A 70,025-nucleotide genomic window follows, 5' to 3' on the forward strand; every position below is an offset into this window, starting at 1 on the left:
CGGGCCGCGCGGGGAGGCGCCGGCGGGGAGGCCACGTGGCGGGAGGAGAGTTGCTGAGGCGGCGGTGGACGGACACGTCCGGCTCGCGCGGACGTTGTCCGGCGGCGACGGAGAGGTTTTTTTTAGGGTTTCGTGGGGGAGGAGATCCGAAAATGGAGGGGGTGTATTTATAGGCATAAGTGAAGCTAGGAGAGTCCAAATGAGGTGCGGTTTTCGACCACGCGATCGTGATCGAACGCTCTAGATGATGGAGCAGAGTTTGGTGGGTTTTGGGCCAAATTGGAGGGGTGTTGGGCTGCAACACACACGAGGCTTTTTCGGTCCCTTGGTTAACCGTTGGAGTATCAAACGAAGTCCAAATGATACGAAACTTGACAGGCGGTCTACCAGTAGTAAACCAAGGCTGCATGACAAGTCTCGGTCCAATCCAAAAATGTTTAAACCCCACACACGAAAGAAAGCTAGAAATGACCACTGGAGGAGAATGAAGCGCCGGAATGCAAAACGGACAACGGGGAAAATGCTCGAATGCATGAGATGAACACGTATGCTAATGCAATGCACATGATGACATGATATGAGATGCATGACAAAGACAACAACACATGGAGACAAAGACCCGAACCCGAGAAATAAATATAACTTAACGCCGGAAACGGCAAGAGTTGGAGTACAAATTGGGAAAGTTACATCCGAGGTGTTACAACACTCCACCACTACGAAAGGATCTCGTCCCGAGATCTAGGACTGAAAGAACTCCGGGTACTCAGAACGGAGGTGATCCTCGCGTTCCCAGGTAGCTTCACGGTCGGAATGGTGCGACCACTTGACTTTGAGGAATTTGATTGACTTGTTGCGAGTCTTGCGTTCAGTCTCTTCAAGAATAGCAACTGGGTGCTCACGATAAGAGAGATCTTCTTGGAGCTCAATGTCCTCGAAGTTGACGGTGCGGTCATGAGTCTTGAAGCACTTTCGAAGCTGAGAGACATGGAACACATCATGAACATTTGCAAAGTTTGAAGGAAGCTCGAGTTGATAGGCGAGGTCGCCTCTCTTGCTAACAATCTTGAAAGATCCCACATATCTAGGGGCAAGCTTCCCTTTGATACCGAAGCGACGAGTATCTTTCATAGGAGAGACACGGAGGTAAACATGATCTCCGATCTCGAAAGCCAAATCACGGTGCTTACTATCATAGTAGCTCTTCTGGCGGGATTGGGCTGCTTTGAGGTTATCATGAATGACTTTGCACATTTCTTCTGCTTCTGTGATTAAGTCATTACCCAAAAGCTGACGTTCACCAGTTTCAGACCAGTTGAGAGGGGTACGGCACTTCCTGCCATAGAGAATTTCAAAAGGGGCCTTGCCCGAACTTGCTTGAAAACTATTGTTGTAGGAGAATTCAGCATAAGGAAGACAATCCTCCCACTTCATGCCGAAGGAGATCACACAAGCCCTGAGCATATCTTCAAGAATCTGGTTGACACGCTCGACTTTACCGCTTGTTTGAGGATGGAAAGCAGTGCTGAAGCGGATGTTAGTGCCCATGGCCTTCTGAAAAGAATCCCAAAACTTGGAGGTAAAGATGCTGCCACGGTCTGAAGATATCACTTGAGGAATACCGTGCAGAGAGACAATTCGAGAGGTATAGAGTTCCGCCAATTGAGCTGCAGTGATTGACTCTTTGATAGGCAGAAAGTGAGCCACTTTGGTGAGCTTGTCGATGACAACGAATATAGCATCATTGCCACGCTTGGACTTTGGAAACCCAGTCACGAAGTCCATCTCAATGTGGTCAAACTTCCATTCTGGAATGGCAAGAGGTTGGAGGAGACCAGCTGGCCTTTGGTGTTCTGCCTTCACTCTTCTACAGACATCACATTCATTCACGAATTGAGCGATCTCGCGCTTCATTCAAGTCCACCAATAAGCTTGCTTAAGGTCCTGATACATCTTCGTACTCCCAGGGTGGATGGAGAGGAGAGAATTGTGAGCCTCGTTCATGATCACTTTACGGAGGTCACCTTTGGGCACAACAATACGATCCTCGAAGAAGAGAGTGTCCTTGTCATCAAGGCGGTAGCACTTGTACTTGGACTGACTCTTGGCAATCCCAATCTTCACCTTTTTCACCATAGCATCAAGAAGCTGGGCTTGGCGAATCTGGTCTTCTAAGGTAGGAGAGACTTGAAGGTTGGCGAGGAAACCTTGAGGAACAACTTGCAGATTAAGTTTGCGGAAAGCTTCACAAAGCTCGGGTTGATAAGGCTTAAGAATCAGACTGTTGCAGTAAGCCTTCCTGCTCAAAGCGTCAGCAATCACATTGGCCTTGCCTGGAGTGTACTCAATACTCGGATTATACTCTTGAATCATTTCGACCCATCGAGTTTGCCTGAGGTTGAGATTAGGCTGAGTGAAGATGTACTTGAGACTCTTGTGATCAGTGAAAATATCCACTTTTCTTCCCAATAGAAGATGTCTCCAAGTCAAAAGAGCATGCACAACTGCCGCCAACTCGAGATCATGAGTTGGGTAGTTCTTCTCATTAGGCTTCAACTGGCGAGATGTATAAGCAACAACTTTCTTCTCTTGCATCAAAACTGCGCCAAGACCTTGGAGAGAGGCATCACAAAAGACCTCGTACGGCTTGGATTCATCAGGTGGAGTCAGAACTGGAGCAGTGATCAATTTCTCTTTCAAAGTGTTGAAAGCAATATCACACTCCGGAGACCAAACGTACTTGAAGTGCTTCTGAAGAAGATTTGAGAGAGGCTTTGCGATCTTAGAAAAGTTTTCAACGAATCTTCGGCAATAGCTTGCGAGACCGAGAAAACTGCGGAGTTGCTTCACGTTCTGAGGAGGTTCCCAATTCACAATTGCAGACACCTTCTCAGGATTCACGGCAATGCCCTTGGCAGAGATGATATGACCAAGATAAAGAACCTCATCGAGCCAAAATTCACACTTGGAGAACTTGGCGTAGAACTGATGTTCTCTGAGCTTATCAAGAACCAAACGCAAGTGCTTGGCATGATCTTCCTTGTTCTTCGAGAAAACCAGAATGTCGTCGAGATAGACCAAAATGAAGTCATTGGTGTAGGCGTTGAAGATGAAGTTCATCATGCGAGAGAACGTCAGAGGAGCGTTGGCGAGGCCAAAAGACATGACGGTGTATTCATATGAACCAAAGCTTGTTCTGAATGCTGTCTTGGGAATATCTTCTTCACGAATGCGAATCTGGTGATAACCCATACGGAGATCAAGCTTGGAGAATACTTGGGCACCTTTGAGTTGTTCGAACAACTCATTGATGTTGGGAAGTGGGTATTTGTTCTTGATGGTCTTCTTATTCACTGGAGGGTAATCAACACAAAGTCGGTCCGTTCCATCCTTCTTCTTCACAAAAAGAACACCACAACCCCACGGAGAAGAACTAGGCTGGATGAGACCCATTTTCTCTTGCATATCAAGTTGCTTCTTCAGCTCCTTCAACTCTTCAGGTCCGAGCTTGTAAGGACGTTTGCACACAGGTTCCGTGCCAGGCTCAAGATCAATAACGAATTCAACTGGCTGGTGCGGAGGCATTCCTGGGAGCTCTTCTGGAAAGACGTCTTGATATTCGCAAACGACTGGAATTTGAGAGATAGCATCCAATTCACCCTTCTCATTGAGAGAAAACAGACGGATAGTATCATCACGAGCGGCAAAGACAATTACATCCTCAGACGAATGTGTCAATTGAATCTGCCTGGCTGCACAATCAAGCTGAGCCTTGTGCTTAGAAAGACAATCCATTCCGAGAATAAGATCAATATCCGAGTTACCAAGAACCACCGGAGAAGAGAGAAACTTGTAATCGCCCAATGTGATAGAAACATCTGGGGCAATAGCGCTTGCATTCATAAATTTACCCGGAGAAACAACAGATAACTGTCTAGGCAAATCTTGCAAAGGCAACTCATGCTTAGAAACAAATGGCCTCGAGATGAAACAATGCGATGCACCCGTGTCAAAAAGAACTTTAGCAGGAATATCATTAACAGGGAGGTTACCCATGATCACATCTGACGAGTCCTCTGCCTGAGCTGCATTCATCAAATTGACCTTGGCGGACTTGGGGTTATGCTTGACCACAGCTGTACTTGCCGATCTGACAGGAGGAGGAGGAGGAAGACGCCTCTGGTTGAGACACTTGTTGGCATAGTGACCCTTCTGTTGGCACTTGTTGCACATGACCTCTGAAAGAGGACGGTGATACGGAGCACTCGATCTTGGAGCTTGAGACGAAGTCTTGTTCTGAAAGCCAGGGTTGGGTGGGTGGGAAGAACCACTGCCACCTTTGCTCTTCGGCTGATACGGCTGACGGAACGGAGGAGGAGGAAGCCAAAACTTCTGCTGCTTGGCCACTTGAGTAGAGGAAGAAGGAGTAACATCTCTGACTCGCTTCCTGGAAGCATCACACCTCAACTGAGCAGCCTCTTGCTTCAGTGCCATGTTGTAGAACTCATCATATCTCAAGGGCTCGAAGAGAACAAGAGCGAGCTGCATATCTTCTCTGAGACCATCCCTGAACTGGTATATCATGCTCTTCTCATCAGGGACGTCCTGCTTGGCAAAGCGGGCGAGCTTCTGGAACAACTTGTTGTAGTCATAGACAGACAAAGAGCCTTGCTTCAGATTGCGGAATTCCTCACGCTTGCTTTCAACCACGCTCTGCGGAATATGATGAGCTCGGAAATCTCGATGGAAATCATCCCAAGTGATAACACGTCCACCTATGGAATCCTTGTACTGCTGGAACCATTCTGCAACTTGATCTTTCAGTTGGAAGGAAGCGAACTTGACAAAGTCCTCAGGCCTGACGTTACTGCACTCGAAATGCTTACACAGATCCACAAGCCAATCGTCAGCATCGGTTGCCTCAACACAATTGCCGAAAGTCTTTGGCGCGTTTGCAAGGAACTGGTTGAGTGTAGCAAAGTGACTCTGATTGCTGCCTTGATTCCCTTGACTGCCTTGATTGCGCTCTTGAAGAATTTGCATGATCAGCTGTGTGTTTGCATTGGTTGCAGCCATCACAGCTTGCCATGCCTCCGGAGGAGGTGGAGGTGGTGGCGGATCAGGATTCGGAGTCGTGCGCGTTGGAGGAGCCATCCTGAAGAGGTTGACCACCATTAGCACATTGACAGATAAATATTGAAGCTGAATCCAACGGAATGAAAATTGCAACATATAGTCTTCACATCCGAACAAAATGAACGAATGCATTCCTCTTCAAATGGTCACGTATCCATAAATTGAGAAGCCACATAGAATTAAGGTAGAGAAATAAATCAACAAGGTACGGATCAAGAACGAATAATCGGTAAGAAATCCCAATCTCAAACCAATATCCTTAATTCCTGCTCGATCCATGAAGTCCTCTGAAGGCCATTGACAAGGCCGCACTGGAGCGTCCCTTGGTGGCTCATCATCATCATCATCACGCATTGCAAGCATGGGTCCTTGTTTCCTTGAAGAACCACCTTGGTACATTTTCCTAAACATATTTCTTCCTCTAAAAAATTTCTGAAATTTTTAGTAACTTTAAATAAAAGTAAACCAAACTCAACAAAATTGATAGCAACTACTCCTACAAGTGCCTAGATCCTATATCATGCATTAGAACTACTTGGAACCATATAAATTTGACATGCAAGCTCAATAATAGGGTCACCTAAGCAGCAAAAAATTGCAATGAATAAAGCACTAGAACAAAAACTAATTGGACCAATGGAGGAGTCACATACCAAGGAACAACTCCACAAAGCAGTTTTGTGAGAGGTGCCTTGAGCAAGGAGATCAAAAATCGTAGCAAAAGGGGCTAGAACTCGTGCTTGAGCTGGATAATGGTGTTTGTGGGAGGAAGAAGGAGTGTGTGGGTGCAGGAATAAGTGGAGGAGGGCCACCGTGGGCCCACGAGGCAGGGGGCGCGCCCAGGGGGTAGGGCGCGCCTCCACCCTCGTGGCCAGGTGGATGCCCCCTGCTGTGTTCTCAATGCCAGATATTCTCAAATATTCCAGAAAAATCATATTTAAATTTCAGGGCATTTGGAGAACTTTTATTTTCGGGGTATTTTTATATTGCACGGATAATCAGAAAACAGACAGAGATTACTAGTTTTGCTTTATTTAATATAAATAACAGAAAGTAGAAAGAGGGTAGAGAGAGTTGTGTTTTCTAACTTTATCCATTTTCATGATCATCAAAAGGAATCCATTAACAAGGTTGATCAAGTGTTGTTAACAAACTCATTCCGAATAACATGGAACCGGAGAATTTTTGAATAACACTAGATTACCTCAACGGGGATATGCACATCCCCAACAATAAGAATATCATATTTCTTCTTGACAGTAGGAAGAGGAAATTCAAAACCTCCAAAAGTAATCGATGGAATTTTTGTTGGGGAACGTAGTAATTTCAAAATTTTCCTATGCACACGCAAGATCATGGTGATGCATAGCAACGAGAGGGGAGAGTATGATCTATGTACCCTTGTAGACCGACAGCGGAAGCGTTAGCACAACGCGGTTGATGTAGTCGTACGTCTTCACGGCCCGACCGATCAAGCACCGAAACTACGACACCTCCGAGTTCTAGCACACGTTCAGCTCGATGACGATCCCCGGACTCCGATCCAGCAAAGTGTCAGGGAAGAGTTCCGTCAGCATGACAGCGTGATGACGATCTTGATGTACTACCGTCGCAGGGCTTCGCCTAAGCACCGCTACAATATTATTGAGGATTATGGTGGAAGGGGGCACCGCACACGGCTAAGAATATGATCACGTGGATCGACTTGTGTGTCTAGGGGTGCCCCCTGCCCTCGTATATAAAGGATCAAGGGGGGGGGGGTGCGGCCGGCCAGGAGGAGGGCACGCCAGGAGGAGTCCTACTCCCACCGGGAGTAGGATTCCCCCCTTTCTTAGTTGGAATAGGATTCGGGAAGGGGGAAAGAGGAGAGAGAGAAGGAAGGGGGGGCGCCGCCCCCCTCTCCTTGTCCTATTCGGACTAGGGGAGAGGGGCGCGCGGCCCAGCCCTGGCCACCTCTCCTCTCTTCCACTAAAGCCCACTAAGGCCCATATACCTCCCGGGGGGTTCCGGTAACCTCCCGGTACTCCGGTAAAATCCCGATTTCACCCGGAACACTTCCGATATCCAAATATAGGCTTCCAATATATCAATCTTTATGTCTCGACCATTTCGAGACTCCTCGTCATGTCCGTGATCACATCCGGGACTCCGAACAAACTTCGGTACATCAAAAAGCATAAACTCATAATATAACTGTCATCGAAACCTTAAGCGTGCGGACCCTACGGGTTCGAGAACAATGTAGACATGACCGAGACACGTCTCCGGTCAAAAATCAATAGCGGAACCTGGATGCTCATATTGGCTCCTACATATTCTACGAAGATCTTTATCGGTCAGACCACATAACAACATACTTTATTCCCTTTGTCATCGGTATGTTACTTGCCCGAGATTCGATCGTCGGTATCTCAATACCTAGTTCAATCTCGATACCGGCAAGTCTCTTTACTCGTTTCGTAATACATCATCTTGCAACTAACTCATTAGTTGTAATGCTTGCAAGGCTTATGTGACGTGCATTACCGAGAGGGCCCAGAGATACCTCTCCGACAATCGGAGTGACAAATCCTAATCTTGAAATACGCCAACCCAACATTCACCTTTGGAGACACCTGCAGAGCTCCTTTATAATCACCCAGTTATGTTGTGACATTTGGTAGCACACAAAGTGTTCCTCTGGCAAACGGGAGTTGCATAATCTCATAGTCATAGGAACATGTATAAGTCATGAAGAAAGCAATAGCAACATACTAAACGATCAGGTGCTAAGCTAATGGAATGGGTCATGTCAATCACATCATTCTCCTAATAATGTGATCCCGTTAATCAAATGACAACACATGTCTATGGTTAGGAAACATAACCATCTTTGATTAACGAGCTAGTCAAGTAGAGGCATACTACTGATGTTTAGTTTGTCTATGTATTCACACAAGTATTATGTTTCCGGATAATACAATTCTAGCATGAATAATAAACATTTATCATGAAATAAGGAAATAAATAATAACTTTATTATTGCCTCTAGGGCATATTTCCTTTAGTCTCCCACTTGCACTAGAGTCAATAATCTAGTTCACATCGCCATGTGATCTAACATTAATAGTTCACATCTTTATGTGATTAACACCCATAGTTCACATTGATATGTGACCAACACCCAAAAGGTTTACTAGAGTCAGTAATCTAGTTCACATCGCTATGTGATTAACACCCAAAGAGTACTAAGGTGTGATCATGTTTTGCTTGTGAGATAATTTTAGTCAACGGGTCTGTCATATTCAGATCCGTAAGTATTTTGCAAATATCTATGTCAACAATGCTCTGCATGGAGCTACTCTAGCTAATTGCTCCCACTTTCAATATGTATCTAGATCGAGACTTAGAGTCATCCAGATCTGTGTCAAAGCTTGTATCGACGTAACTCTTTACGACGAACCTTTTGTCACCACCATAATTGAGAAATATTTCCTTATTCCACTAAGGATAATTTTGACCGATGTCCAGTGATCTACTCCTAGATCACTATTGTACTCCCTTGCCAAAAATAGTGTAGGGTATACAATAGGTACACAGCATGGCATATTTTATAGAACCTATGATTGAGGCATAGGGAATGACTTTCATTCTCTTTCTATCTTCTGCCGTGGTCGGGCTTTGAGTCTTACTCAATTTCACACCTTGTTACACAGGCAAGAACTCTTTCTTTGACTGTTCCATTTTGAACTACTTCAAAATCTTGTCAAGGTATGTACTCATTGAAAAAACTTATCAAGCGTCTTGATCTATCTCTATAGATCTTGATGCTCAATATGTAAGCAGCTTCACCGAGGTCTTTCTTTGAAAAACTTCTTTCAAAACACTCTTTTATGCTTTGCAGAATAATTCTACATTATTTCTGATCAACAATATGTCATTCACATATACTTATCAGAAATGTTGTAGTGCTCCCACTCACTTTCTTGTAAATACAGGCTTCACCGCAAGTCTGTATAAAACTATATGCTTTGATCAACTCATCAAAGCGTATATTCCAACTCTGAGATGCTTGTACTAGTCCATAGATGGATTGCTGGAGCTTGCATATTTTGTTAACACCTTTAGGATTGACAAAACCTTCTGGTTGCATCATATACAACTCTTCTTTAAGAAATCCATTAAGGATTGCAGTTTTGTTATCCATTTGCTAGATAAGATGCGGCAATTGCTAACATGATTCGGACAGACTTTAAGCATCGATACGAGTGAGAAAATCTCATCATAATCAACACCTTGAACTTGTCGAAAACCTTTTTGCGACAATTCTAGCTTTGTAGATAGTAACACTACTATCAGCGTCCGTCTTCCTCTTGAAGATCCATTTATTTTCTATGGCTTGCCGATCAACGGGCAAATCCATCAAAGTCCATACTTTGTTCTTATACATGGATCATATCTCAGATTTCATGGCCTCAAACCATTTCGCGGAATCTGGGCTCATCATCGCTTCCTCATAGTTCGCAAGTTCGTCATGGTCTAGTAACATGACTTCCAGAACAGGATTACCATACCACTCTGGTGCAGATCTCACTCTGGTTTACCTACGAGATTCGGTAGTAACTTGATCTGAAGTTACATGATCATCATCATTAGCTTCCTCACTAATTGGTGTAGTAGTCACAAGAACAGATTTTTGTGATGAACTACTTTCCAATAAGGGAGAAGGTACAATTACCTATCAAGTTTTCTACTTTCCTCCCACTCAGTTCTTTCGAGAGAAACTCCTTCTCTAGAAAGTTTCCGAATTTAGCAACAAAAGTCTTGCCTTCGGATCTGTGATAGAAGGTGTATCCAATAGTTTCCTTTGGATATCCTATGAAGACGCACTTCTCCGATTTAGGTTTGAGCTTATCAAGTTGAAACTTTTTCACATAAGCATTGCAACCTCAAGCTTTAAGAAACGACAGCTTAGGTTTCTTGCTAAACCATAGTTCATACGGTGTCATCTCAAACGGATTTAGATGGTGCCCTATTTAACGTGAATGTAGTTGTCTCTAATGCATAACCCCAAAACGATAGCGGTAAATCTGTAAGAGACATCATAGATCGCACCATATCAAGTAAAGTACGATTACGACGTTCAGACACACCATTACGCTGTGGTGTTCCGGGTGGCGTGAGTTGCAAAACTATTTCACATTGTTTTAACTGAAGACCAAACTCGTAACTCAAATACTCTTCTCCACGATCAGATCGTAGAAACTTTATTTTCTTGTTACGATGATTTTCCACTTCACTATGAAATTCTTTGAACTTTTCAAATGTTTCAGACTTATGTTTCATCAAGTAGATATACTCATATCTGCTCAAATTATCTGTGAAGAACAGAAAATAATGATACCTGTCGCGAGCCTCAATATTCATCGGACCACATACATCAGTATGTATGATTTCCAACAAATCTGTTGCTCGCTCCATTGTTCCGAAGAACGGAGTCTTAGTCATCTTGCCCATGAGGCATGGTTCGCAAGCATCAACTGATTCATAATCAAGTGATTCCAAAAGCCCATCAGCATGGAGTTTCTTCATGCGCTTCACACCAATATGACCTAAACGGCAGTGCCACAAATAAGTTTGCACTATCATTATTAACTTTGCATCTTTTGGTTTCAATATTATGTTTATGTGTATCACTACGATCGAGATCCAATGAACTATTTTCATTGGGTGTGTAACCATATAAGGTTTTATTCATGTGAACAGAACAACAATTTATTCTCTTACTTAAATGAATAACCGTATTACAATAAACATGATCAAATCATATTCATGCTCAACGCAAACACCAAATAACACTTATTTAGGTTCAACACTAATCCCGAAAGTATAGGGAGTGTGCGATGATGATCATATCAATTTTGGAACAACTTCCAACACACATCGTCACTTCACCCTTAACTAGTCTCTGTTTATTCGGCAACTCCCGTTTCGAGTTACTAATCTTAGCAACTGAACTAGTATCAAATACTAAGGGGTTGCTATAAACACTAGTAAAGTACACATCAATAACATGTATATCAAATATACTTATGTTTACTTTGCCATCCTTCTTATCCGCCAATCACTTGGGGTAGTTCCGCTTCCAGTGACCAGTCCCTTTGCAGTAGAAGCACTTAGTCTCAGGCTTAGGACCAGACTTGGGCTTTTTTACTTGAGCAGCAACTTGCTTGCTGTTCTTCTTGAAGTTCCCCTTCTTCCCTCTGCCCTTTTCTTGAAACTAGTGGTCTTGTCTACCATCAACACTTGATGTTTTTTCTCGAGTTCTACCTTCGTTGATTTCAGCATCACAAAGAGCTTGGGAATCGTTTCTGTTATCCCTTGCATATTATAGTTCATCACGAAGTTCTACTAACTTGGTGATGGCGACTAGAGAATTCTATCAATCACTATTTTATCTGGAAGATTAACTCCCACTTGATTCAAGTAATTGTAGTACCCAGACAATCTAAGCACATGCTCACTAGTTGAGCGATTCTCCTCCATCTTTTAGCCATAGAACTTGTTGGAGACTTCATATCTCTCAACTCAGGTATTTGCTTGAAATATTAACTTCAACTCCTGGAACATCTCATATGTTCCATGATGTTCAAAACGTCTTTGAAGTCCCGATTCTAAGCCATTAAGCATGGTGCACTAAACTATCAAGCCCTGTTCAAGAATTCATCCGATTAACCAGTTAACTTGCCGATGAATCCCTACTCATAGGGTCACCGAGTAGCCGATAAACTGATAAATTGTTCGATTAATTGATTAAATGGCCGATTAACTTGCCGATTAGCCTATTAATCCCCTACTCGCCAGCCAACCGAGCAGTTACTAGTTAACGATTTCCTCAACAATGCTATCAAGTAGTCATCATATTGAGCTAGCCAAATGTTCATAACGTCTGCATCTGCTCCTGCAATAGGTCTGTCACCTAGCGGTGCATCAAGGACATAATTCTTCTGTGCAGCAATGAGGATAAACCTCAGATCACGGATCCAATCCGCATCATTGCTACTATCTTTCAACATAATTTTCTCTAGGAACATATCAAAATAAACACAGGGAAGCAAAAACACGAGCTATTGATCTACAACATGATTTGCAAAATACTACCAGGACTAAGTTTATGATGAATTTAGGTTCAATTAATCATATTACTTGGTTCATAATATAACTGTCATCGAAACCTTAAGCGTGCGGACCCTACGGGTTCGAGAACAATGTAGACATGACCGAGACACGTCTCCGGTCAATAACCAATAGCGGAACCTGGATGCTCATATTGGCTCCTACATATTCTACGAAGATCTTTATCGGTCAGACCGCATAACAACATACTTTATTCCCTTTGTCATCGGTATGTTACTTGCCCGAGATTCGATCGTCGCTATCTTAATACCTTGTTCAATCTCGATACCGGCAAGTCTCTTTACTCGTTTCATAATACATCATCTTGCAACTAACTCATTAGTTGTAATGCTTGCAAGGCTTATGTGACGTGCATTACCGAGAGGGCCCAGAGATACCTCTCCGACAATCGGAGTGAATATTCCTAATCTCGAAATACGCCAACCCAACATTCACCTTTGGAGACACCTGCAGAGCTCCTTTATATTCACCTAGTTACGTTCTGACGTTTGGTAGCACACAAAGTGTTCCTCTGGCAAACAGGAGTTGCATAATCTCATAGTCATAGGAACATGTATAAGTCATGAAGAAAGCAATAGTAACATACTAAACGATCTGGTGCTAAGCTAATGGAATGGGTCATGTCAATCACATCATTCTCCTAATAATGTGATCCCGTTAATCAAATGACAACACATGTCTATGGTTAGGAAACATAACCATCTGTGATTAACGAGCTAGTCAAGTAGAGGCATACTAGTGATGTTTAGTTTGTCTATGTATTCACACAAGTATTATGTTTCCGGATAATACAATCTAGCATGAATAATAAACATTTATCATGAAATAAGGAAATAAATAATAACTTTATTATTGCCTCTAGGGCATATTTCCTTCAACTTTTCCAATAGAATTGATACTGTGGACTTGAGGTTGTTTCCTCAGAAAGTGTACCGTATGCTCATTACCATTAACATGAAAAGTGACATTGCCTTTGGTGCAATCAATAACAACCCCTGCAGTATTCAAAAAGGGTCTTCCAAGAATAATAGACATACTATCGTCCTTGGGAATATCAAGAATAACAAAGTCCGTTAAAATAGTAACGTTTGCAACCACAACAGGCGCATCCTCGCAAATACCGACAGGTATAGCAGTTGATTTATCAGCCATTTGCAAAGATATTTCAGTAGGTGTCAACTTATTCAAATCAAGTCTACGATATAAAGAAAGAGGCATAACACTAACACCGGCTCCAAGATCACATAAAGCAGTTTTAACATAATTTATTTTAATGGAGCATGGTATAGTGGGTACTCCTGGATCTCCTAACTTCTTAGGTATTCCACCCTTAAAAGTGTAATTAGCAAGCATGGTGGCAATTTCAGCTTCTGGTATCTTTCTTTTATTAGTAACAATTTCTTTCATATACTTAGCATAAGGATTCATTTTGAGCATATCAGTTAATCGCATACGCAAAAAGATAGGTCTAATCGTTTCAGCAAAGCGCTCAAAATCCTCATCATCCTTTTTCTTGGATGGTTTGGGAGGAAAAGGCATGGGTTTCTGAACCCAAGGCTATCTTTCGTTACCGTGTTTCCTAGCAACAAAGTCTTTCTTATCATAATGTTGATTCTTTGATTGTGGGTTATCAAGATCAACATCAGTTTCAATTTCTATATCATTATCATTACTAGGTTGAGCATCAACATGAACATTATCATTTACATTATCACTAGGTTCATGTTCATTACCAGATTATGTTTCAGCACCAGAAATACACATATCATTTGTATTCTCAGGTGGTTCAGCAATAGGTTCACTAGAAGCATGCAAAGTCCTATCAATTTTCTTTTTCTTCCTTTTACAAGGACTAGGTGCATCTATATTATTTCTCTAAGAATCTTGCTCAATTCTCTTAGGGTGGCCTTCAGGATACAAAGGTTCCTGAGTCATTTTACCAGTTCTAGTAGCCACTCTAACAGCATAGTCCTTATTCTTACTATTCAATTCATTGAGCAAATCATTTTGAGCCTTAAGTACTTGTTCTACTTGAGTGGTAACCATAGAAGCATGTTTACTAATAAGTTTAAGTTCACCTTTGACATTAGCCATATAATCTCCCAAGTGTTCAAGCATATCAGCACTGGGTTTTAATTCTCTACCAAAATAAGCATTGAAGTCTTCTTGCTTAACCATAAATTTGTCAAACTCATCTAAGCATGGGCTAGCAAACTTGGTGAATGGGATTTCAGCTTTATCATATCTATAGAGAGAATTTACCTTTACTACCTGTGTTGGGTTATCAAGACCATGTGTTTCTTCAATAGGTGATGGATTAAAATCATATATTTCTTCAACAGGAGGTAAATTAAGACCATGTATTTCTTCAATAGGAGGTAAATTCTTAACATCTTCAGCTTTAATACCCTTTTCTTTCATGGATTTTTTGCCTCTTGCATATCTTCAGGACTGAGAAATAGAACACCCCTTTTCTTCGGAGTTGGTTTAGGAATAGGCTTAGGGAGTGTCCAATTATTTTCATTTGTCAACATATTATTCAATAGAATTTCAGCTTCATCCGGTGTTCTTTCCCTGAAAACAGAACCAGCACAACTATCCAGGTAATCTCTGGAAGCATCAGTTAGTCCATTATAAAAGATATCAAGTATTTCATTTTTCTTGAGAGGATGATCAGGCAAAGCATTAAGCAATTGGAGAAGCCTCTCCCAAGCTTGTCGGAGACTTTCTTCTTCAATTTGCACAAAATTATATATTTCGCTTAAAGCAGCTTGTTTCTTATGAGCGGGGAAATATTTAGCACAGAAGTAATAAATCATATCTTGGGGACTACGCACACAACCAGGATCAATAGAATTAAACCATATCTTAGCATCACCCTTTAATAAGAACGGAAATAATTTAAGGATATAATAGTAGCGAGTTTTCTCATCATTAGTAAATGCTACCTCTTGAGCACTGCGTTGGATTTCCTTGAAGAGGAAAGGATGATGCAGCAAAGTAGCGTAAGTATTTCCCTCAGTTTTTGAGAACCAAGGTATCAATCCAGTAGGAGGCTACGCGCGAGTCCCTAGTACCTGCACAAAACAAATAACTCCTCGCAACCAACACGATAAGGGGTTGCCAATCCCTTCACGGTCACTTACGAGAGTGAGATCTGACAGATATGATAAGATAATATTTTTGGTATTTTTGTGATAAAGATGCAAAGTAAAATAAAAGCAAAGTAAAAAAGCAAAGGAAATAACTAAATATTGAAATATTAATATGATGAAGATAGACCCGAGGGCCATAGGTTTCACTAGTGGCTTCTCTCAAGAGCATAAGTATTTTACGATGGGTGAACGAATTACTGTTGAGCAATTGACAGAATTGAGCATAGTTATGAGAATATCTAGGTATGATCAGGTATATAGGCATCACGTCTGAGACCAGTAGACCGACTCCTGCCTGCATCTACTACTATTACTCCACTCATCGACTGCTATCTAGCATGCATCTAGAGTATTAAGTTAATGAAAACAGAGTAACGCCTTAAGCAGGATGACATGATGTAGAGGGATAAATTCATGCAATATGATAAAAAATCCATCTTGTTATCCTCGATGGCAACAATACAATACGTGCCTTGCTGCCCCTACTGTCACTGGGAAAGGACACCGCAAGATTGAACCCAAAGCTAAGCACTTCTCCCATTGCAAGAAAGATCAATCTATTAGGTCAAACCAAATTGATAATTCGAAGAGACTTGCAAAGATAACCAATCATACATAAAAGAATTCAGAGAAGATTCAAATATTGTTCATAGATAATCTTGATCATAAACCCACAATTCATCGGTCTCAACAAACACACCGCAAAAAGAAGATTACATCGAATAGATCTCCACAAGAGAGGGGGAGAAGATTGTATTGAGATCCAAAAAGAGAGAAGAATCCATCTAGCTAATAACTATGGACCCGAAGGTCTGACGTAAACTACTCACACTTCATCGGAGGGGCTATGGTGTTGATGTAGAAGCCCTCCGTGATGGATGCCCCCTCCGGTGAGCTCCGGAACAGGCCCCAAGATGGGATCTCGTGGATACAGAAAGTCACGGCGGTGGAATTAGGGTTTTGGCTCCGTATCTGATCTTTTGGGGTACGTAGGTATATATAGGAGGAAGGAGTATGTCGGTGGCGCAACAGGGGGCCCACGAGGGTGGAGGGCGCACCTGGGGGGGTAGGCGCGCCCCCTACCTCGTGGCCTCCTCCTTTATTTCTTGACGTAGGGTCCAAGTCTCCTGGATCATGTTCGGTGAGAAAATCACGTTCCCGAAGGTTTCATTCCGTTTGGACTCCGTTTGATATTCATTTTCTTCGAAACCCTAAAATAGGCAAAAAAAACAGCAATTCTGGGCTGGGTCTCCGGTTAATAGGTTAGTCCCAAAAATAATATAAAAGTGGATAATAAAGCCCAATAATGTCCAAAACAGTAGATAATATAGCATGGAGCAATCAAAAATTATAGATACGTTGGAGACGTATCAGTAAACAGGGTAGCTATATCATTTAATTTAGTAAGATGTGCCACAACAGTTTCAGATTCATAGCCATAGAAAGGATCAAATTCAACCAAAGTAATTAACTCAGGATCAACAGAGAAATCATAATCCTTATCAGCAATAAAGATAGGTGAAGTAGCATAAGTAGGATCATATTTCATTCTAGAATTTAGAGATTTTTCTTTCAGCTTAGCTAATAATTTCTTAAGATCACTTCTATCGTTGCAAGCAAGAAAGTCTCTAGCAGTTTCTTCATCCATAACATAACCCTCAGGAACAACAGGCAATTCATATCTAGGGGGAGAATCTTCATCAGCACTTTCATCAATATTATCAATTTCAGTAATTTCATTGTCTCTAGCCCTAGCAAGTTGTTCGTCAAGAAATTCACCAAGTGGTACAGTAGTATCAAGCATGGAAGTAGTTTCATAATAAGTATCATGCAAAGCAGAAGTGGCATCATCAATAACATGCGACATATCAGAATGAATAGCAGGTGTAGGTGTCGCAAGCTTACTCAAAATAGAAGGTGAATCAAGTGCAGAGCTAGATGGCAATTCCTTACCTTCCCTCGTAGTTGAGGGATAAATCTTGGTTCTTGGATCTTTCAAGTTCTTCATAGTGATAAACAGATATAAATCAAAAGTGACTCAAAGAATAGAGCTATGCTCCCCGGCAACAGCGCCAGAAAATAGTCTTGATAACCCACAAGTATAGGGGATCGCAACAGTTTTCGAGGGTAGAGTATTCAACCCAAATTTATTGATTCGACACAAGGGGAGGCAAAGAATATTCTCAAGTATTAGCAGCTAAGTTGTCAATTCAACCACACCCGGAAACTTAATATCTGCAGCAAAGTGTTTAGTAGCAAAGTAATATGATAGTAGTGGTAACGGTAGTAAAAGGTAACGGTAGCAAAAGTAATATTTTTGGTGTTTTGTAGTGATTGTAACAATAGCAACGGAAAAGTAAATAAGCGAAGAACACTATATGGAAAGGTTGTAGGCAATGGATAAGTGATGGAGAATTATGCCGGATGCGATCGATCATGTAACAGTCATAACATAGGGTGACACAGAATTAGCTCCAGTTCATCAATGTAATGTAGGCATGTATTCTGAATATAGTCATACGTGCTTATGGAAAAGAACTTGCATGACATCTTTTGTCGTACCCTCCCGTGGCAGCGGGGTCCTATTGGAAACTAAGGGATATTAAGGCCTCCTTTCAATAGAGTACCGGACCAAAGCATTAACACATAGTGAATACATGAACTCCTCAAACTACGGTCATCACCGGTAAGTATCCCGATTATTGTCACTTCGGGGTTAACGGATCATAACACATAATAGGTGACTATAGACTTGCAAGATAGGATCAAGAACTCTCATATATTGATGAAAACATAATAGGTTCAGATCTGAAATCATGGCACTCTGGCCCTAGTGACAAGCATTAAGCATAGCAAAGTCATAGCAACATCAATCTCAGAACATAGTGGATACTAGGGATCAAACCCTAACAAAACTAACTCGACTACATGATAAATCTCATCCAACCCATCACCGTCCAGCAAGCCTACAATGGAATTACTCACGCACGGAAGTGAGCATCATGAAATTGGTGATGGAGGAAGGTTGATGATGATGATGGCGATGGATTCCCCTCTCCGGAGCCCCGAACAGACTCTAGATCAGCCCTCCCGAGAGAGTTTAGTGCTTGGCGGCGGCTCCGTACCGTAAAACGCGATGAATCCTTCTCTCCTAATTTTTTCTCCCCGGACACGAATATATGGAGTTGGAGTTGAGGTCGGTGGAGCTCCAGGGGGCCCACGAGGCAGGGGGTGCACCCAGGGAGGCAGGCGCGCCCCCACCCTCGTGGCTAGGGTGTGGGCCCCCTGGCCTTGATTCTTTGCTAGTATTTTTTATTATTTCCAAAAATAATCTCCGTGGAGTTGCAGGTCATTCCGAGAACTTTTGTTTCTGCACATAAATAACACCATGGCAATTCTGTTGAAAACGGCGTCAGTCCGGGTTAGTTCCATTGAAATCATGCAAGTTAGAGTCCAAAACAAGGGCAAAAGTGTTTGGAAAAGTAGATACGACGGAGACGTATCAGCGCGCTTAGGGACGTCTACGCGATAGAGCCAGTCGCCCCAAAGTTTAATCCATGGTCGTCATGCCCGATCACTTTCGATCGTCGGGACCATCCAACCAGTATCCGTCACGGCGGTTCAGCTGCACTGGTCCTGGACCCAATAATTGATGGGTTCCACCTAACACGAGTCCTGGTGGACGGTGGCATATAGTGCGCAAAATGGGCATTAATCATCACGGATCAAGCCCACAAAGATTGTCTTTAAAGGAGTCATACCAGGTGTAGAGGCCCGTTGTACAGGCTCAATCACACTAGAGGTTGTCTTCGGATCTCCGGACAACTTCCGAAGCGAGGAGTTAACCTTCGATATCGTCCCCTTTCGCAGTGGCTATCACGCACTGCTTGGACGAACCGCATTTGCTCAATTCAACACGGTGCCACACTATGCTTATCTCAAGCTCAAGATGCCCGGACCACGCAGCGTCATAACAGTTAATGGAAACACCGGACTCTCCCTCCGCACCGAGGAGCACACCGCTGCCTTAGCAGCAGAAGTACAGAGCGGCCTTTTCAAGAAGAACCTTAATTCGGCGGCCGAGCTCCCGGACACTGTCAAGAGAGTCCGGACAATTCTGCAGCAGAACAGCTCGGCTCGTCAAGAGCTCGACTAGCAATTCGGCCTCCGTCCAAGTCCCGACCAAAAGGCAGCAATTGTACCGCGCGTACATAACTACGCACTCGAAATACCATGGGCATGGATGGAGGCATAACTAGCTTGTGATCCACAATACGGCTCGACCGCCTCCCGACACACATACTTTCACTATTTCCTTTTTTCCTCCTTTTTCAGGTTTGTTTTTCACAGGCCTTCCCTAACGGCTTGATCATCGGTTCTTTTCAAAGGATAAATACACCAAGACGACAAGAAGCATGGACGTACTGGCAAATTTTTAGGTGGTTTCTTTAACGACCCCTTTACCTATTTTCAGGACCCACACGCAGCTCTCCCTTTCTTAAGGCATATCAAATAGCCTTCTGCTTATCGCACTACTTGTATAAATGCGCTTTAACGCACTAATGAAATGATAATGGAAACAGTTTGCGGCCCAAATTTTACGGCTCTAGCTTACTACCTTTTCTTCTTTTTCTTTTTTTGATAACTTTATCAAATAGCACCCATACACTCTGGTACGTTTCAATTTGCCAGGGGCTTCATAGCACCCCACAACATGGCAACAAAGTCTGAACACTTTTTATAGTATAGTTCAGCACCCCAAATTTAGCACTATATGCATTGGCTCCAAATCATATCTTTGGTCAATAGTTGGGTTGCCCGGCTCTTGTGCTTGCTACCTTACATTCCGCTGTATCGGCTAGTGTAGTAAAGGGAGAACTACTGCAATTGTGCCTGGTTTACCCGGATGAGCACCTCAGTAGAGAAAGCCGAAAACTGACTGTCATGATGCGGCGAGAGCCGGTCAGCTCTTCGGAGGTCTCAAATCCTTAGAGATTTTTTTCGCGTTACGCGAGGGATCGGTACTTACCCGATCAGGTGTTTACAGCATCCTAGTTTGGATACTAGGGGTTGCGCCTATATTTTTATTGTCAAACTCCTATGGCTAAGTGAGGGTGTTAAAGCCGCATGGTCCGATTGTCTGGTTCGTCGCGCTAAACACCTCCTTCAAGGACCAAACAATTGGATCAAGACTGTTTAGATTACATCCCGAACACCCCCGTACTACCTATGTGGGGGCAGAAGCCGACGACTAAACAACTCTTAGATTTCATACAACACGGGTGCACATGAGGTAAATTTTTTTAAAACAACAAACATTTTGTTGCATAACGACTTTGTTTCATCATACAAGGCAGAGACAACATGAATGTATTCATCCAAAAATAATGTCTTGCGCACATTACAATACGAGACACCTCCAGGACGTCTTCAAAATACCGCTCGGGCATGCGGTGCTCCTTGCGCTCTGGCGGTCCCTCGGTCGTAAGATTGACGGCATCCATCTTCGCCCACCACACCTTGATGCGGGCAAAGGCCATGCGCGCGCCCTCGATGCAGACCGACCGCTTGACGACGTCCAGCCGAGGACATGCATTCACCAGCCGCTTCACGAGCCCGAAGTAGCTGCCGGATATAGCTTCAGCAGGCCACAGCCGGATTATTACATCCTTCATGGCCAGTTCTGCCACCCTATGTAGCTCGACCAGCTGTTTTAGCTGATTGCTAAAGGGCACTGGATGTTCTGGCGTAAGATATTGCGACCAGAACAGCTTCTCCGTAGAGCTCCCTTCTTCGGCTCGGAAGAACTCTGCAGCGTCAGACACACTGCACGGCAGATCCGCAAACGCCCCTAGAGAACTCCTAATCCGGGTTAGTAAGAGATACTTCTTCTTCACATATTTGCTTTGCATACTAAACACCTTACCCACCGTGATTTTCTTGGCCTCCTGGATCTCCTGGAGGGCGCCCTGGGCCTTAATACGGGCCTCTTCCGCGCTTTGGCGGGCCACAGCGAGTTCGGTCTCTCAAGCCGAAACGTCGCGCTCCAAGGTTTTGCATTTCTTCACCGCATCCTGGAGCCCTTGCTGGACCTCATCAAGCCGGGCCTCGTGCTTCTCGCGAGTGGCTTTTTCCTTGGCAGCTTTTTCCTCGGCCTGGGCCAGGGCCTGTTTAAGGACCTCGACCTCGGTCGCCGCTCCTACACATATCATGGCACTACAGTCAAGACGCATCATTTATTCTTTTCGAATATATAGCAAGTCATTACATACCTTGCTTGTCTTCCAGCTGCTTCCTCGCTTGGTCGAACTCCTGCTTGGCTCGCTCCAGTCTCTGCTTTAGTCCGGAGACTTCGGCAGTGTGTGAGGTCGCAGCCAGCAACGACGCCTGCTTATTCATATAAGACATATTTAGTTTCCTGCGAAAATAAATTGATCCTCTGTCCGGCTCTTCTTTCCGAACACCGGACCGTGTCTCAGGGGCTATTGTCTATATTGGGATTTTCTATTTTGCGTTGCCTACCTCAAAACCTGTCAGCAGGCTGCTGCAGGCTTCGATTAGTCCGCTCTTGACGGACTGAACCCTCTCAATCACCGTACCCGTAAGGATACGGTGTTCATCCACAATGGAAGCGCCGCGTAGCGCTTCCAGCAGATTATCCGGTGCCTATGGTTGGACAGACGTCACCGGCGGCATAGGCACGCCCCCTTCTTTCGAAGGAGGTTTCTCACCAGATTCCGGAGCCATATAGGTCTCCGGACTTGTATTCGACTGGGGGCCGAACTGAGCAAAGCCCCCATCCTCAGTCACCATGGGGTCTGCTCCCCCATGTGTCTGGCAGCCGAGGCTTCGCCCTCTGGCGCCACCCTGGCGGCCTCCTGAACCTCTATCTGGCCGGGGAAGGTCCTTTTTGGGACAACACCTCATCGTCGCCCTTGGCCGTAGGAGAGTGAGCGGCCGGCGGTGACCCGCTGGCCATCGCCTTCGAATGCAACGAACCTCTTGATGAGGATCACAGGGAGCTATCATGGGCCGGACTGCAATGTCATAAATTAACATATTATATTATGAAGCAAGAGAGGCCGGATGCATGGACATATGTGGGTTTCTAGTACTTACAACATGGCCAGAGGCTTGTTTCGGGGGCGTCGCTCCGGGCTACTGTCGATGTCTCACGCGGAGTTATCCGCAGGGGGACCCTTCCCCCTCTTGGGCTCCTCCGCCTCCAGATTTTTGGAGGCCGCCCTCTTCTTCCTCCCCCCATCAACGGGAGAGGTATTTTCTTCCTCCTCCTCGTCATCGTCTTCGGCGGCGGAGGAGAGAGTCTTGTCTTCGGACGACACGTCTGAAGCTCCCTTGCGGCGTAGGCCACTCCGGACCCCCTTGGCCTTCTTCTTGGCCTTCTTCTCCGGTGCCTTATAGGGCGCAGGCACCAGCATCTTCGCCCGGAGCGGGATGACTGGTTCTTTGGGCGGCGGAGCCGAATAGTGAATCCGCTCCACCCTCTCCGTCCATACCTAAAAAAACAATAATAATAAAGTTTAGATATCCTCCTTGAAACAAGCAAGTCGAGGATGCGCCTTAAGACGTGAAAGACATACCGCATTGGCATGATGGGTAATATCGTGCCCGCGGTCCGAGTCCATGGCTGGCGGCGTCTCGTTGCCTTTGAATAGCAACTTCCAAGCATCTTCATGAGTGGTTCCGAAGAGCCTTTCCAAGGTTTGGTGCTTCTTCAGATCAAATTCCCATAAGGGGCAGGTTCGGCTTTGGCATGGGAGGATCCGGCGTACCAGCATCACCTGGATGACGTCGACGAGCTTGATGTTTTTATCCACCATGCTTTGGATGCGCGTTTGCATCACTATCAGTTCGTCCAACGAAGACCAATTTGGGCCCTTCTCTATCCAAGAGGTGAGCCGCATTGGAGCTCCAGAGTTGAATTCGGGAGCCGCGGTCTAGGTGGCGTCGCGGGGCTCTGTGATGTAAAACCACAGTTTCTGCCACTCCTTGACGGTCTCCACAAAAGTACCCTTGGGCCATGTGACATTGGGCAGCTTGCTCACCATGGCGCCTCCGCACTTCGTGTGCTGGCCATCCACCACCTTCGGCTTCATGTTGAAAATCTTGAGCCAGGGTCCAAAGTGGGGTTGGATGCAGAGGAAGGCCTCACACACGACAATGAATGCCGAGATGTTGAGGAAAGAGTTCGGGGCTAGGTCATGGAAATCTAGCCCGTAATAGAACATAAGCTCGTGGACGAAAAGATGGAGAGGAAACCCTAACCCGCAGACGAAATGAGGGATGAACACCACCCTCTCGTTGGGCTTCGGGGTGGGGACGATTTGCCCCTTGGCTGGAAGCCGGTGAGCGATTTGTTTCGCCATATACCGGCCTCCCGAAGCTTGGCGATGTCCTTCTCCCTAACGGAGGAGGCCATCACTTGCCTTGCCCTCCAGATCCGGACATGCCTGAGTGCTTCCTTGAGGCGGAAAGAATGAGGACTTGGGCGCTGGAGCTCGAGAATGGAAGGGCAAAGAAGGAGAGAAGGCGTGGGTGAATAAAGGGGAATCCTTATCTCCTTATAAATCCAGTGAATATCAAGCGCCTCCCCGCTCGCCTTAAAACTCACCTGTTCCCAAGGGCTGTGTAAACGGCACGGTTCTATTATCCACGCCCGTATTGATGAGAATCCCGTAATAAGGGGACATGATCTCTGCTTCGACAAGACGTGCCTACTAAAACCGCGTCTCGAAACGTGGAACGGGAGACGGAAAACGGTTTGAAATGATGACCAAGAGGACGTGATGTCACATTACAAAAAGTTGTCAGCGGATTGGACTCATGCAATATTATATTCTCTGTGGTTGTGTGTGGTGCTTGTATTGCAGATCCGGACACGTTCATTACGTCCAAAGACTATCTTGGAGTATTCGGAAAGGGGAACCCGCCTTGCAATGCCGAAGACAATCTGCGCGCCAGACACCTCGTCATTGAAGCCTGGTTCAGGGGCTACTGAGGGAGTCCTGGACTAAGGGGTCCTCGGGCGTCCAACCTATTAGACATGGGTCGGATTGATGGGCTGTGAAGATACAAAGACCGAAGACTCTACCCGTGTCCGGATGGGACTCTCCTTGGCGTGGAAGGCAAGCTTGGTGACCAAATATGAAGATTCCTTTCTCTGTAATCGACCTTATGGAACCCTAGATCCCTCCGGTGTCTATATAAACCGGAGGGCTAGGTCTGTACACAGATATCCTCATAATCATAGTTAGACAGGCTAGACTTTTAGGGTTTAGCCATTACGATCTCGTGGTAGATCAACTCTTGTAATACTCATATTCATCAAGATCAATCAAGCAGGAAGTAGGGTATTGCCTCCACAGAGAGGGCCAGAACCTGGGTAAACATTGTATTCCATGTCTCCTGTTACCATCGACCTTAGACGCATAGTTCGGGACCCCCTACCCGAGATCCGCCGGTTTTGACACCGACAGGAACCCCCCCGGAAGTATATGGGCCTTATTGGGCCATAGTGGGAGAGAGGAGAAGGGAGCCTAGGAGCCCCCCCACCCCCGCCCTTTCCTTCCCCCTCTCCCCCCTTCCTTCCTCTCCTAATCCAACTAGGGAAGGGGCTGAATTTTTTTGAAATTACTGCGTTCTCCAACACTTTCGGGAGATCGGCAAAGTAAGTTGGCAGCCAAACAGTTGGTAGCCGAATTTTTAGTTGCCAAAAATGTTGGATAACCGTCTGATTCTCTCTACACGTCGTGAACTTTTCAAACCTACATATTTATACTCGCGACGCCGTTGTTGACTACTTTTTGCTACAACCAAGTGCGCAAGAGTTGCACCCGTGCTCACCGGAGCTGCAACGGGCCACGCCGTCGTTGATGTTTTGATTTTTTTGCTACAATCACGTGCACCAGAGCTACACCTGTGCTCACCTGAGCTGCAACCGGCGACGCCGTCGTCGACATTTTTGCTACAACCATGCTCACAGATGCTACAACCATGGTCACCGAAGCTACAACCGGAGACGTCGTCGTCGATGATTCGGTACAACCATGCTCGTAGATGCTACCACCATGGTGACCGGAGCTACAACCAGCGACGCCGTCGTTGATGGTTTGGTACAACTGGGCAGCCGAGAATGCTAGAACCGTTGGGGTTTTTTTTGCTGCGACCAGCGGCAACTTTTGCCGAAACTCGTTGTGACTTTTGCTGGGACGCTGGTGGTTTTTTGCTGCAACCGGCGGCGAGTTTTGTTGGAGGCGGCGACTCTTTTCGATGGAACCAGCGTTCGGAGGTGATGGGATGCTGGAGGCTATCACACATGGCGAGCTCCCACCATTGACGCCAAAAAAACTGCAATCAGAGATGTTTCATGCAGCAACTGGCTAACAAGTGAGGATGCCTTGCCCCCACGCGCCTTGCTGCCAATGCTACAACCCGCCAACCGGTGGTGCTTCAACAGCTGGCAAACCCTAAATGGCACCTTATGCGCCCGTTTCTTCACTATTCGCGAACGGGCACACACCCCCTGCTGCGCTGAGCCGGCCCGTTTTCTCTCTTTTTTTCTGTTCAAACTGAGGCAAAAATGAATGTGCAAAGGTGCGCTTTGAACTCGGGATCTCTTACTTTAGAGGACAGAGCACAAACCACCAGGACCAGCCGGCTCATCTACTCACATAATTCTTTAGCTTTATTTATTCTTTGACAAGGTCACGCTTCTTTTTTTGGAACGTTCTTTTTCTTTAACCATTTTGAGTTTCCTTTTTCTTTTCCCATTATGTGTTTCTTTTTTATTTTACTAAATGCACGAAGCTTTTAGAAATCTTGAATTTTTTTTCAAAATCAATGACTTTTTTTCAAATTCGTGATTTTTTAAACTCGATGAACTTTTTCTAATTGGATGAACTTTTTTCAAATTCAATAAACTTTTTTCTAATTGGGTGAACATTTTTTAAAATTGGTGAACTTTTTATCAAAATCATGAACTTTTTTCAAATTACATGATTTTTTTTTCAAAGTTGATGGACTTTTTTTAAGTCGATAAACTTTTTTCAAGATCGATGAACATTTTCCAAAATCGATGAACTTTTTCCAAATTCATTGAATTTTTTTCAAATTTGATGAACTTTTTTTCAAATCCGATGAACTCTTTTCAAAATTGGTGAACTTTGTTTTCAATCTGGTGAACCTTTTTCATATTTGATATTTTTTTCAAAATCAAATATTTTTTAAAATTTAATGAACTTTTATCAAAATCAATGAACTTTTTGTAAAAGTTGATAAAAAAATCAAATGCGTTTTAGTTTTTTTGTTTCAAATTTGTTGAACCTTTTTTAAAATCAATGAACTTTTTTCAAAAAAATTGTGAACTGTTATCATTTTTTGTACTTTTATGATCATTTTCAAAAGTCAACGGACACCTGGCAGATGGTCAACCAGCCAACCAGTTTTTTTAGACACAGCAAAGCAACAGAAGCGAGCGAGCGAACCTCTTCTTTTTTTAATAAAAAAAGGAGCGAAGGACTGTAATCTCGTTCGAGCGTCCCGTGCACCGATCTATTTTTTGGGCCGGCCCAGTGTTGTGCCCTTCGAGCGCCGGCACTGAAAGCGCTCGGCAAAACATGGCCATATTGGCCTACCCGACCTGACACGGGAAAAGGGCTAACACGGGTGGTACCGGCTAGAACGCCTGGCCACGGGGATCGCCTTGGCACGCAATGTTAAATATGTATATAAAAATGTCTCAAAAAATATGTATATAAAAACTGTTGACCATGTATTAAAAAGTGAAGAACTTTTTGATCATATATATAAAAATATCAATCAAGCATTTGAACAAAAGTTGAACAACTGTTTAAAAAATATTAATCAAGCGTTTCGAAAAATGTGTACAGAAAAAATGTTGACCATGTATTCTAAAGTTTAAATCTTTTTATTGGAAAAGTATTAATCAAGTATCTCAAAAAATGTTGAAAATGTATAGAAAAAACGTTGATCATGTATTAAGAAAATGTTAACATTGTGTTTGAAAAATGTTAATCAGGCATTTAAAAATGTTAAAAAATGCAATAGAAAAAATTCTGATCATATATTTCAAAGTTAAATTTATATTTTAAAAGTGTTAAACGTGTATTAGAAAAATAATGATCACATAAACAAAAAATGTACAATGAAACCAAAAAAGAAAAAATAAAACTAAATAATAAATAAAATAAAGCAATGGAAGAATAAAATTAAAACAAATAAAAAACCGGAGAAGAAAAGAGGAGAAAACCGGTTTTACATGCTTCAAATAGGTTGCGGCCCCTTTACATAACACGACCAATGGCGTGGTGCGGTGCCTAGAGCTCCAGGGATTGATCCCTTGTGCACTCATTTTCCCTTCCCTTCTTCTTTATTGTGCGTTACGAAGTGGGCTGACCCGATTACTGTAGCCACATTGAGCGAGACATACTATTATCACCCTGAATGCGCGATATAGTCGCTGCAAGATAAAAAGGCCAGGTCAGCACGGTATTGCTGCGGCCGACCAGCAGCGTTGCATTTCGCCTTGTGGGCGATTACGGTGTAGAAAATACATAAAATCTAAAATATTAAGAAAAGACAACAGAAAAAACAGAAAATGGAAAAAAAATGAAAATTAAGGAAAAATACAAAAAGTCTGTTAAATATAGGAACAAATAAAAAAATGGTCGTGCCATGCTCGGCCTTAAGGCTTGGCTTCGGAGATCAATCTTGTCCCATGGCGGGCCGAAGGCTAGCCCGACCTTTCTTTCGCGTGCCGTGGTCGTCCCATGCCATGTCGAAAATCCATGCGTTCAGGCAGGCCCACGAGGCACGAGCACGCCCCATATGGCCATGTTTGCCCGGCGACCCTCCTCCTCTTTCCTTCTTCCTCGCGTTTCTCGTTTCGAGCACGAGTCTATGCTCTCGTTTCGATGGGCCAAGCCCCATGACTCATCCTCAGCTCCTTCACTCTCCCTTCTTCCACATATTTCTCTTTTCAATCCACCTCGCTATCGGGCGGTCGAGCTCTCCTTCTTCCTACCAATGCCCACTGTTGCAAATGACTAAGCGGGGAACAGTGTCCTGATAAAGCAATCCCTCTAATCTCGGGGTGCTACCCATCATGTGACAAAATATCTGGCAATCCTAATTTGGAAAAACCAGATGGGTGACCTTCATATCGATTTAATTAGAATACAAGTGTTTCCACTTGTTCAACCGGCTCTCATTTTCGCTCGATTTACATGAAAACTGGCAGGGGGTTCCCTTTGGTTCGTCTATGGGTGGTCCACAAAGCTTAAAACCCGAGCAAGGCGCAAGTTCTGGTTTTCCCCAGTTCGACCAGCACCGATACATTTAAAAAGACTAGGTTGGCAACACAATGTCTGTTGATTGGTCTTCTTCTTCACTCTTCTTTGCCCCTCCGCAATGTCCATCCCTCCTCGTCATCGAGCTCTAGAGAGTCAAAGGTGTGTGGTCTCTCCCTAAGCCCAGTGAGCAAATATTTGTCCATTAGATTTGCCAATTTACAAACATTTCTTAATGGCCTTGATACACTTGTTTCTATATGCATCCTTTATACACTTGTTTATTTTGGGAACTTTTTTGAGGGGGAACACATACCTTGTTGGGCAGGGCTCACGGGCTGATCACGGACCGAACCATTGGACTTTCCTTGCTATATATGAGTTGGGCCTCAAAAGGTCCTAATTATGAGTAGTTTAACGTTAGGATTCCGTGGACGGGAAGGATCCAAATTAGCGCCGATTTATTCTCTTCCATCTGTTAAGGCAACCTACGATTACGGTTTCAAAAGCACCGCCGCCGCGCTCGTCTCGATCTTGTTCTCCAGGAAACATGAGCGCCGCCGCCGCCTCCGACTGTTCCAGCCTTCTGCCAGAGCTCCTCGAGGAGATCTCACGGCGCGTAGGCGACGTGAAACGCGACAGCGATGCGTTCGCCGCCGTCTGCAGACCGTGGCGCCGCGCGTCGAGCGCCACCGGCGCTCGGCTCAACCGCCACGCCCTGCACCTCGTGTCCCTGTGCTCCGGCGCCACCGCCGTCGACTTCTCCGACCGCGCCGGCGAGGTCAAGAAGACGGTCTACCTTGGGAGCGACGCCGGCGGCGCGCGGCCCCACCGCGTCATCGGCTGCTCCCGGGACTGGCTCGTCGTCGTCGACAGGGCGTGCGGCGCGTCGCTCCTCGAGCCCGTAGCTGACGGCAGGCGGCTCCCGCTGCCGGACGTCACGTCGTTCGACTGCGGGTTCCTCAGGCCCTTGCTCGCCGACGACCACGGCGGAGCAGGCGCGTGTTTCTCCGTGGACAATCACGCGTATCGCTCGCACATCCGGGGCCCTAACAAGAAGATCCGGCCGTCGCCTCCCGAGACGGTGCCGATCCAGGCCATGCAAGACGAGTTCTTCCACAAGGCCGCGCTCGCCGTCTCGGGAGGAGACCGGCGGGAGAGCTTCACTGTGATGGTGATCCACAGCGGCGGCTCCGGGCTGGCGTTCGCAAGGCCCGGCGACAAGTGCTGGACGTCGCTGCGCACGTCGCCGTCCACGCGGTACCAGGACATCATCCACCACGACGGCGCCTTCTACACAATCACCCGCGGCGACGGGTCTATCGAGGCCTGGGAGCCGCCGGCGAACGGCGACCGCCGCACCCTGAAGCCGCGCCTCGTGACGGGGCCGGTCATGACGTGGGAGTTCAAGCGGTGCGTGGAGTTCCACACCGAGACGTTCCGGCAGCAGGCCTACTACGAGGGCGCCAGGTACCTCGCCGAGCGCGACGACGGCGGCCTTATCGTGGTGAGCACGGTGGCCATCTTCACCGACGGCAACGCCCTGCGGACGCGGCGCTTCAAGGTGTTCGCCGTCGACGAGCGCGAGGACAGGTGGCGCGAGCTACAGGACATCGGCGACGACGTGGCGCTGCTGGTGGGGATCAACCACGGGAGGCGCGTGTCGACGCGGGAGTACCAGTGCATGGAGCCCGGCCGCATCTACTACGTGCTCAAGTCGTTCGCACCCGAGTTCGACGCCATGGATGAGGACAGAGACGACGTGGAGGAGTGCTCCAGGTACGAGAGCGGGGTGCACGAGCTCCGGACCGGCGTCGCCTCCAGGAAAGCCGTCTTCAGGCATGCCGCCGGCGGTCACCCTGTTTGGTTCGTGCCTCCAGTTCCTGCTGCTCCCCGCAGGTGAGGTAGCAGCCGTGACAACTGACACCACGCTGTGCGCACCCAGTAGCGACTTTTCTCTGTGAAAATTATGTGTTGTTTCAGAAATAGTAATTGTTCAGGTATTGTTTTGATCTGTCGAAATTCAAAACCGACATCTTCCTCCTCGAGTGCCGCGTTGTAACCTTTTTTTCAAAAACAAAATCATAATAAAATATTTGAAGTTTCAAAAAATGTCAAACTTTTTTCTACAAATACATATGCATATTCTTCAAGTATGTATAAAGCGTCTTCAAATACAACAAAGGAAAAGCTCATTTTAGTCTGTGTATTTATCTTTTTTTTGTGTACCTCACATATGAACATGTGTTCATGAAATTTTGTATGTGTACATATACTATAATATATGTCTATGTGCATGTCTTTTTTCTTCATATTTTTATGTTTTGGCGGCGAACACTCCTGAAGAAGAGGAAATTAGCCACGTTAGCCCTTTTTTGTTCAGGGGAAGGGGTTGCCGTCGCGAATGCCCCCCAATACGTTGCATTCGCTTTCCCCTTTCCCAGAGCCTCCCCCATTTCTCTACCCCGTCCCCCACTCCATCGATTTAGGCTACGACAATCGAGCGACGGCGGAGACAATGTAGAGGCGGACGTCGGCGACTGCGTGTGGGGATCCCTCTCGTGGCTTCATGCTAGGTCATGGATGATGACGCGGAGGCGGCGTTGTGGGCAAGGGCGTACGCAGGGATGCGGAGGCGGCTTCTCTCGACGATGGCATTCATCGCTACCCTGGTTGATTTGGGCGAGGTCGACATCTCGCAGGTGATAGAGGCACTGGTGGACATGGACGGCATAGCAGAAGCGGTGCTGCCGACGGTGGACAAGGATGGACACGGGGGTGCGGAGGTGGTGCTCAATGCCGACTTAGAGTACAAGGAGTATGGCCTCCGAGATCTCTCCTTTTGACATGTTTTTCCTATCAATCTTTGTTCCCATGCTACTACTACTAGTAAGGTACACGTGCATTGCACACATGAGATTTGGCAACCAAATTATGAATAAATACCACATTATATATAGCATGTAAGTTTTGAGTCATTTATGCATGATGTAGATGTTCATTTAATTCTTATAGTTCATCTCATTCAAAATCATTTAGTTTTAACAAAAAAGCTACTTCCTCCGTTTCAGTTTATAAGTCCTGTGCGTATATCTAGATTGTCAATTTTATCATCCTAATATGAACTATATAACACAAAAATTATAGCGTTTGAAAATAGAACATCTAAAATTTATATTGGTATATTTTTTGTAATATATGACTTGTATTAGGTTGGTCAAATTGACGACCTAGGGGTATGTGCATGCCTTGTAAACTGGGAGAGAGGGAGTAATCTATTTTAAGATTCATAAAATTGTGCATTGTAAAGCATAAAGTAAAAACAAATAATGACAATTCATGTAGAAAAAAATTAGGCAATTATGATACAGAAGATTCTAGAACAAAGGAGAAGTGCTTGTGTTTTGAGATTTTTGCATTATGCTTCAACCATGGAGTCTTCTAAATTGTACATGTGGCAAAATCTGGTGGAATGTAGATGATATCCAACGGCCAGTAGCGCTGGGATTTGCCATCTCTGCACCGTCGGATTGCCTTCATCCAATGACCATCTTTCAAAGTTATTTGCACACTATATAAGGGTATAGATGCACCATATTAAAATGTTCCATCAGTTTTACAAAAAAGACGGTGGAGATGGCAATTATGCATTAATTTGTAGGAAGTTCATGTAATTTGTTCATAACATGGCAAATCCATATGTGGTCGCTTGGCAAATTCACTTACGTTATGTTTTTACACAAACATCGCAAATACTTGATTTTGTAATGTCCACATGGCAAAAAAATCCACTTACATTGTGTATAATCTTTGTAACGTCCCAGGAAATCTTTTGATTTTGCAAACTTGTCGCATGGCAAATTAATATATATTTTCGCTTTTGGTGTTGTGTTATAAGGTTGATAGCAGTTTTAGGAAAACAAAGTACAATACACATGGCAATTTCTTAATACTTTGGTGTATGGGTCATGTTAAATGTAGATAAAAAACATGTTCATTTTCAATAACAAATGGCAATTTGTTATGACACATTGCATTTTAGTTACTTACACAAGTGCACCATACTTTTAAAAAAAACTTTTTGACACACAAGGTTGGCAACCAATTTGCACAAGCATGTCTAGGGGTCATAAAAATTGGCAATTCATTCAATCATACCATATCAAGTTTTATACGTTTATATTTTCGCAATGGCAAAAGTGTTTATAGCTTTCGCCATGTCTCCAATATAGCGTTTGCCATGTCATAAATTCAACTTTCGCCATGCCATAAACAGATTTTTTTTACCATGGCAGACCCGTTAAACTCTTCGTTATGGCAAAAAGTTTAACACCTTTGCCAATCTATTTTTGCCATGCAACTGAGGCCCTGTTTGGTTCATAAGTCCTAGGACTTTTTTTAGTCCCAACTTATAAGTCTCAAGTCTCTAAAAAGTCCCTACCTGTTTGGTTCCTGGGACTTATAAGTCTTTATAAGACCATATTATAACTATAAGTCCCTATAAGTCCCTCTTTAAGAGTTTTATTTCACAAGTTCCAAATGCTCACTTTAAGTCCCTATAAGTCCCTCCTGTTTGATTTAGATGGGACTTATAGAAACTTTTTTAAATCCCTGGAAACAAACACCCTCTAACCTTTTCCCTACGTAATTTCTTAAAGTGCCATGTCTCAATAGCAGAGGAGAAGGGAGAGGGGGTAAACAAAATTTCTAAGGAGTAAGGATATTTTATTTTATAGATGTCTTAAACTACCATCTGGAGTAACAATTTCTATAGATGTTTTGGTTATAATAAATTGGAAAGGTAGTGATGTTAGTGTAGTGTCTGTGACAAATGAAGGTTTCCAGCACCCAAATGTCGTTCCACTACATCCCTGCTAGCCTCCAGCCACATCGACACGCTACTAGGACAGGCCTCCGTTGTGAACTCTAATGAGCCTTCCCGCCGGCATCCTATGGGACCTGAAGCCTCCTTGCAGGGCTGCCAGCGAGAATCTACGAGAGGCTAACGAGAGGTCATGTATGTCTAGGGCTCGCTAGAGATATGTCTCGCCTGTTGCGAGGTGTAGCTCTGGCTCGCCGCTGGCGCCTGCATGTATGGGTTGGTCCATTAGTGTTTTCTCGCTCGGTTGCTGCGTTCGCTCACTTGCTCGTCGGTGTAGAGTTTTCTTCTTCTTTTGTATATATTTTCTTTACTGCCCCGGTCTTATTGATTTTCCCTTACTTTTTTTTACTTTGTATTTTGTATCTTTCCCTATTTTGAACGGGTTTCTTTGGTTTACACAGTGTTTTTAATCTCTTTAAATTGGTTTTCGGTTTTTTTCTATTTCTTTATAAATTATGTTTCCTTTGCCTTTTCTCAGTTTTCATCTATTTTATTCATTTTTCACTATCTACTATTGCTTTGCATCAATTTCTTTGATTTTGTTTTGGGCTTTTCCAGTTCTTGTTCTTTTGTTCATTCTTTTATTTGGCTTCCGTTTTGTTTCTTTATTTTCTCAGCACATGTCTATTTTTTCCATACATATTTTTACGTTTTTATCATAAAACAGCAACACGTTTTTTCATTTTCAAAATATAGGATTAATAGGTTTGAAAAACAAATTATGTCAACATTTTTTTTATATGGATTGAACATTTTCTTACAAAACATGAAAAAATTTGTATATATATTGTAAAATTTCAACTACATGATTTAGTTTTTTCCAAATATATATTTTAGTGTCTCCTTTTTTAATACGCATTGTACATTTTTATCGTATAAATACACATTTTGTGCACGTGAGACATTTTTCAAATACATGATAAACGTTTTTATGAAGTATATGTTTTAAGATCCACTTTTTTAATAATACACATTGTACACTTTTCGTATACACCTGAAATAATTTTTTATGCACGATAAACATTTTCGAAACACATGTTTTAAACTTTTGTGCACACTTGTGTTTTGATCGATGGTTGGCGTTGCTCTGTTTGTTGATTTATACGGACCCGAACCGTACGTGTGCAGTAGCGTGCAGAGAGAATCAAGGAAGAAGCAATCATAATATTATGTACCGTAACATTGGCATCGCGTAGAAGGATCCGTTAACTTTGATTGTTAGCTATCATGCTGTTGGCGACACTTGAAAAATGGTAGGATACGGACGGTGGATTGTTCACGACGCATGCATGCAATCGTTGCACCATAGGAGGAAGCATCCGCAAAATGGCGGGAAGGTCGATACGGTTCGAAATTTCTTGTCTCAGTTTGGAGGCAGGCCGCTATCAACCCATCAATAGATGTACACCTGCCAGTTCCTGATTTCTGCTGTTTTTTTTTTATTATTTCATAGTGCCTTTGATTGGTACATATAGCTAACTTTTCTTTATAGAGGAATGTTCTACACATTGTTGGAGAACATAATGTTTTTTTTTGAAAGATGGAGAACATAATGGGTTGACTACTTGACTGTACCAGTGCTTTACGGCCCACTCAGAGCACAATGCACTTCTTTTCTAAGGCCCACTCAGCGTCGCACTTCTTGACTAGTCCAAAAAAATGTACTCACTACATTAGCAGCCAGCTAGGTGTTGGTGGTTTAGACCCATTTGTGAGAGAGTGACCTTGTGTTTTTTGTTGGTGTGGGTGTTTGCCGACATGGATATTCGCATCCGATGATGGTATCTTGTACATATTAAATTTCCACCTTCTATAAAAATATGGTACGCCATTGGCGTACTCTCGAAAAAAATATTAGCAGACAGTGGCAGAGCTTGCCTTTTTTGTGTGTGGAAAAAGTCAAAAATAATCTTTCACTGACTGCACAAAAAAAATCTCACAACATTTCACTGACTGCATGCAAGTGTATTGGAAATTTGTAAAAAAAATGAATAAAAGTTTCTGTTCCAACGTCTGTAACACGGCCGTTACATAGTCCACTTCGTACTCCGTCCATCTCAATCATACAGAATGCAAAATTCCAAGGAGATATGAACGTATATATATGTATGTACATGGTTCGTCTAATTAAAGGCACTTGGCATAGCCGCATATATATACTTATATGCACAAGCACACAAATCTGATATATCCATAAGCACGCGGTTGCATTTATCAGCTAGCGATATATATTTCACGCCAGACAGGGTGATGGTACGTGTCAGCTAGGCTATCACGCATCATGAAGTTTGTGTCGAAGCTGCTGCAACTGTGCGTAGTCTTAATTAAGTTTTGACAGAGTCACAAATTTGGAAGGGACATTTCCAAAACGTGTACTTTTCGTACACCAAAATGTGTACTTCTATCTTGTTTGCACTATGTGTCTTAAAAAAAGGATGCAGTTGTGTGGCAACGATGATGATGACAAGAAGAACATGGTCATGGCATGTCCTTTGTCGTCAACTATTTGGCATGCCTCCGAGCGTGAAGTCGGAGTTGTAGCATCGCGAGGCGATGCGGCGGAACGATGCCTTGTGATTGGCAAGTCGGGCTATGTTGGTGCACGGTGCGCTCCTTTCTCTTGCGAGGCTCATGATCGAAGTCGAAGTTATTGTCTGGTCGTCTACGTGTTTGGCCGAATGTTTGCCATAGTTTTTTGGTTCTGTGTGCTCTTGGCAGGTCATCCACGATGAAGTCAGAGTCGCATGCTCATGGAGAAATGACGACGATAACATTGTAGGCAACCTCAACGACATCCACTCTATGGCCGGCTATGTGGATCTTATCGCTAGCCAGGTTGGCCAAGATGCCTACCTTATGGGTGTGTTTGTAATGGTTTTCGTCCGGGTTTCCGCATATTAATCAAACAAGCCTCTTTGATATTTTTAATGAATCGAGTCTGAAGGAACCGACTAAAAAAGCAAATTTGCAGAACTGTCACCATAAGTTTTTTCCCAAGAGGGGCATTTTGGCACCTAGGAGTATATGCTCCTCGTTTTTAAAATGTGTTTTAAACATATTTTGAAATGTCACAAAATTCTGACAAAAAATCCCATGCGTAGATATCGACATTCTATGTGTTCAGAAAGTCATTTCGTGAAAAACGACAATTTTTGTGTCTCGTGTGAAAAAGATAAAATTCAGTGTTAAAAGGGGCTTCTTACGATACATTTTATTGTACTTTTTACACAAGCCACAAAAAATGTCGGGTTTCCATGAAACTTGGCATGGGCACATCGAATGTAGAGATGTATGTGCCAAATTTTTGTTTTTTTGGACATTTTAAAATATATTTTTCAGTGGCAGGAGCATATGCTCCCATGTGCCACAGTGAATTTCCGAGAACAACCACTTTGGCGGGGTGGAGTTGTGGGAAGCATGCCTCCATCACTAGGGTTTGAATCTTGATGCTCAAATTCGCGTGCGCGCGTGAGGATTGTGTTCGTTGCGAATTAAGTGATATTCAGGATTTGTGTCCATGGTCCATCGGCTCTAGTGGGTGGTTGAGAGGCCTGCTGGTGTAGGTGTGACATGTGTGGTGGTGCATGTTCACATTATCATTGTTGTGAAGTTCCTGCCGCAAATAAAATGAAGAATTTCCCCCTCTCTCGGTGCATAATATGTTGACTAATCACAGTTGGCTTGTTATAAGTAAAACTGTGAAAACCTGAAATGCTGTTTAAAATCAGAATATTCATGCATTACAAAATCTTGCAAGATAATATTGTAGATGAGGCCGTTGACTGAAACCACGTCATATTCGGTATGAAAATATCCCATAAAAATATGAAAAATATCTTAATATCCAGTCTTGGTCGACCGGACAAAGAGAGGAAGCACGGGTGGTGGGGGTCCGTTCTCGCAGCTTTTTGGATCATTTGATATCAAGTGGATAATATCGATGAGCAGCTCTCTTCGCCTGTTCGCCATGGCATGTGCGGAGGTGTATGCTCTTTGAAGTCTTATATCTTCCAAATTTTAGTTGCTTTTCGTTGAATTTTTCATGCTTTGTCTTGTAAAATTTGCTTGCTTGCATGAATCAAGGGCCCAGAGAATTACTCTTCCAGTATCTTAAAGAAAGACGGGCGCATGCACTTGTCAATTTGTGATGAATAAGGAATGTGCAAGGTCTCCCTATGGGAGTGGATTCAGTACGTGTTGCGTATGTGCGAACAGTAGTTTACTTCTACGGATCACAAGTTAATACTTGGACGCTGCAGCCCAATTTTTAAGGCAACACGTACGAGAGAGAGAGAGAGAGAGAGAGAGAGAGAGAGAGAGAGAGAGAGAGAGAGAGAGAGAGAGAGAGAGAGAGAGAGAGAGAGATGACTTACGTGTAAGGATGGAGGCGAAGACGAGTCCGAGGAGCAACGCCATGTGGAGCATAGAAGAAGCAACTCCAGCTGTGCCTTGCGCCGTTGCCGTCTTCCCTTGCCACAAGGCTGATATATGATCAATAGTCTGATCCCAATCGGCGTAGCAAGTAACAAGAAGTAGCTGAAGAAATCGTTTCCGCTTGCTGGTTTATATAGATATAGAGAGGATCACAGAAAGCCGGGACCAACCAGCATGGATACGGTCTTCACTGGTCAGAGATTGATCGATCGGTCAGCTGGCGCGTGTCAATCCACGGCCCCGACAACAACCGGCCGATCGATCGATGGTACATTTGCACTAGCGCGTCCGGCCGGTACACGTCGTCCTTGGAAAGACGAGATTTAAAGCGAGGGTCCTTTACTCACCGGTATTGACTTTTCATATATGGTTCGTTCGCGCCTAACATCTGTTGAAAAACTTGAAAAATACCATCATTTTGCATTTGTTCTGAAGCGAGTGACTATATTCCACCGAGTTTCTACGCCCAACCATATGTTGTGTTGCACTCCCTCCAGGTTACGCCAATGGTGAAATACTTGGGCATTTCTAATGCGGACTCTCATATCGTGCCCGGACCGAGCGGTCCGGAACCATTTTGCCATCTAAAGCGGTACACTATAGGTTCGCGGAACGGTCTGGACATCTATTTTCCCGCAAACCGAAGGCAAACTGGGGGGGGGGGGTGTTTGTGGGAGTCCGGACTACCGCCACATAGGACTCCGACACCCTCGGCCCACTCAAATCCCCTCTTTGTCAAACTTTCTTCCACTCCGTTCCTACCCCTCCCCCTCCCCCTCCTTTGCATCTGGACCCTCCTCGTCCAACGACGTCGTTGTACCTTTCCAGCCGCTCCCCAAGCATCATAGGACGTTCGCTGCCTGCACCAACACGTCTGCCTCCTTGGACTACGCAGCCGTCCTCCCAAGATCCCTCCGCAGCCAGGTATCGTACGTCCTCCTACCAATGATGTCCATGGCGGACACCACGCGCGACAGATGATCTGCCAAAAAATAGAGGTGGACATTTAGGTAACAACATTGGACAGTCGGCTCCTGCATCACTATCCGTGGACTGGTATGGACCAGGACGCGGATGGATACCGTGTTCGTTTTGGGGGTCGACTTTGGAGATGCCCTTTTTTCGACAAAGAGTGGATTTTATTAACTCAAAATGTAGCATCAAGAGGATACAAACACAATGAGCACACACCCGGCCTCTGCATAGCTAAGATGCACACAGCCAACACAAACTCACGCACACAAAAACACGCCAGCAATAGCAAAGTCATATAGGACCAAAGCTATGCATAAGCGATGAAAAAAAGAAAAAAAGCCCCAAAGCGATCATATCCACGATGGGCAAACTAGAAAAATGACCGTATCTGCACCATTCATCTCATGACACCACACGGACGACGAGGTTCTTCAACAGTAATGCCTTCAGGAAGGGAGCGACACTTGAGCGTCGCCATCACCGGATCCAACCACCAAGGCTAGAATCTAGGTTTTCACCCTGAAGAATCGGTCTGAGCATTCCGAACAATGCCTTCAACAAGGTAACAACATAAAAATGTCGCCATTGCCAGGTATACCCAACTCGGTGCAGACCTAGGCTTTCGCCCCGACACTCAGAGACCGGATGCTCAAGTAGCACCACCCTCGAAGTCACTGACGTGTTGTCGCCACCACTTTTCCGCGATACCAGCAGCTACATGCGATGTGACCGCCATCGCCACCGCCACACAACCATCCCTCTGCATCAAGACATCGTTCATAGTTTGCATAACCCCGCCGAAATCGACCACCGGATTTTTAGAGATAAAACTCTCACAAAATCAATTGATGATGATAATCCGCAGCGAGGCCACTGCCGCAGGCTGAAGTGATCACCACACATAGCCTGTCATCGAAGGGACCCCGAGTTTACCCTGCCGCAATTTGGACGAGGGAACCGGAGGCGGCCAGCAGGGGTTGTCTTACGAAGATGAGCTCGGACAAAGGCAGGCCAGCATGACCCCTAGATCAACAGATCAGTGGGGCTGCCGTTGATGTCACCGGATCGACACCTGATCTGAATCAGGGCGCTCGAACCATGTGCACCATCGCTGGAGCCTACACCTGCACTTGCTGTGACGGCCATCATGCACCGGTGGACGGCGAAGAACGGCTTCCTCCGGGACAGCACAGGACGGGAACCGCACCAGGCGCCGCCACTGCCACCCAAGGTAGCCATCACGAGATCGCCATGGATGGAGGCCGAGCCTCTCCCGCGGAACGCCCCACCGCCACCGTCCTTGGCCCCAGCACCAGCTTCGCCGGCGGTGGCCTCCGGTGGCGGCGAGACGGGAGGAAAATTGGTTGAGCCCCCAGCGGCTGAGATGGGATCCCCTGAGTCGCCAGTCACGGGCTACGCGGGGGTTCAGTAACCTTTTTTTTGGAGATGCCCTTAGGACCTTTTGTTTATGGAGAAACTATCTGCCTACTCATCATATGGCATGGTTGAGAACACCAGTAGTAGCAAAAATTCCAATCAGGTCCGTACCTAGCGATGACTATGTGCACTAAAGCGAGCCAAAGGCACGCCACCGTCATCGCCCCTCTTGCCGGAGCTGGCCAAACCTTCTTGTAGTAGATAGTTAAGAAGTCATCATGCTAAACCTCACAGGGCCAACACACCAGAACATCAACTATCGCCGATGAAGAGAAGCATATATCGAAATAAACAAACTTATGGACACACGAGCGAAGACAAACAAAGATTTCATTTCAAACAGATACAACAAAGACCCGCACCGAATTTCACGAGATCCGACGGAGACACACCATCACACACCTTCTAACGACGGTAGACTCACCATCAGGACGGGGATTGGGCGTGGGAGATAATATAAATATCAGGGACATTGCTGCCGCTACATAGTCCCAACCGAGACGCTGAACCAAACAAGAACGAGAGCAGGGTCCCTCTCCCCGGCAAGGCAAGGTTGACTGGTGCCAGCGCCAGCAAGAGGGGGAAACCTAGTCGCCTGGGAGTCACTTCTTGGGCAGGAGGAAAACACTGGAAAAAATTAGGACTTTAGCCATGACGATGCGACAAAACTTTACTCCCATGCAGACATAGGATCAATATAAAGTAGACCAATTCTCTAGTTTCAGCACTCACTATTGCAGAAACCCACATAGTTGCGACCTTATGGGTGACGAGCACCAAAAAGAAGCTCATCCCTTGTACACAAGTACTACCTTTGTCTGGGTTTATTAGTCCCCATCGTATTTGGGGTCAAAGTTTGACCAAATAATTGACTAGTAAAATGTTAATGCATGCCACAAAAAGTTGTATTGTTAGACTCATATTTGAATGTAGTTTTCAATGATATTTTTTTTCCAATGTATAACTTATATTGTATTAGTTAAAGTCATGGTCAAAATATTAGTGGGACTAGTAAACCAGAACAAAGGTAGTACCAGTGATGAGTTATAGTGGCGGGCACCTTGTTCGTTACTGCCTTACTGGTAAGTTTTTTCAGCCTGTCACTAGTAAGTGATTCTGCGGTAGTGAATGATCAATTGAAGCAAGGGAGGACATCAAGCGAAGTGGACAATATACTTCGTGAACTGTTCGTATGAACCTAGCTTGTTACTCAATATTGCTTCAAGTTTATATTGTGTGTGTTCATAATAACGTTGATCTCTGCTATTCTGCTTCCAGGTTCCAACCAATATGCATGCACACACCATCCAATCGTTGACTATCTACCAATCTTTAGCCATCTTTCAGTTGTTGGAGAAAAAAGGTATATATCTTGGCGTTTTATGCTAAAGCCATTTTGTACAACGTACTGCATGCATGCTTTAATCATAACCACCGATGAAGGCACACATCACACATTAGGCGCACCAAATGGCTCCTCAGCAGCAGTGGGGCCAAACAGTATGACAAGCTAGAAAGCCTAAGAAGGACTGTCAGTTTCCCTCTTTCTGACTATAAACGCTGGCCTTTTGTGAACCAGACATGAGTACAACCAACACTTTGTGCAGCAGAAAAAAAAGAGACCCATGACATGATTTTCAAATCTTTTCTATTTTGTCATCTATGTCCAACCGATCTCTAAACCAGTGGCATAATCCGATGAGCAGACATGCAAGTATATATTCCCTCCGTCCCAAAATATAAGAGCATTTTTTACACTAGTATAGTATCAAAAACGATGAGTGCGGCGAATCTGCACCGGGCTCAGCTGCACCCGTGCTCACGGAAAAAATCAAAAAAAATACTAGAAAAAAAATCAAAAAATTCCAAAAAAAATTTGTGTGGTAGATAATTTGATGCGTGAGGTTCGCTCCAAATTTCAACTCATTTGGAAATTTGAGGAGCTCTGGGCAAAAAAGACAAAATCGAGGTCTGTAAAACAGTTTACTGTTCAGGAACTGTTTTGACCCGATTTGTCTTTTTTGCCCAGAATTGCTCAGATGTCCAAATGGGTTGAAATTTGGAGCGGACCTCACGCATCAAATGATCTACCACAATTTTTTTTTGGAATTTTTTGAATTTTTCTAGTATTTTTTTTGAATTTGTTTCTGAGCGGGTGCAGCTGAGCCCGTGCTCAGATGCAGATTTTCGCAAAAACGATCTTATATTATTGGACAGAGGGAGTACTATAGACTAAAAATCCTTGCCCTCTGTGTTATGGGCAACCTATGTTACCCATGAAAAGAGGAGGTCAAAAATGAAAGAACGTGAATAAACATGCATGTATCCAGAACAATCCAGTTGGTTTGAAGTGTTGGAGAGACTTCAATTTCTTTCATTTTCGGTTTATCATCCCTTACCCATATCCATCATTTTGAGCTAACATTCGTGATGTGCCATATCAATTAATATTATAGATTTCCCAATTTTTGTATTCCAGTTATCTCCATCCTACCTTTATGTTGGGGAACATAGTAATTTTAAAAAAAATTCCTACACACACGCAAGATAATGGTGATGCATAGCAACGAGAGGGGAGAGTGTGTCCACGTACTCTAGTAGACCGAAAGCGGAAGCGTTAGCACAACGCGGTTGATGTAGTTGTACGTCTTCACGATCCGACCGATCAAGTACCGAACGCACGGCACCTCTGAGTTCTGCACACGTTCAACCCGATGATGTCCCTCGAACTCCGATTCAGCCGAGCTATGAGGGAGAGTTCTGTCAGCACGACGGCGTGGTGACGATGTTGATGTTCTACCATCGCAGGGCTTCGCCTAAGCACCGCTACGATATTATCAAGGTGGACTATGGTGGAGAGGGGCACCGCACACGGCTAAAAGATCTAAGAGATCAATTGTTGTGTCTATGGGTGCCCCTCTCCTTCGTATATAAGGGGGGGGGAGGAGAGGGCCGACCAAGGGGAGAAGGCGCGCCCAAGGGGGAGTCCTACTCCCACCGGGAATAGGACTCCTCCTTTTCCTATTTGGAGAGGGAGAGGGAAGGAAGAGGAAGGAGGGAGGAAGGAAAGGGGGGGGGGGGGCTCCCAATTCGGATTGGGCTTGGGGGGGGGGGGGGCGCCCCCTCCCTTGCTCCTTTCCCCTCCTTTCCACTAAAGCCCATTAAGGCCCATATACCTCCCGGGGGGTTCCGATAACCTCCCGGTGCTCCGGTATTATCCCGATCTCATCCGGAACCATTCCGGTACCCAAATATAGTCGTCCAATATATCGATCTTTACGTCTCGACCATTTCGAGACTCCTCGTCATATCCGTGATCACATCCGGGACTCCGAACTACCTTCGGTACATCAAAACACATAAACTCATAATATAACCATCATCGAACTTTAAGCGTGCGAACCCTACGGGTTCGAGAACTATGTAGACATGACCGAGACACGTCTCCGGTCAATAACCAATAGCAGGACCTGGATGCTCATATTGACTCCTACATATTCTACGAAGATCTTTATCGGTCAAACCGCATAACAACATATGTTGTTCCCTTTGTCATCGGTATGTTACTTGCCCGAGATTCGATCGTCGGTATCTTAATACCTAGTTTAATCTCGTTACCGGAAAGTCTCTTTACTCGTTCCGCAATACATCATCCTACAACTAACTCATTAGTTGCAATGCTTGCAAGGCTTAAGTGATCTGTATTACCGAGTGGGCCCAGAGATACCTCTCCGACAATCGGAGTGACAAATCCTAATCTCGAAATACGCCAACCCAACAAGTACCTTCGGAGACACCTGTAGAGAACCTTTATAATCACCCAGTTACGTTGTGACGTTTGGTAGCACACAAAGTGTTCCTCCGGTAAACGGGAGTTGCATAATCTCATAGTCATAGGAACATCTATAAGTCATGAAGAAAGCAATAGCAACATACTAAACGATCAAGTGCTAAGCTAACGGAATGGGTCAAGTCAATCACATCATTCTCCTAATGATGTGATCCCGTTAATCAAATGACAACACTTTGTCTATGGCTAGGAAACATAACCATCTTTGATCAACGAGCTAGTCAAGTAGAGGCATACTAGTGACACTCTGTTTGTCTATATATTCACACATGTATCATGTTTCCGGTTAATACAATTCTAGCATGAATAATAAACTTTTATCATGATATAAGGAAATAAATAATAACTTTATTATTGCCTCTAGGGCATATTTCCTTCACTTTAATGATGTGGGCTGAAAGAATCACCAGTTGGATCCTATTGTCGAGCCTGGTTGAATAATTTTGGTTTCTTCTTGGCTAGCTTAGAGCAACTCTAGTAGATGCGCCATATTTTGGATCTTCAAAATCGTTATGGATGTGATCGCTATAAATTATGAAGGCTCCAGAGTCCATGTGCGAACTCAGAACCACTATAAGAGCATCTACAGCCGCAATGGGCAAATCCGGCCCCTCAAACGCCCACAGACGCGCCCGGGCGCGTCCGCAGACACTGACCGGGCACGCCTCCTATTTGCCAGTCTGCATCCGTGTATCCCATATCTGGCGCCTTATATACATACTACACTTGCAAAGTTGATCTACTCTACGTGATCAGATGACGAACAACAAAAATCGGCTACAAAGGAAGACAAGATCGACTGCAAACGGACATTAACAAACTTCATAACCGGACAAGTTCTTAAACTTCTATAACTAAAAACAATATAAACATTGAGGAGGGGAGGATCACCACTTCATCGCCGGGCCTTTGCCCTTCTGGTCACCGGTGCAACTATAGGCGTCCGCGGCTGGTGGAGGTTGGTCATCCGACGAGGAGGTGCAGCGTTCGCCGTTTTCGGAGTCACGGTCAGAGAGGACGATGAGCCCCTTCATCCGATGGACCGCCCTGTCCTGCTCCCGCTTCAACCTGGAGACCCGAGCTTCTTCGCCGCTGCCTCTTTCACCTCACGATTCGACTGCTCAATAGTAAGCCGAAGCACCTTGGTGTTCTTCCGTCGGAGGCGGCGAGCATCCGTATCTGCCATCATGAGGGACCGGCGGTAGACCCATGCATGGAGACCCATGCACGCAGCCTCTCGCGGCGTGCATCTAGCACGCGCCTCCAGTTCCAGTGTCCGCGTGCAGTCGGTGATGCTGGGACAAGTTGTTGGGGAACGCAGTATTTCAAAAAAATTCCTACGATCACGCAAGATCTATCTAGGAGATGTATAGCAACGAGAGGGGAGAGTATGTCTACGTACCCTCGTAGACCGAAAGCGGAAGCGTTAAGAAACGCGGTTGATGTAGTCAAACGTCTTCGCGATCCAACCGATCAAGTACCGAACGCACGGCACCTCCGTGATTTGCACATGTTCAGCTCGATGACGTCCCTCGTACTCTTGATCCAGTTGAGGCCGATGGAGAGTTTTGTCAGCACGAGGCGTGATGATGGTGATGATGAAGTTACCGGCGCAGGGCTTCGCCTAAGCACTACAAGGATATGACCGAGGTGTGTATTTGTGGAGGGGGGCACCGCACACGGCTAAAATAATTGTCAACTTGTGTGTTCTAGGGTGCCCCCTGCCCCCATATATAAACGAGCAAGGGGGAGGCTGGCCAGCCCTCATAGGCGCGCCAAGGGGAAAGGAATCCTCCTCCTAGTAGAAGTAGGACTCCCCCCTTTCCTAGTCCTACTAGGAGAAGAAGGATGGAGGGGGCGCAACCCCTCCCCCTAGTCCAATTCGGACTAGGCCCATGTGGGGGGGGGGGGGCTAGCCCCTCTCTCTCCCGTAGGCCCAATAAGGCCCGTTACTTCTCCGGTGGTTCCGATAACCCTTCCGGCACTCCGATATATATCCAGTGACCCCCGAAACTCATCCGGTGTCCGAATATAGTCATGCAATATATCAATCCTTATGTCTCGACCATTTCGAGACTTCTTGTCATGTCCGTGATCACATTCGGGACTCCAAAAAACCTTCGGTACATCAAAACACATAAACCCATAACACCGATCGTGATCGAACGTTAAGCGTGCGGACCCTATGGGTTCAAGAACTATGTAGACGTGACCGAGACTCACTTCCGGTCAATAACAAATAGCGGAACCTGGATGCTCATATTGGCTCCTACATATTCTACGAAGATCTTTATCGGTCAAACCACATAACAACATACATTGCTCCCTTTGTCATCGGTATGTTACTTGCCCAAGATTCGATCGTCGGTATCATCATACCTAGTTCAATCTCGTTACCGGCAAGTCTGTTTACTTGTTCTGTAATGCAACATCCCGCAACTATCGCATTGGTTACATTGCTTGCAAGGCTTATAGCGATGTGCATTACGGAGAGGGCCCAGAGATACCTCTCCGACAATCGGAGTGACAAATCCTAATCTCGATCTATGCCAACTCAACAAACACCATCGGAGACACCTGTAGAGCATCTTTATAGTCACCCAGTTATGTTGTGACGTTTATAGCACACTAAGTGTTCCTCCGGTATTCGAGAGTTGCATAATCTCGTAGTCATAGGAACATGTATAAGTTATGAAGAAAGCAATAGCGACAAACTAAACGATCATAGTGCTAAGATAACAGATGGGTCAAGTCAATCACATCATTCTCTAATGATGTGATGCCGTTCATCAAATGAAAACTCATGTCTATGGTTAGGAAACTTAACCATCTTTGATTAATGAGCTAGTCAAGTAGAGGCATACTAGTGACACTCTGTTTGTCTATGTATTCACACATGTATTAAGTTTCCGGCTAATACAATTCTAGCATGAATAATAAACATTTATCATGATATAAGGAAATATAAAATAACAACTTTATTATTGCCTCTAGGGCATATTTCCTTCAGTCTCCCACTTGCACTAGCACTGGTAGAAAAAGGGCCTATAGTCCCGGTTCGTAAGGGCCTTTAGTCCCGGTTCCTGAACCGGGACTAAAGTGTCGGTACTAATGCCCTGACCCTTTAGTCCCGGTTCAATCCAGAACCGGGACTAAAGGGCGCGGCCACGTGGAGCTCCACCTTTAGTCCCGGTTGGTAACACCAACTGGGACTAAAGGAAATTTTATGATTTTTTTTGAATTTTTTTTTGAATTTTTTTTTGAATTTTTTTTTGAATTTTTTTTATTTTCAAACTTCTGAATTATTTTAACCTCTAGTCTATAATCATCACCCCTCACCACTTCTCAATTTATCCTCTAATCACCCCTCATCATTCCAAATCATCTAACTTCTCGAACGGTTACCCATCCTCCCACTCCCCCAGCCTGAGCACGCTTAACTTCTGGGTTCTATTCTCCCTCGCTCCAAGTCTGCACTTGTTGTTTTCCTGACAATAATAAGATGTCAATCCTATTAACCTTCAGGAATTTTGCTTGAGCATGAAGTGACACATTTCACTGTTTGAGTTTGAAACTGTTGTTTTAAAAAACAATAATTATTTAGTAACACTAATATTTCTTGAATAATTAGTTTGACCATTGTTTGACCACAGTTTGACCAGATTTGACCAAAATTGAAATAACTAAAATAATTATTTAGTAACACTAATATTCTAGAATAATTAGTTTGACCATTGTTTGACCACAGTTTGCCCACTGTTTGAATATTTTTCAATTTTTCCACTCTAGATCTTAAAAGCCCCGTAACTTTTTTCTATTAGGTTTTTAAGGATTTTGAAAATGTTTAACGGGGTTCCGAGTGAACCAGGACTAAAGGGCCTGAGTGAACCGGGACTAATGCCTTAGCCGCACGAACCGGGACCAATTCTCACATTAGTCCCGGTTCTAGACTGAACCGGGACTAATGGGCTGAGCCGGCCTGGACCATAGCCCTGTTTTCTACTAGTGTAGAGTCAACAATCTAGATTACATAGTAATGATTCTAACACCCATGGAGTCTTGGTGCTGATCATGTTTTGCACGTGAGAGAGGCTTAGTCAACGGGTCTGCAACATTCAGATCCGTATGTATCATGCAAATCTCTATGTCTCCCTCCTTGAATTGATCGCAGATGGAATTGAAGCGTCTCTTGATGTGCTTGGTTTTCTTGTGAAATCTAGATTCCTTTGCCAAGGCAATTGCACTAGTATTGTCACAAAAGATTTTCATTGGACCCGATGCACTAGGTATGACACCTAGATCGGATATGAACTCCTTCATCCAGACTCCTTCATTTGCTGCTTCCGAAGCAGCTATGTACTCCGCTTCGCATGTAGATCCCGCCACGACGCTCTGCTTGGAACTGCACCAAGTGACAGCTCCACCATTCAATAAAAATATGTATCCGGTTTGTGACTTAGAGTCATCCGGATCAGTGTCAAAGCTTGCATTGACATAACCGTTTACGACGAGCTCATTGTCACCTCCATAAACGAGAAACATATCCTTAGTCCTTTTCAGGTATTTTAGGATGTTCTTGACCGTTGTCTAGTGATCCACTCCTGGATTACTTTGGTACCTCCCTGCTAAACTAATAGCAAGGCACACATCAGGTCTGGTACATAGCATTGCATACATGATAGAACCTATGGCTGAAGCATAGGGAATGACTTTCATTTTCTCTCTATCTTTTGCAGTAGTCGGGCATTGAGTCTGACTCAACTTCACACCTTGTAACACAGGCAAGAACCCTTTCTTTGCTTGATCCATTTTGAACTTCTTCAAAACTTTATCAAGGTATGTGCTTTGTGAATGTCCAATTAAGCGTCTTGATCTATCTCTATAGATTTTGATGCCCAATATATAAGTAGCTTCACTGAGGTCTTTCAATGAAAAATTCTTATTCAAGTATCCTTTTATGCTATTCAGAAATTCAGTATCATTTCCGATCAACAATGTGTCATCTACATATAATATCAGAAATGCTACAGAGCTCCCACTCACTTTCTTGTAAATATAGGCTTCTCCAAAAGTCTGTATAAAACCACATGCTTTGGTCACACTATCAAAGCGTATATTCCAACTCCGAGAGGCTTGCACCAGTCCAAAATGGATCGCTGGAGCTTGCACACTTTGTTAGCACTTTTTGGATCGACAAAACCTTCTAGTTGCATCATATACAACTCTTCTTTAAGATATCCATTAAGGAATGCAGTTTTGTCCATTTGCCAAATTTCATAATCATAAAATGCGGCAATTGCTAACTGCTACCTCTTGAGCACTGCGTTGGTTTTCCCTTGAAGAGGAAAGGGTGATGCAGTAAAGTAGCGTAAGTATTTCCCTCAGTTTTTGAGAATGAAGGTATCAATCCAGTAGGAGGCCACACGCAAGTCCCTCATACCTACAAACAAATAAGAACCTTGCAACCAACGCGATAAAGAGGTTGTCAATCCGTTCACGGTCACTACGAGAGTCAGACCTGATAGAGATGATAAGATAATATTTTTGGTATTTTTATGATAAAGATTGAAAGTAAAGATTACAAAATAAAATAGATTGGAAACTTATATGATAAAAGATAGACCCGGGGGCCATAGGTTTCACTAGTGGCTTCTCTGAAGATAGCATAAGTATTACGGTGGGTGAACAAATTACTGTCGAGCAACTGATAGAAAATCTAATAATTATGAGAATATCTAGGCATGATCATGTATATAGGTATCACGTCCGTGACAAGTAGACTGACTCCTGCCTACATCTACTACTATTACTCATCACATCAACCGCTATCCAACATGCATCTAGAGTATTAAGTTCATAAGAATAGAGTAACACATTAGGTAAGATGACATGATGTAGAGGGATAAACTCAAGCAATATGATATAAACCCCATCTTTTTATCCTTGGTGGCAATAATACAATACGTGTCGTTTCCCTTTCTATCACTGGGATCGAGCACCGCAAGATTGAACCCAAAGCTAAGCTCTTCTCCTATTGCAAGAAAGATCAGTCTAGTAGGCCAAACCAAACTGATAATTCGAAGAGACTTGCAAAGATAACGAATCATGCACAAAAGATTTCAGAGAAGAATCAAATATTGTTCATAGATAGACTTTATCATAAACCCACAATTCATCGGATCTCGACAAACACACCACAAAATGAGTTACATCGAATAGATCTCCAAGAAGATCGAGGAGAACTTTGTATTGAGATTCAAAGAGAGAGAAGAAGCCATCTAGCTAATAACTATGGACCCAAAGGTCTGAAGTAAACTACTCACACATCATCGGAAGGGCCATGGAGTTGATCTAGAGTCCCTCCGTGATCGATGCCCCTCTCCGGCGGAGCTCCGGAAAAGGCCGCAAGATGGGATCTCTTGGGTACAGAAGGTTGCGGTGGTGGAAATAGGGTTTCATGGTGCTCCTCAATGTTTTTAGGGTATATGATTATATATAGGAGGAAGAAGTAGGTCGGTTGAGCCACGAGGGGCCCATGAGGGGGGAGGGCATGCCCAGGGGGTAGGCGCGCCCCCTGCCTCATGGACTCCTCATTTGTTTCTTGACGTCCACTCCAAGTCCTCTGGATCATGTTTGTTCCATAAATCACGTTCCCAAAGGTTTCATTTCATTTGGATTCCGTTTGATATTCCTTTTCTGCGAAACACTAAATTAGGAAAAAATAGCAATTTGCACTAGGCCTTGGGTTAATAGGTTAGTCCCAAAAATAATATAAAAGTGTAAAATAAAGCCCATTAACATCCAAAACAGATAATATAATAGCATGGAACAACAAAAAGTTATAGATACGTTGGAGACGTATCAAGCATCACCAACCTTAATTCCTGCTCGTCCTCGAGTATGTAAATGATAAAAACAGAATTTTTGATGTGGAATGCTACCTAACATAATTCTCAATGTAATTCTCTTTATTGTGGCATGAATATTCAGATCCGAAAGATTCAAGACAAAATTCTAATATTGACATAAAAATAATAATACTTCAAGCATACTAACTAAGCAATTATGTCTTCTCAAAATAACATGGCAATAGAAAGTTCATCCCTATAAAATCATATGGTTTGGTCATGCACCATTTTCGTCACACAAGAATGCTCTCATCGTGCACAACCCCGATGACAAGCCAAGCAATTGTTTCACACTTTAGTAATCTCAAACTTTTTTCAACTTTCACGCAATACATGAGCGTGAGACATGGATATAGCACTATGGGTGGAATAGAATATGATGATGGGGGTTATGTGGAGAAGACAAAAAGGAGAAAGTTTCACATCGACGCGGCTAATCAATGGGCTAGGGAGATTCCCATCAATTGATGTCAATGCAAGGAGTAGGGATTGCCATGCAACGGATGCACTAGAGCTATAAATGTATGAAAGCTCAACAAAAGAACCTAAGTGGGTGGGCATCCAACTTGCTTGCTCACGAAGACCTAGGGCATTTGAGGAAGCCCATTGTTGGAATATACAAGCCAAGTTCTATAATGAAAAATTCCCACTAGTATATGAAAGTGACAAAACAGGAGACTCTCTATCATAAAGATCATGGTGCTACTTTGAAGCACAAGTGTGGAAAAAGGATAGTAGCATTGCCCCTTTTTTGGGGGACAATGCTCTATTAATGATGATCATCACACTTCTATTTATTTACAACTCAATGATTACAACTCGATACTAGAACAAAGTATGACTCTATATGAATGCCTCCGATGGTGTACCGGGAAGGGCAATGAATCAAGAGTGACATGTATGAAAAATTATGAACGGTGGCTTTGCCACAAATACAATGTCAACTACATGATCATGCAAGGCAATATGACAATGATGATGTATGTCATGATAAATGGAACGGTGGAAAGTTGCATGGCAATATATCTCGGAATGGCTATGGAAATGCCATAATAGGTAGGTATGGTGGCTGTTTTGAGGAAGATATAAGGAGGTTTATGTGTGACATAGCGTACCATATCACGGGGTTTGGATGCACCGGCGAAGTTGGCACCAATTCTCAAGGTGAGAAAGGGCAATGCACGGTACCGAAGAGGCTAGCAATGATGGAAGGGTGAGAGTGCGTATAATCCATGGACTCAACATTAGTCATAAAGAACTCACATACTTATTGCAAAAATCTACAAGTCATTAAAAACCAAGAATTACGCACATGCTCCTAGGGGGATAGATTGGTAGGAAAATACCATTGCTCGTCCCCGACCACCACTCAAAAGGAAGACAATCAAATATCACCTCATGTTTCAAATTTGTTACACAACGGTCACCATATGTGCATGCTACGGGACTTGCAAACTTCAACGCAAGTATTTCTCAAATTCACAACTACTCAACTAGCACACTATAATATTATCACCTTTATATCTCAAAACAATTATCAAGTATCAAACTTCTCCTAGTACTCAATGCACTTTTTATGAAATTTTTATTATACCGATCTTGGATGCCTATCATATTAGGACTAAATTCATAACCAAAGCAAATTACCATGCTGTTCTAAGGGACTCTCAAAATAATATAAGTGAAGCATAAGAGATCAATAGTTTCTATAAAATAAAACCACCACCGTGCTCTAAAAGATATAAGCGAAGCACTAGAGCAAAATTATCTAACTCAAAAGGTATAAGTGAAGCACATAGAGTATTCTAATAAATTCCGATTCATGTGTGTCTCACCCAAAAGGTGTGTACAGCAAGGATGATTGTGGTAAACTAAAAATCAAAGACTCGAATCATACAAGACGCTCCAAGCAAAACACATATCATGTGGTGAATAAAAATATAGCTCCAAGTAAAGTTACCGATGGACGAAGACAAAAGAGGGGATGCCTTCCGGGGCATCCCCAAGCTTAGGCTTTTGGTTGTCCTTGGATTTTACCTTGGGGTGCCTTGGGAATCCCCATGCTTAGGCTCTTGCCTCTCCTCGTTCCGTAATCCACCAAATCTTTACCCAAAACTTGAAAACTTCACAACACAAAACTTAAAAGAAAATCTCGTGAGCTCCATTAGTAAAAGAAAGCAAACCACCACTTCAAGGTACTATAATGAACTCATTCTTTATTTATATTGGTGTTAAAACTACTGTATTCCAACTTTTCTATGGTTCATAAACTCTATTACTAGCCATAGATTCATCAAAATAAGCAAACAACACACGAAAAACAGAATATGTAAAAAACAGAAAAATCTGTAGTAATCTGTAGGTTTCGAATACTTCTGGAACCCCAAAAATTCTAAAATAAATTTCTGGATGTGAGGATTTTATCTATTAATCAAATAGCACTCTCCAGTAAAAAATGGCAGAAAATCTCGTGAGCGCTAAAGTTTCTGTTTTTTACAGCAAGATCGCAAAGACTTTCCCCAAGTCTTCCCAAAGGTTCTACTTGGCACGAACACTAATTAAAAGCATAAAACCACATCTAAACAGAGCCTAGATGAATTATTTATTACTAAACAGAACCAAAAAGAAAAGAACAAAAATAAAATTGGGCTGCCTCCCAACAAGCGCTATCGTTTAACGCCCCTAGCTAGGCATAAAAGCAAGGATAGATCTAGGTATTGTTATCTTTGGTATGCAATCCATAAGAGGCCCTCATAATAGATTCATAAGGTAATTTAATTTTATTTCTAGGAAATTGTTCCATGCCCTTCCTTAACGGGAATTGGAATATAATATTCCCTTCTTTCATATCAATAATTCAACCAATCGTTCTAAGGAAAGGTCTACCAAGAATAATAGGACATGAAGGATTGCAATCAATATCAAGAACAATAAAATCTACGGGCACATAATTCCTATTTGCAACAATAAGAACATCATTAATTCTTCCCATAGGTTTCTTAATGGTGAAATCCGCAAGATGCAAATTTAAAGAACAATCATCAAATTCACGGAAACCTAGAAAATCACACAAAGTTTTAGGAATCGTGGAAACACTAGCACTCAAATCACATAAAGCAAAGCATTCATGATCTTTAATTTTAATTTTAATGGTAGGTTCCCACTCATCATAAAGTTTTCTTGGGATAGAAACTTCAAATTCAAGCTTTTCTTCATAAGATTGCATTAAAGCATCAATGATATGTTTAGTAGAAGCTTTATTTTGACTATAAGCATGCGGAGAATTTAGCACGGATTGCAACAAGGAAATACAATCTATCAAAGAGAAATTATCATAATTAAATTCCTTGAAATCCAAGATAGTGGGTTCATTGCTATGTAAAGTTTTGACCTCTCCAATCCTACTTTTATCAATTTTTGCATCAAGATCTAAAAACTCCAAATCATTGGGACGCCTTCTAACTAAAGTTGACTCATCTCCAGTCCCATCATTATCAAGATTCATATTGCAAAACAAAGATTTAATAGGGGACACATCAATAACTTTTAGATCTTCATCCTTATTACCATCAAGTTCTTCCGGTTTGGCGGCCATCTTATTAACTCAAGTGGCCTGTTTATCCATAATTTGGGCTATTAAGTTTTCAAGATGAGTGAACTGAGATTTTAAACCATAAAAATCTTTAGACATATCATCGAGCTCTTTATTCATGTACCCTATAAAACTTTTTTGTTCTTTAAGCTCATTTTTGAAGAAATTATTATGCTCAAACTGCAAGGACATAAAACTTCTAACATTGTTTTCAATTTCTTCCAGCCTTCTAAGGTGAGGATCAAAACTTTTTGGTAAGGCCATCGTGGCAAACAATCCAATACACAAGCAAACAAGAAACAAGCAAAAAGAGGCGAACTAGAGAAGAGAAGGGGAACGGAAAAAGAGGGCAAATAAAACGGCAAGGGTGAAGTGGGGGAGAGGAAAACGAGAGGCAAATGGCAAATAATGTAATGCGAGGGATAAGAGTTTATGATAGGTACTTGGTATGTCTTGACTTGTGCGTATACTCCCCGACAATGGCGCCAGAAATCCTTCTTGCTACCTCTTGAGCATTGCGTTGGTTTTCCCTTGAAGAGGAAAGGGTGATGCAGCAAAGTAGCGTAAGTATTTCCCTCAGTTTTCGAGAACCAAGGTATCAATCCAGTATGAGGCCATACGCAAGTCCCTCGTACCTACACAAACAAATAAGAACCTCGCAACCAACGTGATAAAAGGGTTGTCGATCCCTTCATGGTCACTACGAGAGTGAGATCTGATAGAGATGATAAGATAATATTTTTGGTATTTTTCTGATAAAGATTGAAAGTAAAGATTGCAAAATAAAATAGATTGGAAACTTATATGATAAAAGATAGACCCGGGGCCATAGGTTTCACTAGTGGCTTCTCTCAAGATAACATAAGTATTACGGTGGGTGAACAAATTACTGTCGAGCAATTGATAGAAAAGCGAATAATTATGAGAATATCTAGGCATGATCATGTATATAGGCATCACTTCCGTGACAAGTAGACGGACTCCTGATTTCATCTACTACTATTACTACACACATCGACCGCTATCCAGCATGCATCTAGAGTATTAAGTTCATATAAGAACAGAGTAACGCATTAGGTAAGATGACATGATGTAGAGTGATAAACTCAAGCAATATGATATAAACCCCATCTTTTTGTCCTCGATGGCAACAATACAATACTTGTTGTTTCCCTTTTTGTCACTAGGATCGAGCACCGCAAGATTGAACCCAAATCTAAGCACTTCTCCCATTGCAAGAAAGATCAATCTAGTAGGCCAAACCAAACCGATAATTCGAAGAGACTTGCAAAGATAACCAATCATGCATAAAAGATTTCAGAGAAGAATCAAATATTCTTCATAGATATACTTGATCATAAACCCACAATTCATCAGATCTCGACAAACACACCACAAAAAGAGTTACATCGAATAGATCTCCAAGAAGATCGAGGAGAGCTTTGTATTGAGATTCAAAGAGAGAGAAGAAGCCATCTAGGTAATAACTATGGACCCGAAGGTCTGAAGTAAACTACTCACACATCATCAGAGGTGCCATGGAGTTGATGTAGAGGCCCTCCGCGATCGATGCCCCCTCCGGCGGAGCTCTGGAAAAGGGCCCAAGATGGGATCTCTTGGGTATAGAAGGTTGCGGCGGTGGAAATAGGGTTTCGTGGTGCTCCTCGATGTTTTTAGGGTATATGAGTATATATAGGAGGAAGAAGTAGGTCGGTTGAGCCACGAGGGGCCCATGAGGGGGGAGGGCGCGCTCAGGGGGGGTAGGCGTGCCCCTGCCTCGTGCACTCCTCGTTTGTTTCTCGACGTCCACTCCAAGTCCTCTGGATCACGTTTGTTCCAAAAATCACGTTCCCGAAGGTTTCATTCCATTTGCTATTCCTTTCTTGTGAAACACTAAAATAGGCAAAAAACAACAATTTGCACTGGGCCTTGGGTTAATAGGTTAGGCACAAAAATAATATAAAAGTGTAAAGTAAAGCCCATTAACATCCAAAATAGATAATATAATAGCATGGAACAATAAAAAAATTATAGATACATTGGAGACGTATCACTAACATGATTCAGACCGACTTAAGCATCGCTACGGGTGAGAAGGTCTCATCGTAGTCAACTCCTTGAACTTGTCAAAAACCTTTCGCAACAAGTCGAGCTTTGTAGACAGAAACATTACTGTAAGCATCAGTCTTCTTCTTGAAGACCCATTTATTCTCTATGGCTTGCCGATCATCGGGCAAGTCAACCAAAGTCCACATTTTGTTCTCATACATGTATCGCATCTCAGATTTCATGGCCTCAAGCCATTTCGCGGAATCTGGGCTCATCATCGCTTCCTCATAGTTCGTAGGTTCGTCATGGTCAAGTAACATGACTTCCAGAATAGGATTACCGTACCACTCTGGTGCGGATCTTACTCTGGTTGACCTACGAGGTTCGGTAGTAACTTGATCAGAAGCTTCATGATCATGATCATTAGATTCCTCACTAATTGGTGTAGGAATCAAAGGATCTGATTCCTATGATGGACTAATTTCCAATAAGGGAGAAGGTCCAATTACCTCATCAAGTTCTACTTTCCTCACAATCACTTCTTTCGAGAGAAACTCCTTCTCTAGAAAGGATCCATTCTTAGCAAAGAATATCTTGCCTTTGGATCTGTGATAGAAGGTGTACCCAACAGTCTCCTTTGGGTATCCTATGAAGACACATTTCTCCGATTTGGGTTCGAGCTTATCAGGTTGAAGCTTTTTCACATAAGCATTGCAGCCCCAAACTTTAAGAAACGACAACTTGGGTTTCTTGCCAAACCATAGTTCATAAGGTGTCGTCTCAATGGATTTCAATGGTGCCCTATTTAACGTGAATGCAACCGTCTCTAAAGCATAAACCCAAAACGATAGCGGTAAAGCAGTAAGAGACATCAGAGATCACACCATATCTAATAAAGTGCGGTTACGACGTTCGGACACACCATTACGCTGTGGTGTTCCAGGTGGCGTGAGTTGAGAAACTATTCCGCATTGTTTCAAATGAAGACCAAACTCATAACTCAAATATTCACCTCCACGATCAGATCGTAGGAATTTAATTTTCTTGTTACGATGATTTTCCACTTCACTCTGAAATTCTTCGAACTTTTCAAATGTTTCAGACTTATGTTTCATCAAGTAGATATACCCATATCTACTCAAATCATCAGTGAAGGACAGAAAATAATGATACCTGCCACGAGCATCAACACTCATCGGACCGCATACATCAGTATGTATTATTTCCAATAAGCCTGGTGCTCGTTTCATTGTTCCGGAAAATGGAGTTTTTGTCATCTTGCCCATGAGGCATGGTTCGAAAGCATCAAGTGATTCATAATCAAGTGATTCCAAAAGTCCATCAGCATGGAGTTTCTTCACGCGCTTTACACCAATATGACCTAAACGGCAGTGCCACAAATAAGTTGCACTATCATTATTAAACTTATATCTTTTGGCTTCAATACTATGAATATGTGTATCACTACTATCAAGATTTAGTAAAAATATACCACTCATCAAGGGTGCATGACCATAAAAGATATTACTCATATAAATAGAACAACCATTATTCTTTGATATAAATGAATAACCGTCTTACATCAAACAAGATCTAGATATAATGTTCATGCTTAACGCTGGCACCAAATAACAATTATTCAGGTCTAAAACGAATCCCGAAGGTAGATGTAGAGGTAGCGTGCCCACAACTATCACATCGACTTTGGAACCATTTCCCACGCGCATCATCACCTCGTCCTTAGCCGATCTTCGCTTAATCCATAGCCCCTGTTTCGAGTTGCAAATATTAGCAACAGAACCAGTATCAAATACCCAGGCGCTACTGCGAGCATTAGTAAGGTACAAATCAATAACATGTATATCAAATATACCTTTCACTTTGCCATCCCTCTTATCCACCAAATACTTGGGGCAGTTCCGCTTATAGTGACCAGTCCCTTTGTAGTAGAAGCACTCAGTCTCAGGCTTAGGTCTAGACTTGGGCTTCTTCACTTGAGCAGCAACTTGCTTGCTGTTCTTCTTGAAGTTCCCCTTCTTCCCTTTTCCCTTCTTCTTGAAACTGGTGGTCTTGTTGACCATCAACACTTGATGCTCCTTCTTGATTTCTACCTCCGCAGCCTTTAGCATTGCGAAGAGCTCGGAAATTGTCTTATCCTTCCCTTGTATATTATAGTTCATCACGAAGCTCTTGTAGCTTGGTGGAAGTGATTGAAGAACTCTGTCAATGACACTATCATCAGGAATATTAACTTCCAGCTGAGTCAAGTGGTTGTGGTACCCATACATTCTGAGTATATGTTCACTAATAGAACTATTCTCCTCCATTTTGCAGCTGTAGTACTTATTGGAGACTTCATATCTCTCAATCCGGGAATTTTCTTGAAATATTAACTTCAACTCCTGGAACATCTCATATGCTCCATGATGTTCAAAACATCGTTGAAGTCCCGGTTCTAAGCCGTAAAGCATGGCACACTGAACTATCGAGTAGTCATAAGCTTTGCTTTGCCAGACATTCTTAACGTCGTCAGCAGCATCTGCAGCAGGTGAGGGAGTCCTAGATTAGGGGGTCTCCGGACAGCCGGACTATATTCTTTGGCCGGACTGTTAGACTATGAAGATACAAGATTGAAGACTTCGTCTCGTGTCCGGATGGGACTCTGCTTGGCGTGGAAGGCAAGCTAGGCAATACGTATATGGATATCTCCTCCTTTGTAACCGACCTTGTGTAACCCTAACCATCTCCAGTGTCTATATAAACCGAAGGGGTTTATTCCATAGGACAACAATCACAACATACAATCATACCATAGGCTAGCTTCTAGGGTTTAGCCTCTCTGATCTCGTGGTAGATCTACTCTTGTAACACCCATATCATCAATATTAATCAAGCAGGACGTAGGGTTTTACCTCCATCAAGAGGGCCCGAACCTGGGTAAAACTTCGTGTCCCTTGCCTCCTGTTACCATCCGGCCTAGACGCACAGTTCGGGACCCCCTACCCGAGATCCGCCGGTTTTGACACCGACATTGGTGCTTTCATTGAGAGTTCCGCTGTGCCATCGCCACCAGGAAGGATGTCTCATCCCGTCTTTAAAGACGGCACTATCGCTGAGGGAGCTCTGGCTATCGGCCAAACTCTCCGGCTAGGTGGTTTCCTCATGAACGCCTATTCGGCCGCTGCGCCGACGATGACTTCTCGGGTCATCGAAAGCAATCTTCACGTCGACTCGGAACACGCCGAGCAGTTAGAGCCAATGGAGCTATCTTCCCTGAACGAGCTCTTGGATCGCATTGCCGCCCTGGGAGTCGCTACAGACTATGATCAGATTGGGCCTAAACTCGACCTGAGAGAAATTAACTCTCCCCAGGCCACCCATCACGTTGCCGTGGTGGAAGAACAATGCGGCAACCCTTCATCTATCTTAAGGACTAGCTACGTCCGGATTCTCGATCCCTCCAAGCCGGATACCCGCGGAGGGGAGGATGTCACTCAAAGCCTGAACCCAGAATCAGGCAGCGGGCAAGATTTACTGGGAAACATCCAAGAATCCAAACTTTCGAGTTCAGAAACTCCTTGGCCACTGAGCCTCAGATTGGGTGAGGATTCGTATTCAATTCCACCCACCCACCCAAACATACGCGATCTATCCAAAATTAGGCAAGAGCCCGAAGAAACAGTACACCATTACTGGGCTAGATTCCTCCTGGTCAAGAACAGGATAAAGGACTACCGCGAGGAAGACGCAATTTCATTCTTCTGCAATAATTGCACGGACAAGGGAATCCTCAACGCCATAAGTCATCGTGAAATTACACGCTTTGCCGACTTGGTGTCCATAGTACGAAAGTACTGTGCGATGGAAAGCGCCTGGAAAACCGAAATAAAATTTTGGGATAATCCGGCCCTGAATACAAACCTAGTCCGAAATAAAACGGTGCATTATCACAATACACCTGGGTTAACTACCAAAAAGCAAAAGCCCTCTACAGGGCAAGGAACCGTACTAGAGGGATGACTCAATGGACCCTGCAAAATTCATAGTACAGCGGATGCGATACCAACGCACAACCTTAGAGCATGCTGGATACTCTGGCAGGTGGCCAAAAGTGGTGAGGATCTACTCCTCCCAAAAACCACAGAGCACCACCCCGAGGACAATAATACGGTCTTAACGGTCTTTGAGACCTTCGCGTCAAATAATAGACGGAAGCAAACACTCCGCAGCATGTCCGAAATCTGCCACATAGCAGAAATAAATCCTTGGAGCGACACAACTATTACCTTCAATGCTAGTGATGAACCTAAATTCCGAACAGCCCGAGTACCAGCCGCCCTGGTCCTCAGTCCAATCGTGGACGGCTTTCGACTCACCAAGGTACTCATGGACGGCGGCAGCGCATTAAACCTCATCTATGAGGAAACTCTTCAAAAGATGGAAATAGACTGGAGCCGCATTAAGCAAAGCAGCACAACCTTTAGAGGAATCATCCCCAGTCGGGAAGCACGCTGCGCTGGAAAAATCACACTAGACGTGGTATTCGGCATGCCGGATAATTACAGGTCCGAAGCAATTACATTCCAAGTGGCCCCGTTCAGCAGCGGATACCACGCTCTATTAGGGCGGGAGGCGTTTACAATCTTCCAAGCCATACCCCGTTATGGGTACATGAAGCTCAAAATGCCCGAGCCCAACAGAATCATCACTCTTGTTAGTGATCCGGACATAGCACTCCGCACCGAAAATAAGACAGCTGCACTGGCCCTCGAGGCACTATCCGAAGCCCTAGCGGCCGAAGAACTAACTGCACTGCGCTCCACGGTGAATAGGGACGACGTGATACTCGATAAAAGATCCAAGTCCACCTCCTTTAAGCCGGTGGACGAAATAGTCAAATTCCAAGCCCGTCCAACGGACCCTACAAAAACAGCTTCCATCGGGGCACAATTAAACCCTGATGTCGATGCCACACTGCGAGAGTTCCTATGCGAGAACTGGGACATTTTTGCCTGGCACCCTTCGGACATGCCAGGAATCCCAGGCAGGCTAGCTGAACACAGCCTAAATATCCTAAAAGGATTCAAGCCAGTCAAGCAGGCTCTTCGACGTTTCTGCGAGCCTAAAAGACAAGCCATGGGAGAGGAACTAGCCAAGCTATTAGAGGCCGGATTCATCAGAGACATAAAACATTCGGACTGGCTAGCAAACCTGGTGATGGTACCAAAGAAGGACAAATCATGGCGCTTGTGCGTCGATTTTAAGGACCTTAACAAGGCCTGCCCAAAGGATCCCTTCCCCCTCCCCCTCATCGATCAAATCATCGATGCTACCGCAGGATACGATTCATTGTGTTTCCTTGAAGCATACTCCGGCTACCATCAAATCAAAATGGCAGAGCCAGACCAAGCCGCAACGGCATTCATCACACCATACGGCCCATTCTGCTTCAACACAATGCCCTTCGGGCTAAAAAACGCCGGTGCAACATATCAGCGCACGATTCAGACATGCCTGGCAAACCAGATCGACAAAACAGTGGAGGCATACGTGGATGACGTGGTCGTTAAAACCAAGCATGTCGAAACTCTAGTAGACGACTTGAGGCTCACATTCGACAACCTTCGAACATATGACATCAAGCTCAATCCGGAAAAATGCGTTTTCGGCATACCAGCAGGAAAGCTCCTGGGATTCATTGTCTCCAGTAGAGGTATTGAAGCTAATCCGGCCAAAATTTGAGTGTTGTCACAGTTGGCTATCCCAACAGACCTCAAACAAATACAAAAATTGACTGGATGCGTGGCGGCTCTAAGCCGCTTTATCTTCTGCTTGGGAGAAAAGGCATTACCCCTTTATCGCCTCCTCCGGCGCACCGAACACTTCGAGTGGACGGACGCCGCCACGGCCGGACTCAACGAAATAAAAGCCATATTGGCAACAAACCCAGTCCTGGCCGTGCCAAACATTGGCGAACCAATGCTATTATACATTGTAGCAACTCATCAAGTAGTAAGCGCAGTGCTTGTCGTCGAGCGAGAATTGGACGGACACAAATTTCCCCTTCAAAAGCCGGTTTACTATGTGTCCACTATCCTTACTCCATGCAAATCACGGTACCCGCATTATCAAAAGATAGCGTACGCGGTATTTATGGCATCCCGGAAGCTGTGACACTACTTTCAAGATTGTTCAATAACGGTAGCCTCGGAAGTACCACTTAACGATATTATAAACAACCGCGATGCGACGGGCCGGATTGCCAAATGGGCCATTGAGCTCCTCCCGTTCGACATAACTTACAAAACACGGCGAGCTATTAAATCGCAAGTTTTGGCTGACTTCGTCGCTGAATGGACGGAAGACAAACTCCCTAAAGAGTTTCGAACTGGATCATGCACTTCGACGGCTCCAAAATGTTGGCTGGTCTGGGGGCTGGCGTCATTCTGACGTCCCCAACAGGAGACACCGTTCAATACATACTGCAGATAATGTATACGGACTCCAACAACGCAGCCGAATATGAGGCCCTTCTACATGGTCTCCGGATGGCAGTATCCATGGGAATTCAACGCCTAGAGGTGCGCGGGGATTCGAACCTCGCGATATCCCAAATAAATGGAGACTTCGACGCCAAGGATCCAAAAATGCAGCTTATCGCAATGCCGTCCTAAAAATGTCAGCTTGGTTCGAGGGGCTCGATTTCACCATGTGGCTCGGGAAAACAATCAGGCGACGGATATCCTCGCCCGCATAGGCGTAAAACATGACACGACACCTCCCAACATATTTCTGGAACGGCTCTTCAAGTCATCCGTGTCATGGGAAGGAGACACCGGTAACAATAGTCCGGACCCGGCCAAAATACCCGAAACCGAACCCTCTAACACAATCGGAGGCTCCGCCACCGAAATAACACAATCAGCCCACAAAATAATGGCCATTGTTGCCCTGTGGACAGAACCATTCCTGACCTACTTAACTAGATAGGAACTTTCGGAGGACCAAAATGAGGCACGCTACATAGTGCGGCTATCCAAGGCCTACAGGGTCCACGAGGGAGAACTGTATAAAAAAAGCGCTACCGGAGTCCTTCAACGGTGCATCTCCAAAGAGGAAGGACGGAACCTTTTGGCAGAAATTCACGCCGGACTCGGCGGTCATCACGCCGAAGCCCGGGCTCTTGTAAGCAAGGCCTTCTATACAGGATTCTATTGGCCAACGGCCCGAGCAGACGCACAAGACTTGGTCCAACGTTGCGCCGGTTGCTAGCTCTTTGCAAATCAAAGCCACATGCCACCCACCGCCCTCCGAACAATCCCCATTACATGGCCCTTCGCGGTCTGGGGGCTTGACATGGTTGGACCCCTTAAAAGGGGAACCCACAAGAAAAAATACTTATTGGTCATGGTGGATAAATTCACCAAATGGATAGAGGCCAAACCGGTTAAAACAGCCGAATCCGGACCGGTGATAGATTTCATATCCGGGGTTGTACACCGCTATGGCGTCCCCCATAGCATCATCACTGATAACGGCACGAACTTCACGGCCGACGAGGTAAAACTCTGGTGCAGCAAAATGGGCATCAAGCTCGATTATGCTTCAGTCTATCACCCACAAACTAACGGTCAAGTCGAACGAGCAAATGGTCTTATAATGAGCGGCATTAAACCTAGATTAGTGCGCTCCTTAACGGAGTCTGACACGCACTGGGTAGAGGAGCTCGACTCCGTACTCTGGGGGCTGTGGACCACGCCGAATCCTAGTACCGGATACACACCATTTTTTTATGATGTACGGCGCAGAGGCAGTCCTGCCCTATGACATAATTCATGACTCACCTCGAGTGCGCATGTACGAAGAAAGAGAAGCCGAGCTTGATCGGCAGGACACTCTGGACACCTTTGAGGAAGAACGCGACATAGCCAAAGCCCGTTCCGCATTTTACCAGCAACAGGCTCGCAGATACCAAAGCAGAGATGTACGAGCCAAAACTTATAACGTTGGCGAACTAGTTCTCCGGCTGCCGGATAAGAAAAGGAACAAGCTAGAGCCCAAATGGGAAGGTCCCTTCATCATCGACCAAGTTCTGACCAGCGGAGCGTACCGACTGCGGGATGCATCAACTAGTCGACTCAAGCCAAACCCATGGAACGCAGCCAGGCTCCGAAGATTCTACGCTTAGCACCGGACTTTATGTTAGTCCCCTCCCTTTGTCCATTTTCTGCATACGCATCATCTGTCTTGTTTCCCTTTCTTTCTTTTATTTCTTTAGGCCTTCAAGGGTCACCTTGTGCCTCACTTGTACATTACAGATGTGCTAGCCGCACTCTCTACACCTGGGGGCTTCTTTTACAGAAGCTTATATTATTTACCTGGGCATCACGCCCAACACATGCGTTATACTTCCGCATGTACCTTTTTCCACCATTATATGCATCGATATGACTTATGTTTTGGCCAAGCTGGGTTGCCTGGCTCTTGTATTTATGCCCTACGTTCCCGTTAATTCGGCTAGGGCATAAGGGGAGCACCTATGCGATTGTTACCGCCGGGTCAGCCGGACGTGTACCTCAGACTGGGTGAAGCCGAAAGCTAGCGTTCTTAAGAGAATATTCGGTCGGTGAACAACAGATAACTTTTATTTTCCATATCTGCCCCCAGATGTTTTTTCTGCGCTTCTTGCCGCAGTCTGAACATGCACTTTAGGGCATGCCTACCCAGGGAAAGGAACCCTTAACGGAACTATTCTTTCTGGAAGATGTTTCTTACTACCCATGTAATATAACATAACTAGTTGGGCACTTGTCTGATAAAGCACTAATGACCCCTATGCCTGGTCTCCACGCATGCCCCGATTCTTACATAACCGAGAGGGTATTCGGATACACACCGGACTGTCGAGTACCGAGGTTGAAGCGAAATGGTCCGCCACGACAAACGATCTACAATCCGGCTAGAAGGCATCATATATGTCACTTTAAAATTACATAGTCAATTTGACTGGTTGAATTCCTCTTCAATGCCATCCAATAGGCTGTCTAGTCTACAGTCCTGTTGGGAATACTTTGCAGCAAATTCTACTTGGCCGTACACCAAACTCACAGGGATCTCCTTGCCATCAGGCCCCACAGGTCCGACTTCGGCCATGTGGTTCGGGTCAGTCTTCGTGTACCGTGTCTTCACCATTGCCCAGGCTTCCCTGGCACCCTGACGGTAGGCCGATATCTTCCATAATCGGAAGCGCCGCCGTGCTCCCTTCAGCTTTTCTGCAAGCTATCCAAGGCCTTCGGGTGTGGAGGCGGACGGCCACAAGGCCTGGGCGCTGCCTTGCATCACCTGCCGAACTCGTTCGTGCAACTGTGCGAGCTCGGGAAGAATATCACCCGTTGAACCAGACATCTCCTCGGCAGGACGACCTGTTAGCGTACCTACAGACATAACTCTGTCAGCCAGCTTCCTCGCCGAACTCTTTTTCAAAGTTTGTTCAAGCACTTACTAAATATGTTGCGTCGAAGCCACCGATTCTCCTAAACAGAATCCGACAGTTGGGCACGAACATCTTTTAGCTCCACGCCCAGCTTGGTGTTGGCATCTTGGAGATCATTCTTCTCCTGCCTCACCCTCGTAAGCACGCTCTCACCAGCCTTTAGCTGGCGTATGAGCTGTTGCTTATCCGGATTTACTCCAGCGTCATCTGCAATTTTATCGTTAGATCGGCATATACACCGCATTCTAATATGATACTTATCATTCGAGGGATATGTTACCAGAGGGGGTTTCTTTGGGCTCCCCTGCTGCGGCCAGTGCGGCCTGAAGTTGGGCTTTGCACTCTTCCAGCTCCTCGGACAGTTGAGTATTCTTTTTTATAAGAACCTGCATAACAAATGATCCTTAAATCAGTTATCCTAACTGTTTCAAGTCTCAGGGGCTACTGACATATATAATCATCAAATTTTCTCACCCGTATGTCTTTTACATACTGCTCCGTGGCTCTGGCTAGACCATTTTGAGCGGCACGGAGGTGCGCGTCTCCCGAGTTGAAGGCATCCAATGCCTCTTGGGAGAAACAAGCGTCACGAAGAACAGTCAGGCGACGCCTGTGGTTCATGGCACTTTCCACCTTGGAATGGGTGGCGACAGTTTATCCGCATCCTCTGTCGGAGGAGCACCCGGCGCATGCCTTTTATTTGTTCCCGCCTCTGAGTCCGGCCTTGGAGCCTGGCTTGTGGAGGCGCGATTGGTAGCCTCTCCGAGTATAGTCCGGCGAGCTCTCTTTTTCCTGAAAAAGGGGCATGGGCGTTAATATGCCTCCGCGAATAATGCCTGGCAATAAAAGCGGCGCGCCGTACCACTGCGCCGGTGCCTCGATCCGGACTGCAGATCTTTTCAGCCTGCTTGGCCTTGCGGCCCCTTGTTGGCTAGTTGCCGCAGGCTCGACCTTCTGCCCTGAGGACCTCCCCTGCAAAACACGGCTGTTATACGACAATAAAAAAAGAGCACAAGGATGGATCCCTTTTTAAGTGCTGGGACTTCGGTCTCAGTCACCTGTGAGGCTGGAACTAGCCTAGTGTAATCGGCCGTAATGGCCACCAAGGTATTGTCATTACTCCCTTGGTAAAATACCCCATCGATCAGCTCCACGGATATGTCCGGATCCTCCTGGGAGGCCGGGTCAAGGGACCGTCCAGGGTCCTCGGGCTGTGGAGGAGGGCTATTTATCTCCTTTACTGCCTGGCGCAGCTCCTGCGATGAAATCGCTAGAATGAATACTTAAACTACGGGAATACGAAACGGATGGGTGAGAAAAAGTCTCCGCTTACCTAGCTCGGAGGATTGTACATAGAGAATCTGCCCTGCGGGTTGACACGGAGGAATTCCTCCTCTTCTCCCTTGTACAAAGTGGACAAGATCTTTATTAGATCAGCAGCCGATCCCGGCCCTTTGCGGCCGTGGTGGGTGGCGTCATTCTCCCTGTTGAAATCCCACATGGGGTGGCCTCTATACTGGAGCGGCTGCACCCCCCGCATAATGCATATAGCCATGACCTCGATCATGGTCAATCTGGATCGAGCTAAAGAACTTATCCGGCTCATCAGATAAAGAATGTCCTTGTCGTCTTCCTCCAGGGAGCTCCATGGACACCAGCTCTGGCGCTTCTTCAAAGGGGCGTTGTCGAACTCAGGAAGGTCGATCCGAATAGGGTCCGGAAGGGGGACATCTTCTATATAAAACCATTCTGAAGGCCAGTCTTCGGACGTCTTCTTCGGGGTTTCGGACAGGTATCCGGTCCCGACAATACGCCACACTTCGGCTCCGCCCACTTGATATATTGATCCCTTCTTAGAATGGGGCACAAGGCAGAACAACTTCTTCCACAGAGCGAAATGAGCCTCACAACCCAAAAATAACTCGCAAAGGGCTACGAATCCCATGATATGCAGCAGGGATGCAGGCGTAAGGTTGTGCAGCTGGAGGCCATAGAACTCCAGAAGCCCCGGGAGAAACAGATGAATTGGGAATCCGAGCCCTCTTACCAGATAAGGGACAAGGCATACCCGCTCTCCCTTGGAGGGATTGGGACGGCTCTCCACCTGCTCTCCGCCATTGTAGGTGGCAAGCCCGGCTCGAACCGGGACCAGGTACGCTGGGGGAAGAAATCCCTTGGACTGAAGCATCACCAATTTACTGTGCAGGATGGAACATCTCTCCCAATCTCCAGGCTTGGAGCAAGGGGTGCGAGAGGAGGAGCTGCATCGACCGGCCATGGTGGAATGGATCTCTGTCGGGTGCGCTCCGATGAAGACTCGGCAAGGGAGGATGATGTGATTTGGATCTGAATCCTCGTCTTTTTAAATAGGGGGCTCATTTACATAGCTAGGGGGTAAATGTGAAGACACCGTAGCTCTTCACATTCGCTCGACACGTGGAAAGTGGCCATTATTGGGCATAGAAGCCAAGGAGTACAAACCGTCACAAGGAACCGGACATTATTTCGACAGGTACACAGAATTTGGAGAGGAACCCTCCTTGCAATGCCGAAGATAATACTGCGCGCCGGACTTGTCGTCATTGAAGCCTGGTTCGGCACTACTAGGAAAAGGGCTATAGATAGGATTGACACTAATGACGCACCAGGGAAGTAGTGCGCCACTACTATATACAAATGGCACACCAGTTGGTGATGCGCCATTAGTGTGGAAGACACTAACGGCGCACCAGAAAATAGGTGCGCCACTAGTGATAATTTTTTTTCATTTTTACATACATACTAATGGCGCATCCTACCGAAGTGCGCCATTACTAGTTCTAACTAGTAATGGCGCACCAGACAGGGAGTGCGCTAGTACTAATTTTTTTTTTGCAAAACTACTAATGGCGCACCGCCTCACAGTGCACCATTACTAGTTTAAACTACTAATGGCGCACCCTGTAGAAGTGCGCCATTAGTATATATTTTGATATCATGAATATTTTTAAATTTCATGGGCACTTTTTGATATCATGAATATTTTTAAATTTCATGGGCACTTTTTGAATTCATGAATATTTTTTCAAATTTGATGATATTTTTTCATATTCAATATGATAAAATATTGAATATTCATGAGGACACTCGATCTCGATCCCCCTCCATCTCGATCTCGATCCCCCCTCCATCTCGATCTCGATTCCCCCTCCATCTCGATCTCGATCCCACCCGCGCCTCCTCTCCCCTCTTCATTTAAAAATAATAATAATAAAGTGTAGACTACAATTGTTGTTAAACAACAATTATTACTGTTTTTATAAAAAATATTACTGTTTCATATTCATATTCATTTTCTCAAAATTATTACATGCAACAACAAAAATTACTTATGGTGCACCTCTGGCTGGTGCGCCATTGCTATATATAAAAAAAAGATTACTAATGGCGCACCTCTGCCTGGTGCGCCATTGCTATGTAAAAAATAGATTACTAATGGCGCACCTTTGCCTGGTGCGCCATTGCTATGTAAAAAAAGATTACTAATGGCGCACCGACCGCAGGTGCGCCATTAGTAAGATTCCCCCTAGCTAATTCCCTCCCTCTCGCTAGATCCCCTTCATCCCTCTCC

At 44.5% G+C, this 70,025-nt stretch overlaps 1 protein-coding gene across 3 annotated transcripts; it reads right to left on the bottom strand.

Moving 5' to 3' along the window:
- Positions 1-21,857: 21,857 nt before the first annotated feature.
- LOC123059361 (uncharacterized) lies at positions 21,858-23,387 on the bottom strand. 3 transcript variants are annotated; one of them, XR_006427429.1, is made up of 3 exons: positions 23,069-23,387; positions 22,587-22,984; positions 21,858-22,504 (listed from the first exon to the last, which is right to left on the bottom strand). XR_006427429.1 is itself a non-coding variant. In XM_044481942.1 (2 exons), exons 1-2 carry the CDS (start codon positions 23,327-23,329, stop codon positions 22,640-22,642), a joined length of 606 nt encoding a protein of 201 aa, XP_044337877.1. In that variant the 5' UTR covers positions 23,330-23,387; the 3' UTR covers positions 21,858-22,639. The 3 variants fall into 3 exon arrangements, 2 of the variants coding, with proteins under 2 accessions (XP_044337877.1, XP_044337875.1); XM_044481942.1 differs by having other exon boundaries at positions 21,858-22,984; XM_044481940.1 differs by having other exon boundaries at positions 22,587-23,387.
- Between the last annotated feature and the right edge of the window lie 46,638 nt (positions 23,388-70,025).

This window comes from Triticum aestivum, chromosome 3A (assembly GCF_018294505.1).
Source record: "Triticum aestivum cultivar Chinese Spring chromosome 3A, IWGSC CS RefSeq v2.1, whole genome shotgun sequence".
Classification (NCBI taxonomy): Eukaryota; Viridiplantae; Streptophyta; class Magnoliopsida; order Poales; family Poaceae; genus Triticum; species Triticum aestivum.

Excerpts from the sequence above, each read along its gene's own strand:
- LOC123059361 (XM_044481940.1), bottom strand. The coding sequence starts at position 23,163 with ATGAAGATGCTTGGAAGTTGCTATTCAAAGGCAACGAGACGCCGCCAG. Across the intron at positions 22,505-22,586 it reads AACAAGCCTCTGGCCATGTT|TCCGGCCCATGATAGCTCCC; the intron begins GTAAGTACTAGA and ends ATGACATTGCAG.